Source organism: Anomaloglossus baeobatrachus, chromosome 1 (assembly GCF_048569485.1).
Source record: "Anomaloglossus baeobatrachus isolate aAnoBae1 chromosome 1, aAnoBae1.hap1, whole genome shotgun sequence".
NCBI lineage: Eukaryota > Metazoa > Chordata > Amphibia > Anura > Aromobatidae > Anomaloglossus > Anomaloglossus baeobatrachus.
The window spans coordinates 714,649,893-714,721,981 of NC_134353.1; the positions used below are offsets into that span (position 1 = coordinate 714,649,893).

General features: G+C 43.3%; 1 long non-coding RNA gene across 1 annotated transcript; it reads left to right on the top strand.

The window, feature by feature from the left end:
• Window positions 1-24,837: 24,837 nt before the first annotated feature.
• LOC142299053 (uncharacterized) lies at window positions 24,838-58,810 on the top strand. The gene is made up of 3 exons (XR_012752647.1): window positions 24,838-24,996; window positions 56,940-57,090; window positions 57,213-58,810. It is a non-coding gene; the product is annotated as an uncharacterized LOC142299053 (long non-coding RNA).
• Window positions 58,811-72,089: the final 13,279 nt, after the last annotated feature.

Consider the following 72,089-nt stretch of genomic DNA (forward strand, 5'->3'; position numbering starts at 1 on the left):
CGTCACACCGGATGTATCAACCATCTCCTGCATGACTCTTCCATTTCTGCCAATCAGTTTCTTGACAAGTTCTCTGGGCACTTGTGTGACCTCTTCCACAAAGTCCAACAGCCTTCGAGCTGTTTTCACTGCTTCTTCAGTTTTCCCATAGATTTGGAATGTTCCACTGTGCTCTTCTAATTCAATCGCTGTAATACCTGGAACCTTCCTGGCTTGCTGAATGTTACTTTTCAGCGCTCTTAATGCGAGCCCAATTAATGATTTCTTCACCACCACAACTTCCTGAAATTCTGCAGTGAGCTGCTTCATACACTCCAAGCGTCTGGTGTCTTCTTCCATCTGTGCCGAGATGAGCCATTTCGTGCGAAGACACTGCAGGTGCATGTCACTCAGGATAGCCACCCGCTTCTTTGTGACATTACTGGCAGAGCACACCACCAACCGACAAGTCTCTGGGGCAAAGTACACTTCACAGGCCCCTACAGCCTTCTTAAACGTCTCATGCATCGACTTATGGGCACAGGCTTTTCTTAGGTCTTCGGGCACATCTACCATGCACTTAAAGAATGGACCGGTTTCTTGACCTTCAAGGAAATTAGACCATTCCTTTGGTCTCTTGCATCTATCTTTTTCTCTCATGCACGGCTCCACCTCTTGAGTTACACACTCTTCCGGTTCAGCTCCAGCCTCAGAGCCTTTGGGTTTGCTACTCTTCTTAACCAAGACAATCTCTATGTCTTCCATCTTGGTCTTACCAGGCAGGTCACTCAGGCTATCAGTTCCTGATAAGACCTCTGGTCCAGACTTCACCTCATCAGAGACTCTTTTCACTTCTGCAGCACCAGCTGTCTCTTGGGTCTTCACTGCGTTACCTTCAACTTCCTTGCGGGTCTCTGCAGTGTCACATTCAGTCCTCTTTTTTTCTGCAAGGGTGTCACACCCTTCAGCGTGGTACTCTGTTCCTCTTAGACCTTTGGCCCCGTTTTCACCCTTCATCACCCCAACACTGGGTAATTTACCGGTCTGCTCACCATGACCTCTATGGATTTGTACTTCACCAACTTTCTCCAGGATTCCTTGTCCTGTATTACCCTCTAGGATTTCACCTCCCACAGTGCTCTTGTCCGACAGACCTTCTGCTTCATGCTTGGAATCTATAGGAGACACCACCATTACTGCTTTGGTTGGCTCATTTTTTGACATTTCACCCTGCTGATGTCTGTCGTTACAATGTGTCAGTTCAGTTTCTGATACCTCTTTCTTGTGTAGGACATCGCTGTCTGACTCTACCTTAGCAGTTGCTACTGGCAATGTGTTTTCCTCGACCAGGTACTTCACTTTCTCTGCACCCTCAGACGGGATACCTTGCACAAGCTTTTGGCGCTTATTACGTCTCCGGCGTCTGGAGGAGGTTTTACCCTTCTCAATTGTCTGTACCTCACTGCACTCTCTTGTCCTTTTATAAGAGTCAGTGTCCATTCTGGAGTCATCGTCACTCCCCCTGGCGTCCTGGACTATCATGTCCCCACTTAACCAGATATCTGCCTCCCTTTCTGGAGCTACCCCGTTTTTAACGGTCACACTATTGGTTATTCCCTTAGTCCCTATGTCACCAAGTTGGGTCCGTCCATTTTCTTTGGTCACCCCTAACTTAGGACAGTCAATTTTAGAAGGTACTATCTCCTCCTTACCACACATAACTCCACAACAAGGACCCCTTTTCACCTCCCAATGTGGTAGGGTTTCCTTTGGGCTGTTCTGGCTCTTACACAAGCAACCGGATACGTCCCCCTGCTTCCACAAGTGCACAAATAATTTAGAGTCCCAACCTATAATAATTGGGTGCAGTAAATCTGAGACTACACCAACATCATGAGAACCACTGTCCCTGGCTGTCTTTATGACCACGCTGGATACTGGGTATTCTGTCTCATTATTGTGGGTGCAGCTGACGTGGATCTTCCTTCCAGGAATCAAGTTGACATCAGAAGTGGCCCTCACCAGGGTCACCAAGCTCCTTGAGTCTACGACCCCTGTTACAGATTCCCCATCCACTTCCACGGAACACAGACGTGGCTTATCGTCGGATGGGTGGTCTATACCGCAAACCGGGCACTTGTGGCATGAACACTGTTGTCCCTGGCTACAGTCCATCTGTGCCACTTCACCCTTGGATTTGGGATGCTCTGCACCATTTTGGGGGACCACCGCTTTCTGGGACTCCTCCCCCTTTTGGGCATCCACCCCTTTATGGGACTCCATCCCCTTATGGGCAACCACCCCTTTATGGGACTCCACCCCCTTATGGGCAACCACCCCTTTATGGGACTCCACCCCCTTATGGGCAACCACCCCTTTATGGGACTCCACCCCTTTATGGGCAACCACCCCTTTATGGGCTTTCTGTGGCTTCCTTGCAGTGTCCTTAGATCCCAGTTCACACCGTTCCCCTTTATCTCCCTGGGTACCCTGTGCCCGTACTGGCCCCAGAAGGGAATTCACAAACTGGTCCACTGCTGCCACATCTCTGCGCACTGACAGCTCCTGCTGTCCACACACAAGGAACTGGTACAGCTCCTCCATAACGTCCAGGCTTGCGGCTCCACTCATGGTCGCTCAGCTTTCCCGGAACTTCGTGAACCCGCCGATCCACCGCAAGCTGCTTGAGTGCGCCGTCAATTTTCGTGGACCCGCCGATCCACCGCAAACCGCTTCAAAAAATTTTTTCGTGGACCCGCCGATCCACAGCAAGCAGTCCGTATCCACAAGAATATGTCCTAGGCCGTTGCCCTTAGCAACCAGGCTGTGTTGCCCCTAGCAACCAGGCTGCGTTGCCCCTAGCAACCAGGCCATATGCCCGCATTCTCCACCATAATGTGACGACCTGGGCCCTGAACGTCTTGGGGCACACGTCTGGCAGCGGGATCAAGACACACACAAGCACTTTGTCACTTAAAGAATCTCGGTGATTTATTCACATCCTCATAAACCACGCAGTGTAATGGGCCACAGCCACTTTCCCGCAGGACAATGTCTCACTGTCTGTTTAAACTGCTGATTGTTCATACAGTTCATTCTCTGGCATCAGCCAGTATAGTCCCCTTTCTGGGGTGTTACCTGCCAGTAGGTTTGCAGGCTGTCAGTCTGCCTCCATCCAGTCCAGGGAGACTCTCACACTGGGCTCAACATCCCGGCCCATGGACACGTTCCAATTCCTCACAGCCTCAGTGGATTCTGCAGCTCCCTGACATTTCAGAGCCCTCACTAGCTCTGTATGCACAGGATCTCCTGCACATGTGCTCCAACCAAGATGGCTCCCACCAGCACACAGAGATCATGTGACAAACGACAGCTCCATTAAATCCCATGAGACACACCTACGTATGGGAGGTATGTGGATGGTCAGTCCCGCCCATCACTTCTGACCATCCCATGAACCCAGCCCTGAATGTGTACAACAATCCTCATGGAACTACAAGTCCCAGAGAAACATTCCAGGTTCAGATCACAGAGGATTTCCCCCTCTGTGACACATACCGGCCATCTACCACATTGCATCCTTACAACCCCCATATTCCTCCATGTATCATAACACACTACCCATTGTTTTCCATATATTAATTTTCACCCCATAGTCCTCCATATATTATAATGCAACCCCATAGTCCTCCGTATACTATAATGCACACCATAGTCTTCCATATATTATAATGCAACCCCCATAGTCCTCCAAATAGTATTATTCACCTCCATAATTCTCAAAAATAATATAAAGCACCCCATAGCCCTCCATATAGTATAAAGCACTACATAGTCCCCAATTATTATAATGTACTCCATAGTCCCTCACATAGTATAATGCACACCCATAGTCCTCCAAATTATATTATACACCCCATAGTCCTCAATATATCATAATACACCACCCATTGTTTTCCATATATTAGATTTCACCCGATAGTCCTCCATATATTATAAGGCAACCCCATAGTCCTCCGTATACTATAATGCACACCATAGTCCTCCATATATTGTAATGCACCGTATAGTTCTCCATATATTTTAATGCAACCCCATAGTCCTCCAAATAGTATTATTCACCCCCTTAGTTCTCAAAAATCATATAAAGTACTCCATAGCCCTGCATATAGTATAAAGCACTACATAGCCCCCAATTATTAAAATGCACCCACAGTCCTCCATATAGTACGATGCGGCCCATAGTTCTCCATATATTATAATGAAGACCCCCATAGCCCTCCACATATTAAAATGCATCCTCATAGTCTATCATATATTAGATTGCATCTCGGAGTCTTACATGTTGTAAATGTCATCTGTATCGGTGCTGTTTTGAAGCTCCCTCTGGTGGCCAGGAATGGTAGTGGTGCTGAATCTGAGCCTGTGACTCAGACAGGTGTCGGCGTTAATTGGGAATTAGGGAAGTCCTATTGCAAACAGGTCTGGTGTATATAGGAGAGCACTTTTTGCTTTGCTGGCGCCGGTTATAATTGTATATTCCTCAGTCTCTGTTCCTGACTTGGAGTTTTGTCCTTCCCTGTTTCCCTGAGAAAGATTTCTGCAGATAAGTTCTCAGCTTTTTTCTTGCTTCCTGGTTTACACCTTAGGGTGTTTGTTTTTCTTTGTATCTGTTTTATTGCAGGTGAAGTTTGGTTTCTCTTCTGTTGTGAGTATAGAGGTTTCCTCTTTGCTAGCTCTCCTGCAGGAAAAAGGATTTTCTCCCTGTCTAATTTGGTTATTTTATCTTCTGTATTTTGTGTTCTTTTTGATATTTTGTTCTCCCATTATTTACAGGAGTACCTGATATAGTGGGGGAGAGGTCATTCGACATCCAGGGCCATTTTTACTATCAGGAGTTTGGTATTTTTCTACAGGGATTTGGTACTGACCACAATCAGTTTCCTTTCTTTTTCTTTGTATCAAGTTAGTTGGGCCTCGCCTTTGCTGAATCTATTTTTCCTATCTGTGTATTGTGTTTTAATAAATCACCATAATCTTTGTATGTGGGGGGCTATCTACTCCATTGGGGACTACTGTGAGGCAAGGTAGATTTCCTCATTTCTTTCTGTGAGGCGTAGCTAGTTTCTCAGGCTGTGACGAGGCATTTAGGTTTTTAGGAACGCTCCACAGCTACTTCTAGGTCTGATAATTATGGGGGATTGCAGTCAGCCCAGGTTCCAACTACTCCTGTTTTCTTGGTATTTTTTCACCAATAGGAATTTTTTGTAATCTTCCACGGTTACCAGATCATAACAGTATAACTGGCCCACAAAAGAAAAAAGGTACTCAAAAGAAGGGAAAATATTTTTTATCTCCATTTATTTTTCCACTTTTTCTTTGGGTACTGTGGAAGATTTTTTTGTTGACATGGATACAAAACAGTTGGTTGAGTGTGTTGAGCATCTCTCCTTTGAGCTTCAGGCAATTTCAGCGTATCTTAGACAGAATCCTGTTTTAGAAACTAAAATTCCTGTTCCTGAATTGTTTTCGGGGGATAGGTCTAAATTTTTGAATTTTAATAATGATTGTAAATTGTTTTTTGCCTTAAAGCCTAAGTCGCAAATAGCCAATGGGTAAATTTCAATGTTCAACAGTTATAGCAAATTTCAAATGGCGACTCTCTCAGTGCAAAGAAAATTTTAAAATTTAAAAATTAACCTTTAATATTTCCACTAAAATGGTCAGATGACCATAGATAAACAACACTAAAAGATAGGTTTAACCCCTCCTGTTTCTTAGGGGATATATATATAAACCAAGTTGAATTTCAACCACAGTAATAGATTGGACCCATCTCACCAATTTATGGGTACCTTTAAAGTCTACTGGTAATAATAATAATAAATTTAATAAATTGGATTCATCTCACCAAATTTATACAGGTGCCGCTTATCACAAAAAATGGGGTCCAATTTATTCCATAATGGAGCCCTTAGGAAGTTGGATTTATCTCACCAAATTTATAAAGGTGCCACTCTTCATAAGGATATTGGGGTCCAATTCATTCCAAATGGAACCCTTTAAGAATGTTTTCTCCCGACGCGTTTCATTCAAAATTCACTCTTCAGGGGAGTCAGAAATCCATCTCAGGTCTCATTCAATATGTACCTGTGAGCTGCACAATATGCCAGAATATGCAAAATGACAAAAAGATAACGGCAAGTCTGCAAGCCCAATTTAAACTCAAAAAAAACACTCACCAGTCAGCCTAGACCCATCAAGGAGTCATAGATGCAGCGGACCCAATCTTAGTCCCAAGATACATGGACCAGATACCTAAATGACACGCCGAAAAATGCACAGTACAACAAAAATCAGCAATTCAGCGGTCCTCAAAGATCCCACATACAGATATAGGTAAAAGGGGAACTTACCACGTGGCAGGAGCGGCAGTAACTCTCGCTCTCTCAAGGAGCCGCCGCATAATGCCAGGTTTTAAACGTTCCCCCTCATCCGGCCATGTGACGCTGTTCCGCCCATTTAGTCACATGACCACGGCCGGATATGCCGCGTCATGTTGTTTACGATAACTAAGGCAACAAGTGCCATCCCCTCGCTGCCCGGTCACGTGAACACTACGTCACACAGGCTGAGTATAGGATTACAACAATCTCAGAACAGAGACAGCACTCTCATTTGATTCATTAGCGCGAACAGCACAATGTGGTCACTCTTTCAATAGACGGATCTGACCATCATACTAAACAGGAGGAGATTTCAAAAGAAGTAGCTAAAATACCATACAGTATTATTTTTTTTTTTAAATCAGATACTTTTTTATTAAAACAGAATACATACAACAGAATAACAAATCGGCATCCAAATTAAATTTATCACATCTATTACCCCTTTAACTCCCCCTCCCGCCCCCTCCCCCACCCCGGCAGCAACACTTCTCCCCGATACTACATCCCATTTAGTACACACTTAGGATACCCTTCAACTGTAGTATAGCAACCATCCCGTTGTGCAGGAGGAACAACTAGTAACACAAATAAAACAAAACACACACATCAGAGGTCTCAGACGGCTATCCCCGTCCCATATCAGTTTACTGGTCCATCACTCATCCTATCCGCATTGCAGCCAAGGAGTCCAGAGCCTCTCAAACATTTTAACATTCCCCCTTCTTTCATACACTCCCTGTTCCAGCTGAAGAATACATTTCACCCCTTTAATGTACTCTCCCCTGGTCGGGGGGTCTTTTTTAATCCAGGACCTGGCGATTAGCTTTCTTGCCGCATACAGCAGCCTAGCAATGACAATTTTCATAGTATTTTCCACCCCAAGCTCCTCAACATATCCCAATAGGCATATCACTGGTTCCCTGGGGAGGACACACCCATATGTTCTTCCTATCTTGTGGATAACCTTAGTCCAAAAGGAGACCAGTCTCGGACAAGACCACATCATGTGAAAAATACCTGCGTCAGATCCCTGACACCTTGGACACTCCGAATTCCTTTTCAACCCCATTTTAAACATCAGTAAAGGAGACCTATATACCCGGTGAATCACGTATAGGTGAGACAGTCTGGCTGGTTCGCTCATGGAAAGTTTAGGGATATACTCTAAGATACTCTCCCACACTTCCTCCGTTATCGGCCCAACTTCCTCCTCCCATTTAGATTTAGCTTTAATTGGGTAGTCTAAAAGAAAGGTATGTAGTATATCTTTATATGTGCCAGAAATGATCCCTTTAGTGCTTCCTCCACCCTTACACACATACTCCAGTACCAGGTCAGTCTGCATGGCCACACTTTGTTTAGCCGCTTGGGCTGCAATCGCATGTTTTAATTGTCTGTAGTGGAGCCAGCCGGACGCCGGTAACTGAAACTCACTCTGTAACTGTGGGAATGATTTCACAATTCCTCCGTCCAATATCTGATGCATGTATATCACACCCTTGCGTCTCCACTCCTCAATATTCCCCATTTTCTGAATCTCCGGGAGATTACTGTTATCCCAGATAGGTGTAAACTTAGTTAACCGGGTCACCCCTCTCACCCTTTTCAGCCTATCCCAGGTCTTATTTATAAGTGCCATTGTAGGAGATGTTCTACCCAGGAGCCCCACCGCACCATCCTCTAGTCCCATTACCAATGGACTTCTACCCACTATGTATTCCAGTACTTCTTTAATGCCCCCATCTTCCTCTCGATCAGACCACCCCCTGAGGTGTTGACATTGCGCCGCTATATAATACAATTCCGGATTTGGGATTGCTAGACCCCCCTCATTCTTCGGCCTTTGTAAAGTCTCTAATCGCACCCTAGGCTGCGTTTTACCCCACACCAGGTCCCTAAACAGCGAGTTTATCCCTTTAAATCTTTTCCTGGAAATACAAACAGGGGCATTGTGCAGTATGTATAGGAGTTTAGGCATTACTACCATCTTTAGCAAATTAACCCTTCCAACAACTGACAAATGTAGCTTGTTCCAGGCATCCACCTTGGCTCTCAATTTTTTAAGGAGAGGCCATAAGTTCACCTGTATGTATTTTTCTACTGGCAGAGATATCTGGATACCTAGATATTTAAATTCGTCCACATTCTTCAATTTGTTAGCCCCAGTATCCTCATTTGTCCAGGCTACTTCCCCATCCACTTTAAAGAGGCTCGATTTAGACCAATTAATGGTCAGTCCCGAAACTTCTCCAAATTTCTCTATTATCTGCATGGCATGATCCAATGAGGCTGATGGATCCCCCAAGAAAAGTAATAAATCGTCAGCATAAAGAGCTATTTTCTCCTCTAAATGCCCATACTTAAATCCATGGATCTCCTTTGATTTCCTAATGGCCGCCGCCAGAGGCTCTATTGCAATAGCAAATAGGAGCGGCGATAGTGGGCAGCCCTGCCTCGTTCCCCGGTGCAACTCAAACGCTGAGGAGGTCATACCGTTAACTCTAACTTTAGCAGTAGGCCTATTATACAACAGCTGCACCCACTTTACAAACCGTGGGCCAAAACCCATATGCTGCAACACTTTCCACAGATACCCCCACTCAACACTATCGAACGCTTTCTGGGCATCTAGCGAAGCGATCACCCTCCGGCCAGGGTTGTCAGGCGGCAACTGTAGATTAAGATATAATCTCCTGATATTAGCAGCTGTCGACCTATTGGCCATGAACCCTGATTGGTCCATATGGATTAGGTTAGATATAACTCCAGTCAGCTGGTTTGACAACACCTTAGCCAGAAGCTTCACGTCCGCTGTTAATAACGAGATGGGTCTATATGAGTCTGGAAGCCTCGGATTTTTATCCTCCTTAGGAATTACTACTATTATTGCTTCTCTCATAGATTCAGGCAATACACCTTCCCCCTCCGCCACCTCAAAGACTTTCAATAGTTTGGGTAATAGGATTTCTTCTAACTGTTTATAAATTTCAACTGGTAGCCCGTCTGCTCCCGGTGCCTTGTCATTGCTCATGCCATGCAGAGCTTCCTCCAGTTCTTCAATAGTAATAGGTGACTCCAGTTTATCTCTATCCGCCACAGACAACACCGGAAGCTCACCTCGCTCAAGAAATGAGTCCACCTCTTCCACCCTCATCTCTCCGCTAGAAGAATATAGCGTGCGATAGAAATCTTTAAAGACCCCAAGGATCTCCTCAACCTCAGTGACCTGTGTCCCCTCCACCGTGTCCATACCATGCACAAATGAACTACTCCTTTGAGCTGCAGCTATGACCGATAATAGATGACCAACTTTTCCCCCCTCCTCATAAAAATGCAATTTTTGGAATGCCTGCTTCCTTACCGCCTTCTCCAAAAGCATCTTATTAACCTGTTCATGCGCCTGCCTAAGATTTTGCTTCGCGTCCGTAGTAGCACTCCGGATTGCTTCCAGCTCTGCCTTATCTAAGGCCTCCAGGCTATCTTTCTCATCCTGCCTCGTCTGTGTTTTACGTTTACAGATATCCCTGAACAGGAGCCCCCTGAGGTATGCCTTCATCGCATCCCATACCACCAGCGGACCAGTGCTACCCTTGTTGTGGATAAAGAAATCCCCAAGATCCCGTTCTATATTCCCCATATTAATATGACGGATCCATGCTGGATGAAGCTTCCACTCTCCCCTCCTTCCCCCTGTCAGGGTCCCCCGTCGTATGGACACTAGAATTGGGCTATGATCTGAAATCACTCTTGTCAGATATTGCACGTCACTTATCATTGCATCCATCAGATCACTAGCTAGAGCCATGTCAATACGGGACAGAGTGTTATGCGAAGCCGAATAACAAGAGAAGCAGGATACCCTCCCATTCCTCACTCGCCAGGCATCCACCATTCCAAGTTCCCCAATAAGAGTGCCAAACGAAGTCATACAACTATCCTGGATACCTGGAGGTCTACTACTCCTATCCCAGTACAGATCTATCACATTATTGAAGTCCCCCACCAGTAAAAAAGGGATTACTCCCCCCTTCTCAGAGAACTCCCTTATCTCCCTTAGTTTGGTGCACTTATATGGAGGTGGTATATATATTGCAGCTATACACATGAGTCTGCCAAATATTTTACACTTGACGGCCACACACTGTCCCTCTTTATCCACATACACTTCTATCTCTTCATATTGCACAGAGCTATGGATCAGCAGTGATACACCCCTTGCATAGTTGGAAAAGGTGGAGTGATAGGCCTTCTGCACCCATCTCCTATTTAAAACATGTGTTGTCTCCTTTGTTAGATGCGTTTCTAGTAGACATATTACTGACGGGTTCTGGTCTTGAACATATTTAATTAATGCCGCTCTCCTAGACCTATCTGATAACCCTCTAATATTCCAACTCAACACCTTAATTCTATCCCCCATTATCCCACCCAGTAAAACCATCAAACCTTGTAGTATCTCCCCATGCTGCCTTTACCCTACCCCTTTCCCCCCTCCCCCCCTGCTCCCCTCCCCTCCTACTCCCCACCACTTCCTGTTTTCGAGTACTCCCGTGAAGCATCGGGTTTTCCAAACCTGGTCCATAATCCCTACTAAATTCCCCCCTACCTCCCTCGCCTTCCCCTCTTAGATACATTTTAAAACTCGTCCCTTTTCCAACAATTCTCCACTCCCCCCCTTTCTATGTATAATCATATTCCACTCAACCAATATAACAGTAAAATGGCGAACAGTAATCAAACTGGAATCTCAAATTGTAAATACCACCACCGCGCCTAATTAGGCAGTCCCCATGTCCTGCGAAGCTCACATCAAACCCTTCGCATTCCCCCTGCATACTACCTCAATCCCAAAGGGAAGGAGAAAAAAAAAAAGAAAAAACAAGAAGGGTCCCCTGTAAGTTCCTAAGGATGTTGTAGAGCCTCAGTCGGCCTTCTCCAACACACTGCAGGTTCAGACAGTCAGCTCATTCCTTCAAACGGATCCGCTTTTCGTTTGCGTCCAACCACTGCATGGCTTCCTCTGGAGTTGTAAAAAAGTGCACCCGCTCCAACGCCGTCACTCTTAGCTTTGCCGGGAACATCATTGAGTATTGCACCCCCATCTCTCGCAGGCGCCTCTTTACTCCTGTAAAAGTCATACGTAGCTTTTGAACAGAAATGGAGTAGTCCGGGTATATAGAAATTCTCTGGCCGTCAATCATAAGATCCTCCATGTCTCTTGCCTTTCGCAGTATAGTGTCCCTGTCTCTGTAGTTGAGGAGCTTGGCTAGCATAGTGCGAGGGCCCCTGCCTGCTGGTTGTGGCTGCATCGGGACTCTGTGTGCACGTTCCACGGCATAGAGCTTGGATAAGACATTAGCACCCATTTTCCCCCTGAGCCAGTCTTCTACATATTCAGTGGGGTTTCTTCCTTCCGCTTTCTCAGGGATGCCGACAATTCGGATGTTATTTCTTCTAGAGCGGTTCTCTAAATCATCATTTTTTGCCATGATTTCAGCTATCTGCTGTGCAAATGTTTTTTCAGACTTTTGTAGTTTTGTAATATGATCCTCTGTTATCCCCACTCTCTCCTCTACAGCCGTTGTTCTCAGATCGGCTTTCTTGAGGTCTTTCTTGATGTCAGCAACCTCTGCCTGTAATCCCTTAACTTGCTTCGTCAGAGTAGTCAGAGCCTCTTTACAAAAAGACACCACTGCAAAAACGTCCTTTAAAGTGGGGTTTTCTGGAGCCTCCTGTGCACTATGTGCTTTCTCCACTTCTCCTGTCTTATCTTGCTGCTTTTCACCATCCCCCATCTCATCAGAGCTGGCATTATCTTCTCCCTCCTCACCTCTGTTATCTATATGCTGAAGTGATTTCTCTGAAGTCCGGGCAAATTTCTCCAGCCTTGCAGCGATCTGCATCCTCTCCTGACAGGCTGCATTAACTTTCTCAGCTTCCTGCCTTATCATGGCACCATCTTGAGAGCTGGGGACTTTCCCACCTCCATTATCTTTTTGCCTGTGACGGACCATGGCACCTCTCTGCATCCACCAGACTCACCCCAGACAAGTCCTCACCACCTTATCTTCCTGACAGCCGGCTGAGGCAGTGATGACAGCGGTATTCAGGGATTTATCAAGGGAGTTTGCAGGAGAGCTCCACAAACACGTCTCTTCACATTGCCGTCCAGGCCACGCCCCACCATACAGTATTATTATTATTAGATTGTTTGTAGCATGGAATGTCCACACCGCTGTAAAAGACGGTTCAACCAACGATTGCCACAAACAATTTTAAAGTGACTGCATATTGTGTTACAAATTATAGCCATGTCACCACGCTATTAGGACACACCTCTTAAACAAACATCAGAAGTGTATCACCCATATATATGGCAGTGTCATTATCATCCCAAAGATCAATACTTACACTCAAAGAATCCCAATAAGGCAAAGGCATCTTCAGAAAAAAATTTTTTTTTTATATTTTATCACTAAAAAGATCTCAAAGGTCCCGTATGTGATGACAATATCTGGGGGATTAGCCCAAAAACTGACAATGATCTAGAAAGGTGAAAAGGAGGGTAAAGAAGGAATGGAAGAATACAATGGAATGAAGGGACTACCCTTGCCCTAAATAGACTAGCTGTAAACTCTGACCCTACCTATCATGTGGGGGTTGGCGCCCTAAGATAGAACGGTGTGTGGGCGCCCCCACTCGGCCGACGTATATCCCTCCTCTCTACCACTGGCCCTGCATCACCACTAGATAAAGGGTGCGAAAGAAATTTCCTCATTTAATCCATTTGGATGTAGAGTCTTTAACCAAAAAATCCATCTGGACTCTTGTTGCAACAGCCTCCTGTCCCAGTTTCCTCCTCTGGGTAGTGGCTTAATACAATCAATACCCTGAAATACAATAGCAGTGAGATCCCCATTATGCATGCGATTTACATGCCTTGCCAGTGGTGTATCGTTGTTCAGTCTGATATCCCTGAGGTGTTCACCTATCCGCCGTCTGAACTCCCTACGGGTCTTACCCACATATTCCATTCCACAACCGCAGGTCGCCTTATAGATTACCCCCTGTGTCTTACAATTGATGAAAGATCGGATATCATATTCCTTCTTCATCACTTGACTTGTAAATCTTTTGCCAACAAGAATCGAATTGCAGGCTATACAGCCGCTACATTTGTAGCAGCCCTTCAGGGTTGGAAAACTGACCAATACTTTCTCGAAGGATCCAGACTTTCAGGGGAAAGAAAAAACTCTGCAAAATACGATTGAAAAATATCAGTACCATCTGAAAGACAAAAAACATAAATTTTATAAGTGACGAAGAAGGAATATGATATCCGATCTTTCATCAATTGTAAGACACAGGGGGTAATCTATAAGGCGACCTGCGGTTGTGGAATGGAATATGTGGGTAAGACCCGTAGGGAGTTCAGACGGCGGATAGGTGAACACCTCAGGGATATCAGACTGAACAACGATACACCACTGGCAAGGCATGTACATCGCATGCATAATGGGGATCTCACTGCTATTGTATTTCAGGGTATTGATTGTATTAAGCCACTACCCAGAGGAGGAAACTGGGACAGGAGGCTGTTGCAACAAGAGTCCAGATGGATTTTTTGGTTAAAGACTCTACATCCAAATGGATTAAATGAGGAAATTTCTTTCGCACCCTTTATCTAGTGGTGATGCAGGGCCAGTGGTAGAGAGGAGGGATATACGTCGGCCGAGTGGGGGCGCCCACACACCGTTCTATCTTAGGGCGCCAACCCCCACATGATAGGTAGGGTCAGAGTTTACAGCTAGTCTATTTAGGGCAAGGGTAGTCCCTTCATTCCATTGTATTCTTCCATTCCTTCTTTACCCTCCTTTTCACCTTTCTAGATCATTGTCAGTTTTTGGGCTAATCCCCCAGATATTGTCATCACATACGGGACCTTTGAGATCTTTTTAGTGATAAAATATAAAAAAAAAAAAATGTTTTCTGAAGATGCCTTTGCCTTATTGGGATTCTTTGAGTGTAAGTATTGATCTTTGGGATGATAATGACACTGCCATATATATGGGTGATACACTTCTGATGTTTGTTTAAGAGGTGTGTCCTAATAGCGTGGTGACATGGCTATAATTTGTAACACAATATGCAGTCACTTTAAAATTGTTTGTGGCAATCGTTGGTTGAACCGTCTTTTACAGCGGTGTGGACATTCCATGCTACAAACAATCTAATAATAATAATACTGTATGGTATTTTAGCTACTTCTTTTGAAATCTCCTCCTGTTTAGTATGATGGTCACATCCGTCTATTGAAAGAGTGACCACATTGTGCTGTTCGCGCTAATGAATCAAATGAGAGTGCTGTCTCTGTTCTGAGATTGTTGTAATCCTATACTCAGCCTGTGTGACGTAGTGTTCACGTGACCGGGCAGCGAGGGTACGGCACTTGTTGCCTTAGTTATCGTAAACAACATGACGCGGCATATCCGGCCGTGGTCATGTGACTAAATGGGCGGAACAGCGTCACATGGCCGGATGAGGGGGAACGTTTAAAACCTGGCATTATGCGGCGGCTCCTTGAGAGAGCGAGAGTTACGGCCGCTCCTGCCACGTGGTAAGTTCCCCTTTTACCTATATCTGTATGTGGGATCTTTGAGGACCGCTGAATTGCTGATTTTTCTTGTACTGTGCATTTTTCGGCGTGTCATTTAGGTATCTGGTCCATGTATCTTGGGACTAAGATTCGGTCCGCTGCATCTATGACTCCTTGATGGGTCTAGGCTGACTGGTGAGTGTTTTTTTTTTGAGTTTAAATTGGGCTTGCAGACTTGCCGTTATCTTTTTGTCATTTTGCATATTCTGGCATATTGTGCAGCTCACAGGTACATATTGAATGAGACCTGAGATGGATTTCTGACTCCCCTGAAGAGTGAATTTTGAATGAAACGCGTCAGGAGAAAACATTCTTAAAGGGTTCCATTTGGAATGAATTGGACCCCAATATCCTTATGAAGAGTGGCACCTTTATAAATTTGGTGAGATAAATCCAACTTCCTAAGGGCTCCATTATGGAATAAATTGGACCCCATTTTTTGTGATAAGCGGCACCTGTATAAATTTGGTGAGATGAATCCAATTTATTAAATGTATTATTATTATTACCAGTAGACTTTAAAGGTACCCATAAATTGGTGAGATGGGTCCAATCTATTACTGTGGTTGAAATTCAACTTGGTTTATATATATATCCCCTAAGAAACAGGAGGGGTTAAACCTATCTTTTAGTGTTGTTTGTCTATGGTCATCTGACCATTTTAGTGGAAATATTAAAGGTTAATTTTTAAATTTTAAAATTTTCTTTGCACTGAGAGAGTCGCCATTTGAAATTTGCTATAACTCTTAAAGCCTAAGTCCTCAGGGAGTGCCGTGCAGCAGGTTAGGATTGTCATCTCCTTGTTGCGTAGGGACCCTCAGGACTGGGCTTTTTCATTGGCTACTGATGATCCGATTCTTACTACTGTGGATTCCTTTTTTCAGGCCCTGGGATTGTTGTATGATTTACTGAATGTTATTGATCAGGCAGAGAAAGCCTTGCTGGCTTTGATCCAAGGTCAGGATTCCACTGAAATGTTTTGTCAGAAATTCAGAAAGTGGGTGGTCCTTACCAATGGAATGATAATGCTCTTGCGGCACTTTTTCTTTTTTATTTCAATACATTTTTATTAAGATTTTATATAATACAGGTTATACACCGCAACAAACATGCGGACAGTTGAAAAATTTGTCCTATAACAGCAGGACAATAAAATTAAAAGTAAAAACAGGTAACAGCTGAAAATTCTGCATAGTAGGGTTAGGGCATACAATTTGCAACATAGGAAGCAAGGGTAGGGATGATAGGTAATAAGATAACAGGTCCACCAATCAGGACTGGAAGGACGAGAATTTGGACACCACCTAGGGCGACCAATGATTCCTTATTTTGTTTTTGGTAAACAGATCTGATGTCAGAAGGAGCTCGTATTGGTAATGTTTATTGATTTTTTGGATAATTTCCAATTTAGAGGGGATAGTTATTTCTCTCCAGTTGTCTGCCAGACACATACGTGCTGCTATTAGAATGTGTGATACAATAGGTCTCAAATCGCCAGGGAATATATGTAAACCTATCCCCAAAACCGCTAGCGGACCACTCAAACTTCCAGCCAGGCCTGTAACTGAGGTAATAATGTTAGACACTTCTTCCCAAAAAGGCCGGATGAGCGGGCAATCTCACCACATGTGCCCTAGGGAACCAACACTCAAGCAGCCCTTCCAGCAGGATTGGGGATAGGAACCACGGAATTTGGAAATTTTCAGCGGGGTGTAGTACCAGTCAAAGTCAACTTTCTTAAGCTGCTCAAGATGATTGATACAGGAGGAATATTTCTGCAGGTCGCCAGAAACGGACCACCATTGGTCTGGGGTTGAGGAGAAAGCAAGAGCCTCTTCCCAGCGCCTCATATACGCTTGTTTAGGACCATTACTGGGGGAATTAAACACTTTATATACTACCGAGAGGCCGTGTTTTTGAGAGAAGGAACTGAAAAACCGCTGTATTGGTGAGCAAACAGCATTATGGCAGGATAAGGGAAATACATATGAATTTAAAAAATGCCGAATTTGCAGATACTGGTAGAAGTTATTTCTATGAAGGCCAAATTCATCCATTAGGACAGAGAAAGGTTTTAACTCCTGAATTAAGAGGATATCTTTCATGACCATAATAATTCCTCATCCAATTGCCTAACGTGAGGCCATCTACATGAAGCTCTAAGGCTCTAATTGAGATAGACTCAAATTTAATCACCTGACGAGTAGAGACCATATCAGACCAGTAAGAAAATGCCACTTTCATTGATTGCAGGGGAAGAGAGGGGGCAAAGGAGCTAAGTACTCACTTTCCAGTAGAAATCTCAAAGTCCCACGCGGGGCGAAGTATTTCTCCACAAGCACCCATTTGTGAGTACTAGAATCATCATACCACTCCCTTAATGCCTCTAGAACTGCTGCTTTATGGTACAAATAAAAATTCGGGACCCCCAGACCACAATGTGAATAACTATAAAAAAAAGTAGACATACCAACCCTAGGTTTCTTTCCTGCCCAAATAAATCTGCTCACAACCGCTGGCAGGAGAGAGAGAAACCTCTTGGGGAACCTCAAGGGAAGACAGCGGAATAAATAAATAATTTTTGGTAGGAACATCATCTTAACTATCTGAATGCGCGCAATCCAGGAAAGGGGTAAAGCCTTCTTTACAGCTTACCATTAGGTGTGCGATCTCGTATGTGATGTGCCACGCCCAGGTCGCATATACGATCTGCCAAGCTTATACATTGGTCGTATATTTGCCATCACACGTGCGTTATGAAATCTATGCAAAATTGATCAATATGTTGTACGATCTTTTAGATCATGTGTGCTATGACGTCAGCATAGCCCACCCCTTTTTTCCAGAATGGACGAGTCGTTTTTTTTTTCCTCTTGGTTAAACCTTTTTTTTTTTTTCTCTTTATCACGCAAATACAATATCAAAAACAAGTGAAGCAAACTTAGCCCAAAAAAAACAGAATCAAAAAGAAAAATATTAAAGAATTAAAACCTACCATCAAAAACAAAACAAAATCAAATCACAATGAGTGATATAGGCTCCTATGATTAAGGACGCTCTTTTGCGTCAGAAACGCGTCAGGGTCTTCTGAATATGGATGGACTTTTTTTAATATTATGTGAAAATAAAGAAAGAAATTATTTTGCGTTGGATGTGCCGATATCTTTTCCTCTTATTCAAGTTATAGTCCACCTGGCGGACTTCATATCGTTGAACTCCATGGATGTGTGGTGACCTATTCCATTGGACGTGTCAAGCTTTCCTCCACTTCGTCAGATGGTGGAACATTAACTGAGAAGAGAACCGATTTTCCTTCATTTAGCTTGTAATATTAAATCTTAGAAAATTCAAGGAGAGCGTTTTTGATCCCTATCAATGATCTTTCACTATCAGTGCAAGAGAGTATTACATCGTCTGCATGTAGACCGATCTTATGTTCTACAGGGCCTATTTTAACTCCAGAGATTTCCGGTTTGAGCCTAATGGATTCCGCCAGGGGCTCCATGACTAAAGCAAAAATTATAGGAGAAAGGGGGCAACCCTGGCGGGTCCCATTAGTCAGGTCAAATCTATCAGAATAGAAGCCTGCTGCACAAACCAAAGCATTTGGTTTTTTGTATAAGGCCATAATAGCACCCTTTATATTACCAGAGAAACCAAATGTGTCCAAAATGGCGTCACATAGCCCCAGTGTACCCTGTCAAACGCTTTTTCCGCATCTAGAGACAGAAATACACCAGGGGTACCACTGGACTCAAGAAAATCCATCAAATCAATCACTCTTCTAGTGACATCTCTAGCCTGCCTCCCTGGGACAAATCCCACTTGGTCAGGGGAGACCAGGGACGGCAAAACTGAGAGGAGTCTATTAGCCCAGACTTTTGCATATAACTTCACATCACAATTCAAAAGAGAGATAGGTCTGAAGTTACCAGGAGAGGTTGGAGGCTTCCCCGGTTTAGGAATAGTAGTGATTGTCGCAGCCAAGCTTTCAGATTGGATATCAGATGAGTCCCTCCATAGTGAGAACGTTCTAACCAAAAATGGAGCCAAGATGTGCGCAAAATGGCAGTAGTAAGAATTAGAAAAACCATCTGGCCCGGGGGCAGAAAGTCTCTTAGAGGAATTAATAACCCGAACTACTTCCTCCTCAGTAAGGGGGGCATTAAGAGCAGCCAGAGCCGTGGGGGAAAGTTTGGGCAAATTTAGTTTAGCAAGGAAAGAAGAAATTTCACCCTTTGTGGGCTGGTGTGTTTTAGGATCTGACTTGAGATTATATAGTTGGGAATAGTATTCTTTAAACTCACTAGCTATATGAGTAGGGTTTAAAACTTTGGACCCATCGTGCTTAATCAAAAAGGGAATGGCCATCCGAGCCTCCCTTTTCTTCACACGACTTGCTAGGACCCTACCGGCTCTATCACCCAAGCTATAGAATTTGGATTTAAGCTTTTTTAGATTTTTTTCATAGGAATAAAGCATAAATGATCTCAGCTGATCTCTCAGACCTCTAATAGAGTCAAGGAAAATGTCAGAGGGGTGGGCCTTGTTTGTCCTTTCCAGGAGCTGGAGTTTAGACAAAATATCATTAAATGCTTTTAACCTTTTCCTTTTCTCCATTGCTGCAATTTTGATGAGGACACCTCTAGCAAAGACTTTTTGGGCCGCCCAAAGAGTTTCATCCGAGACTATTTGATTAACATTAATGGCAAAAAATTATTTTAATTGCCGAGCGATTTCATCGCTGGTATCTTGGTTAGTGAGGATATAATCATTCAGTTTCCATTTGGAAGGAGATCGGGTAGGACCCTCGTCTGAAATTGTTAACATAACGGTTGCGTGGTCTGACCACGTAATGGGGCCAATGTTAATCTGGTCACAACCCAACAGTAACGAATCATCTACTAAGATATAATCTATTCAGAGTAGGTATTAAACCTTAGGAAGTGAAAAGAGTAGTCTTTCTCTCCTGCATGTGCATATCACCATATAGCATGAAACCGGAACTCACGGATCAGGTGGCCCATCTCTTTTCGGGCTTGGTAGGAACAATCTAGGGACTTACACATAGGGACATTAAAGTCTCCGCATATCACTGAGGAACCCTATGCCACTCCCCTAAAAGGCTCCAAAAATGTACGTATGAATTTTAATTGGCCCACATTGGGAGCATACACTGAAACAATAGTAAATTGCACATTGTTTAGTGGACCAATTAAAATGACATATCTCCCCTCAATGTCCCCCCACCAGCCTTTCAAGCTGGAAGGCTACAGAGTTTTTAATGAGGATTCACACACCTGCCCTTTTGTGGACATTATTGGCAAAAAATTGATGAGGATAATTAACATTTTTCATTCTACCATTATCCTGGGCTAATAAATGTGATCCTTGAATGCACAAAACATCACTACTCCCCTTCCTTGCCTCCTTCCAGACCCATGACCTTTTATGCAGAGAATTTAATCCGTTTACATTTAGAGACAATACCTTTAAACCCATGGTATGTGAGGCCAGAAGTGGCTGTGATAGCTGAGAATCTGCTTCCTTTGGAGTAATAACCCTGCAGAAAGAAACGGTACAAACAGGCAAGACCTATCAACAAATAACATGACATAACAATTAAAGAAAAACTGAGAAACAAGTTGCTCCTCACATAACATGATGGAGTTACACAAGGACTGACAAGCAGTCAAAACAGTAAGAGTGAAAAAAAGACGCTTGTGGTGCAGGAACTGTAGGTGGGCAGGATGCAGCCACAAAATTTAGTAGCCAGCAACCTCTGCAGCAGACCTGGGCAACGGGCGGCCCGCGGGCCACATCCGGCCCGCCTGCTCTCTGTGACCGGCCCGCCCGTCTTCAGCCGGTGCAGTGGAGCCGGGCTGCAGCATGCCGAGTAGGGAGAGATCCTGTGCAGGTCCGCACAGTCAGTGCAGGAGAAGGAGCAGCACAGCAGAGCAGACGGAATAATTCATCTTCCAGGACCTGCGATGATGTCACGCCCATGTGACTGTGTGGGAGGAGACAGGATTGCCGGGGAGAAAGCAAGACATGCTGAATGCTGAAGGAGATGTGGACACATGATGACTGGTAATAAGAAAAGAGGGGACATGAGGGGGAGGGGGGCTGCAGGGTGAGTGCATATGAGGGAAGATGGAGCTACAGGGTGAGTGGCATATGAGGGCTGCAGACTGACAAAAGGATGTGAAGGGGTGCAGAGTGTTTGAGAGGGGTAAGTTGGGGTACAGGCAGGGTGAGATATGTGGGCAGGGTGTGTGACATATGGGGGTGTAGTGTGTGTGATATGGGGGTGCAGTCTGTATGGGGTGTAGTGTGTGTGATATGGGGGTGCAGGTGTAGTATATTACAGGTGTGCTATATGGAGGTGTATATAGTGGTGTAGTATATGGGGGTATAGTGATGTAGTATATTACAGGTGTGCTATATGGAGGTGTAGTATATTACAGGTGTGCTATATGGAGGTGTAGTATATTACAGGTGTGCTATATGGAGGTGTAGTATATTACAGGTGTACTATATGGAGGTGTAGTATATTACAGGTGTGCTATATGGAGGTGTATATAGTGGTGTAGTATATGGGGGTATAGTGATGTAGTATATTACAGGTGTGCTATATGGAGGTGTAGTATATTACAGGTGTGCTATATGGAGGTGTAGTATATTACAGGTGTGCTATATGGAGGTGTAGTATATTACAGGTGTACTATATGGAGGTGTAGTATATTACAGGTGTGCTATATGGAGGTGTATATTACAGGTGTGCTATATGGAGGTGTAGTATATTACAGGTGTGCTATATGGAGGTGTATATAGTGGTGTAGTATATGGGGGTATAGTGATGTAGTATATTACAGGTGTGCTATATGGAGGTGTAGTATATTACAGGTGTGCTATATGGAGGTGTAGTATATTACAGGTGTGCTATATGGAGGTGTAGTATATTACAGGTGTACTATATGGAGGTGTAGTATATTACAGGTGTGCTATATGGAGGTGTATATTACAGGTGTGCTATATGGAGGTGTAGTATATTACAGGTGTGCTATATAGGGGTGTAGTGATGTAGTATATTACAGGTGTGCTATATGGAGGTGTAGTATATTACAGGTGTGCTATATGGAGGTGTAGTATATTACAGGTGTGCTATATAGGGGTGTAGTGATGTAGTATATTACAGGTGTGCTATATGGAGGTGTAGTATATTACAGGTGTGCTATATTGAGGTGTAGTATATTACAGGTGTACTATATGGAGGTGTAGTATATTACAGGTGTGCTATATTGAGGTGTAGTATATTACAGGTGTATATAGGGGTGTAGTGATGTAGTATATTACAGGTGTATATAGGGGTGTAGTGATGTAGTATATTACAGGTGTATATAGGGGTGTAGTGATGTAGTATATTACAGGTGTATATAGGGGTGTAGTGATGTAGTATATTACAGGTGTATATAGGGGTGTAGTGATGTAGTATATTACAGGTGTACTATATGGAGGTGTAGTATATTACAGGTGTGCTATATGGAGGTGTATATTACAGGTGTGCTATATGGAGGTGTAGTATATTACAGGTGTGCTATATGGAGGTGTAGTATATTACAGGTGTGCTATATTGAGGTGTAGTATATTACAGGTGTACTATATGGAGGTGTAGTATATTACAGGTGTGCTATATTGAGGTGTAGTATATTACAGGTGTATATAGGGGTGTAGTGATGTAGTATATTACAGGTGTATATAGGGGTGTAGTGATGTAGTATATTACAGGTGTACTATATGGAGGTGTAGTATATTACAGGTGTACTATATGGAGGTGTAGTATATTACAGGTGTGCTATATGGAGGTGTAGTGATGTAGTATATTACAGGTGTGCTATATGGAGGTGTAGTATATTACAGGTGTGCTATATGGAGGTGTATATTACAGGTGTACTATATGGAGGTGTAGTATATTACAGGTGTGCTATATGGAGGTGTAGTATATTACAGGTGTGCTATATGTAGGTGTAGTATATTACAGGTGTGCTATATGGAGGTGTATATTACAGGTGTACTATATGGAGGTGTAGTATATTACAGGTGTGCTATATGGAGGTGTAGTATATTACAGGTGTGCTATATGGAGGTGTATATTACAGGTGTGCTATATGGAGGTGTAGTATATTACAGGTGTGCTATATAGGGGTGTAGTGATGTAGTATATTACAGGTGTGCTATATGGAGGTGTAGTATATTACAGGTGTGCTATATTGAGGTGTAGTATATTACAGGTGTACTATGTGGAGGTGTAGTATATTACAGGTGTGCTATATTGAGGTGTAGTATATTACAGGTGTACTATATGGAGTTGTAGTATATTACAGGTGTGCTATATGGGATGTAGTGATGTAGTATATTACAGGTGTGCTATATGGAGGTGTAGTATATTATAGGTGTAGTATATGGGGTGTAATGATGTAGTATATCGGAGGTGTATTATATAGTGGTGTAGTATAATACAGGTGTATATGGGGGTGTAGTATATTACAGGTATATGGAGGGAGTGTAGTATAATACAGGTATAGTATATAGGGGTGTAGTGGTGTAGTTTATTACAGGTGTAGTATATGGAGGGGGTGTAGTGATGTAGTATAATACAGGTGTAGTATATGGGGGGTGTAGTGATGTAGTTGATTACAGGTGTAGTATATGGAGGGGGTGTAGTGATGTAGTATATTGGGTAGAACTGAGGTAATTATATTAGTCCGGCCCTCTAAACCAATCCCAATTTCTCATGCGGCCCCATGGGAAAATTAATTGCCCACCCCTGCTCTGCAGAGACAAAAAAAAAAATCCAGAAAAATGGAGACCACGACCTCAAAAGGCGAAAGTTATGGGAACTTCAAGCTTTAAACCATTCAGGGTTAATTCTCCTGTTTTGGGGTGAATCTTTATCCAAGGTAGATGGCGGAGGGGGTGGAATATCCCAGTTCTCAAACACTTTCCCAAGTTGTGCAGTAGAGAAGCAAACCCGAGTGTTACCATTTTTACTGACAATGAGCTTGATAGGGAAACCCCAACGATATATAATGCCTTTATCCCGAAGAATCTTTGTAAAAGGGGTGAATTCTCTCCTCCTCGCAAGTATGCCAGCTGAGAGGTCTGGGATTACCGAAAGGCGAGCAAATCTGTCTGGCAGGGAAGGTTTCTTCTTTAAACGAAGCAGGAAGGCCTTCTTTGTTTTATAGAAGTGAATGCGGGCAATAGTATCTCTGGGAATCGAAGGGTTACGTCCTTGAGGCTTAGGGATTCTGTGGATCCGGTCCACTAAGATATCTCTCCCTTCTGCTTCAGGCACAACAGCTTGAATAAAGTCCTGTAACAGGGGGAGCAAATCTTTATCATGTACTTCTTCTGGTATTCTTCTTATTCTAACTAGCTTTAAGCTTCTCATGCTCATCTATCAGGGCATTGTGGGACCCTGTTAACTCCTCCATTTTGTTCTCCAAATGATCTGTGCGGTTCCCTATGGCTCCAACTTCCCCCTTCAGCTCTGCCAACATGCTCTTTATATCAGTTTGCATAGATTTCCTGAAAGCTGCAAAGAGGGATTTCATCTCCTCCTTGGTGACAGGCTGGTAATCAGGGCTTACCATTTCCACAGTGCCCGCAGTCTCCATGGAGCTTCCTCTGCTTGAGGCAGAGGAAGTAGCAGAGCGTGCAGACCTTGCAGACTTTGCAGCATGAGGGGAGGCAGCAGCCATCTTAGAAATCCTCTCCAGCCTGGAGCCTCTGGCAAAGAAGTCAGATACCTTTCTGGGGGAGATCCTGAGCCCAGTTTTGGACCACCTCATCTGATCCCAGGGTGATACTGAGTGCCTGGAGAAAGATTCACCGCTGAAGGAACTGCCGGTAAGATGTGCAAGCCGCTTCACTGCCTTAAGTCGTCAGAGCTCCTGGATTGTGTGACCAGCACCATGCTCTGCTAGGCCACGCCCCGCGGCACTTTTTCATAAGGGTCTCGCACATGCAGGGAAGGATGTTATGGTGGGATTTCCTATTCCTTCTTGTCTGGATGCCTCTATGACTTAAGCCATTCAGATTGATAGGCGTTTACGCGAGGGCAAAACAATGCGTGCTGATGTATTGCTTGCGGAACAGTTTTCAGAGCCTATGCAGTGTGATAGGGTTCTCTCTAATGCTGAGCGGCAGGGGTTTAGATGGAAAAATAAGTTGTGTTTCTATTGTGGTGGCGCATCTCACACTATTTCTGTCTGCCCTAAACGGGAAAAGAGATTTGCTCGGTCATTTACTGTGGGTACTGTGCAACCTAAATTTCTTTTGTTCGTCTCTTTGATTTGCTCCTTGTCCTCATTTTCGGCTACGGGCTTTCTTTATTCAGGGGCCGCCCTGAACCTGATGAATTTTGGTTTTGCTAAGAATTGTGGTTTTCCTATGGTACCTTTACAAACTCCTATTCCTATAAGGGGCATTGATGCTACTCTCCTAGCTGAAAATAAACCCCAGTTTTGGACCTGGGTAACTATGAAGGTTATGCCAGTTCATCAGGAGGATTGTAAATTTTTAGTATTACACAACTTGCACAATATTTTTGTACTGGGATTCCCTTGGCTGCAGACCCATAATCCAGTTCTTGATTGGAGATCCTTGTCTGTGGTTAGTTGGGGTTGTCAATGTGTGCATAATGATCTTTCTTTGCTGTCTATTTCCCCCTTGCCGCATGATGTACCTGAATATTTGTCAGATTTTCTTGATGTGTTTAATGAGACTGGTTCTGATTCTTTGTCCCTCCACAGGGAGCGTGATTGTGCCATTGACTTGGTGCCCGGTTGCAAGTTTACTAAGGGACGGATCTTAAATCTATCTATTCCTGAACATGATGCTATGAGAACCTATATTAAGGAGTCATTGGAGAAAGGTCATATTAGACCATCCTCGTCACCTATGGGTGCCGTTTTTTTCTTTGTGTCCAAGAAGGATGAGTCATTGAAACCTTGTATTGACTATTGTCTCCTTAACCCCTTCACCCCCGGCCACTAAAACACCCTAATGACCGGGCCATTTTTTGCAATTCTGACCAGTGTCACTTTGACAGGTTATAACTCTGGAACGCTTCAACGGATCCTGGCGATTCTGACATTGTTTTTTCGTGACATATTGTACTTCATGTAAGTGGTAAATTTAGGCCGATACTTTTTGCGTTTATTTGTGAAAATTTAGGAAATTGTGCGAAAATTTGGAAAATTTCGCAATTTTCAAACTTTGAAAATTTATGCCCATAAATCTGAGAAATATGTCACACAAAATAGTTACTAAATAACATTTCCCACTTGTCAACTTTACATCAGCGCAATTTTCGAAAGAAATTTTTTTTTCGTTAGGAAGTTAGAAGGGGTCAAAGTTCATCAGCAATTTCTAATTTTTCCAACAAAATTTACAAAATATTTTTTTTAGGAACCACATCACATTTGAAGTGACTTTGAGAGGCCGAGGTGACAGAAAATACCCAAAAGTGACCCCATTCTAAAAACTGCACCCCTCACACTGCTCAAAACCACATCCAAGAAGTTTATTAACCCTTTAGGTGCGTCACAGGAACCAAAGCAATGTGGAAGGAAAAAATGAAAATTTTACTTTTTAACACAAAAATGTTACTTTAGCCATAAAAATTTTCATTTTTACAAGGGAGAAAAGAGAAAGTGCACCCTACAATTTATTTTGCATTTTCTCCTGAGTACGCTGATACCCCATATGGGGTAAAAATCAATTGTTTGGGTGCACGGCAGAGGTCGAAAGGCAAGGAGCGCCATTTGAATTTTTGAACACAAAATTAGCTGCACTCATTAGCGAACGCCATGTCGGGTTTGAAGACCCCCTGAGATGCCTAAACAATGGAGCTCCCCCACAAGTGACCCCATTTTGGAAACTAGAGCCCTCAAATATTTTTTCTAGATGTTTGATGAGCACTTTGAACACCTGGGGGCTTCACAGAAGTTTATAACGTTGAGCCGTGAAAAGAAAAAAACATTTTTTTACCACAAAACTGTTGCTTCAACTAGGTAGCTTTTTTTTCACAAGGGTATCGGGAAAAAATGAAACATAAAATGTATTGTCCATTTTCTCCTGAGTACGCAGATACCTCATATGTGGTGGAAATCAAATGTTTGGATACATGGCAGTGCTTGGAAGGCAAGGAGCGCCATTTGAATTTTTGAACGCAAAATTAGCTGCACTAATTAGCGGACGCCATGTCGGGTTTGAAGACCCCCTGAGGTGCCTAAACAATGGAGCTCCCCTACAAGTGACCCCATTTTGGAAACTAGAGCCCTCAAATATTTTTTCTAGATGTTTGATGAGCACTTTGAACACCTGGGGGCTTCACAGAAGTTTATAACGTTGAGCCGTGAAAAGAAAAAATTTTTTTTTTACCACAAAACTGTTGCTTCAACTAGGTAGCTTTTTTTTTTCACAAGGGTATCGGGAAAAAATGCAACATAAAATGTATTGTCCATTTTCTCCTAAGTACGCAGATACCTCATATGTGGTGGAAATCAAATGTTTGGACACACGGCAGTGCTCGGAAGGCAAGGAGCGCCATTTGAATTTTTGAACGCAAAATTAGCTGCACTAATTAGCGGACGCCATGTCGGGTTTGAAGACCCCCTGAGGTGCCTAAACAATGGAGCTCCCCCACAAGTGACCCCATTTTGGAAACTAGAGCCCTCAAATATTTTTTCTAGATGTTTGATGAGCACTTTGAACACCTGGGGGCTTCACAGAAGTTTATAACGTTGAGCCGTGAAAAGAAAAAAAATTTTTTTTACCACAAAACTGTTGCTTCAACTAGGTAGCTTTTTTTTTTACAAGGGTATCGGGAAAAAATGCAACATAAAATGTATTGTCCATTTTCTCCTGAGTACGCAGATACCTCATATGTGGTGGAAATCAAATGTTTGGACACACGGCAGTGCTCGGAAGGCAAGGAGCGCCATTTGAATGCAAAATTAGCTGCACTCATTAGCGGACGCCATGTCAGGTTTGAAGACCCCCTGAGGTGCCTAAACAATGGAGCTCCCCCACAAGTGACCCCATTTTGGAAACTAGAGCCCTCAAATATTTTTTCTAGATGTTTGATGAGCACTTTGAACACCTGGGGGCTTCACAGAAGTTTATAACGTTGAGCCGTGAAAAGAAAAAAATTATTTTTTACCACAAAACGGTTGCTTCAACTAGGTAGCTTTTTTTTTCACAAAGGTATCGGGAAAAAATGCAACATAAAATGTATTGTCCATTTTCTCCTGAGTACGCAGATACCTCACATGTGGTGGAAAGTAATTGTTGGGTGCATGGCGGGGCTCAGAAGAGAAGGGCACCATTTGACAGCAAAATTGATTGGAATCATTAGCGGACGCCATGTCACGTTTTTAGACCCCCCCCCATGGTGCCTAAACAGTGGAGCTCCCCCACAAATTACCCCATTTTGGAACTAGACCCCTCAAGGAATTTATCTAGATGTTTAGTGAGCCCCTTGTACCCCCAGGGGCTCCACTGAAAGTTGATAACGTTGAACCGTGAAAATTATTTATTTATTTTTTTAAATTTTTGCAGCAACAAGGTAGCTTTTTTTTTTTCTTTTTACAACGGTATCAGGAAAAAATGCACCATAAAACGTGTTGTGCAATTTTTCCCGAGTACGCAGATACCTCACATGTGGTGGAAATCAATTGTTTGGGCGCATGGCGGGGCTCAGAAGACAAGGAACGCCATTTGACTTCTCAAACGCACAGACGCAGTGCACTGATCGGCCGCTGCAGGAGGCACGGTCGGATGAGATACAAAAAGCGCTGGGGATACGGAAAAAAAAAAAAGTCACGCCAAAAATTGAGCAGGGATGTTGATCTGCGCTCAGCGGGACGCACGGACAGATGCGATACTTTTTTTTCCGTATCCCCGACGCTTTTTGTATTGCATCAGTCCGTGCGTCCCGCCGAGCGCTGATCAGGGATGCACATAACGGATCGGTATCCCTGCTCAATTTTTGGCGTGACTTTTCTTTCTGTATCCCCGATGCTTTTTGTCACGCCAAAAATTGAGCAGGGATGCCGATCCGTTATGTGCATCCCTGATCAGCGCTCGGCGGGACGCACGGACAGATGCGATACAAAAAGCGTCGGGAATACGGGAAAAAAAGTCCCGCCGAAAACTGACCACGGATGCAGATACGTTATCTGCATCCCTGATAAGCGCTTGGCGGGACGCACGGACGCATGAGGTGTAAAAATAGAAAGGGGATAGAGGAAAAAAAAGAAAAAAAAAAAAAGTTATACTCACAGTACCCAGAGGATTAGCAGGAGGAACAGAAGGCAAGGAACAGCTTTACAGCAGCAGCCAGCAGGCAGGAAGTTGGACAGCTCAGCAGAAGACCCAGGAAAAAGGACCCAGCGATGGAGGCAGATGTGATCTGTGAGCTGTGGGGGACCGCAGAGGGGGACGGGGACAGCAGAGGGGGACAGCAGAGGGGGAGGGGGAGAGCAGAGGGGGAGAGCAGAGGAGGGAGATACCGGAGGAGCTGCAGAATAGAGATCACGGGGGAGGCCGGCAGACCGGGATGTCTGGGGGCAGACCGGGATGTCTGGGGACAGATCGGGATGTCTGGGGGCAGATCGGGATGTCGGGGGGGGGGGGCAGATCGGGATGTCGGAGGGCAGATCGGGATGTGGGGGGGCAGATCGGGATGTGGGGGGGCAGATCGGGATGTCGGGGGGGCAGATCGGGATGGCGGGGGGCAGATCGCAGGGGGGCACGGGCAGGGGCCATTACGGGAGCGCGCAGGAGCAAATCACAAGAGCGCGCAGGGGCTGCAAGAGAGCAGGGGAGGAGGTACACCGGAGGAGCTGCAGAATAGAGATGGCGGGGGGCAGATCGGGATGTCGGGGGGGCAGATCGGGATGTCGGGGGGGCAGATCGGGATGTCGGGGGGGGCAGATCGCAGGGGGGCACGAGCAGGGGCCATTACGGAAGCGCGCAGGGGCTGCAAGGTGAGCACAATACTCACCGCTCCTGCTCCGTGACGTGACAGCAGCGGCAGCAGCAGCGGTGGCGTGGTACCACTAGTACCAGCCAGTGGTGCACGCTGCAGACATGTTGGGGGAGGGTCCCCAGACCAGCACAGGCCTGGGGAGGGCGGCCACCGGCAGATCAGACCGCCCCACTGCACACTGATTGGAGCGATTGCGCGTCATAGCACGATCGCTCCAATCAGTGCTGCAGGGGGGGGCCACGGTGTCTGCTTGCTTCCAGCCAATGATCGGAGCTGCTGCAGCCCCGGTCCTAGCTGGATTTTACAAGATCACACTATTTTTGGCATTTTTTTTTGCCGAAAACAGCGTGATCAATGTGATTGGCGGTTCCGATTTGAACAGCCAATCACATCGATCGCCTATGGGGGGTGGCGATGCCACCCCCCCTGGGGTCAAGCAAAGGTCCCCTACTGTAAGAAACAGCAGGGGACATCATTTGAAAGCCGTTGCTATGGCCACGGCAATCAAATGAAGTTTAGGCCGTAAAATTACGTCCCTGGTCTTTAAGTCAAGTTAAAATAGGACGTAATTTTACGGCCCGCGGTCGTGAAGGGGTTAAAAGAAAATCACTATTAAATATCAGTATCCATTACCCTTGATGTCAGACCTGTTTTCCAGAGTAGAGGGAGCTAAGTGCTTTGCGAAACTTGATCTTAGTGGAGCATACAGTCTCAGTTGAATTAAGGAGGGTGATGAATGGAAGACGGCCTTTAATTTGCCTGAGGGGCATTTTGAGTACCTAGTGATGCCTTTTGGGCTCACTAATGCCCCTTCCGTCTTTCAATCATTCATGAATGATATTTTTCGATATATTTCTGATTACCTATTTGGATGATATCTTGATTTTTTCTGATGATTAGGATGCTCATGTGCAGCAGGTCCAGAAAGTGTTTCAGATACTTAGGGAACATTCATTGGACCTTAAGGCATCAAAATGTCTCTTTGGCGGGCAGAAACTTTCCCTTTTGGGGTTTATTTTGTCCCCGACTTCTATTGAAATGGATACGGTCAAGGTTCATGACTGGGTTTAGCCAACCTCTTTGAAATCCCTTCAAAAATTTCTGGGTTTTGCCAATTTCTACCGTAAATTTATAGGCAATTTCTCGAGTGTGGTTAAGTCTTTAACTGATTTGACCAAAAAGGGAGCTGATGTTGAGAATTGGACTTCAGAAGCAATTATGGCCTTCCAGGAGCTTAAAAAGAGGTTCACTTCTGCCCCAGTCTTGCAGCAACCTGATGTTTCTCTTTCATTTCAAGTGGAGATAGATGCCTCAGAGATTGGAGCAGGTGCAGTTTTGTCTCAAAGAAATCCTAGTCATTCCAAGTTTAAGCCTTGTGCCTTCTTCTCTCCGAAGTTTTCTCCATCTGAAAGAAATTATGATGTTGGTAATCGGGAATTATTGGCAATGAAGTGGGCCTTTGAGCAATGGAGACACTGGCTGGAGGGGGTGAGACATCAAATTGTGGTGCTCACTGATCATAAGAATCTGACCTATCTTGAATTTGCTAAGAGACTGAATCTTAGGCAGGCTAGGTGGGCTCTAATTTTTACATGTTTCAATTTTGTGGTCTCTTTTCTTCTGGGCACTAAGAATATTAAAGCCGATACTCTCTCTAGGAGTTTCTTTGCTGATTCTCTGGATGTTGCGGAGCCATCTAATATCCTGAATGAAGGTCTGGTCCTCTCCGTTATTTTGCCCGATTTAAGGTTAGCACTTCAGAGATTTCAGGGGGACAAACCTGAGAGATGTCCTGTGGGGAAGCTTTATTTTCCTGATCATGGGAGGACTAGAGTCTTGTCCGAGATTCACTGTTTCGTATTGGCTGGTCATCCTGGGATTTTTGGTACTAGGGATCTTGTGAGTAGGTCTTTTTGGTGGCCCTCTTTGTCTCGGGATATCAGGAGATTCGTGCAATCTTTTGGGATTTGTTCCAGATCCATGCCTTGTTATGCACATTCTAGTGGGTTGTTGTTGAAATTACCTGTACCTAAGAGACCCTGGATTCATATTGCTATGAATTTTGTTTCGGATCTTCCTGTCTTTCAAAGGATGACAGTTATTTGGGTTATTTGTGACAGATTCTCTAAGATGGTCCATTTGGTACCATTACCAAAGTTGCCGTCTTCTTCAGAGTTGGTGCTCTTGTTTTTTCAACAGGTGGTTCGTTTACATGGTATTCCTGAGAATATTATGTCAGACAGAGGAGTTCATTTTGTCTATATTTTGGAGGGCATTTTGTTCTAGATTAGGCATTGAACTGTCTTTTTCTTCTGCTTTTCATCCCCAGACCAATGGCCAGACTGAGAGAGCTAATCAGACCTTGGAAAAATATTTGAGATGTTTTGTATCTGCTGATCAAGATGACTGGGTTTCTTTTATGCCCTTGGCAGAGTTTGCTCTCAATAATAGGGCGACCTCTGCTACTTTGATGTCGCCTTTTTTCTACAATTTTGGATTTCATCCTAGATTCTTTTCAGGGCAGGTTGTGGCTTCAGCCTGCCCGGGTGTTGATTCTGTGGTGGAGACTTGGGCTCAAGTAGTGGACAAATCGTTTTAGTCTCAGGAGAATTCTCAAAGGTTTGCCAATCAACGTAGGACAGTTGGTCCCCATTTAAAGTGGGGGACATGGTTTGGTTGTCCTCCAGGAATGTTCCTATGAGAGTTTCCTCACCTAAATTTAAGCCTAGATTTATAGGGCCCTATAAGATTTTGGAGATTATTAATCCCGTATTGTTTCGTTTGGCTCTTCCTGGGTTGTTTAAAATTCACAATGTCTTTCATAAGTCTTTGTTAAAGAAACAGGTGGAGCCAGTAGTTCCCACGGCGGTGCCCCTGGATCCTGTGTTGGTAGAAAGGGATCTGGAGTTTGAGGTAAAGAAAATTTTGGATTCCCGTTTTAATAGATGAAAAATCCAGTATCTTGTTAAGTTGAAGGGTTATGGTCAGGAGGACAATTCTTGGGTCTTTGCTTCTGACATTCACACTGACAGATTGGTTCGTGCCTTCCACCATGCCCATCCTGACAGACCCCGTGGTTCTGGTGAGGGTTCGGTGACCCCTCCTCAAGGAGGGGGTACTGTTGTGAATGTCGTCTGTTTGGGTTCTGTTTTGAAGCTCCCTCTGGTGGCCAGGAATGGTAGCGGAGCTGAATCTGAGCCTGTGACTCAGACACGTGTCGGCGTTAATTGGGAATTAGGGAAGTCCTATTGCAGACAGGTCTGGTCTATATAGGAGACCACTTTTTGACTTGCTGGCGCCGGTTATAATTGTATATTCCTCAGTCTCTGTTCCTGGCTTGGAGTTTTGTCCTTCTGCAGATAAGTTCACAGTTTTTTTCCTTGCTTCCTGGTTTAAACCTTAGGGTGGTTGTTTTTCCTTGTTTTGCTTTGTATTTGTTTTATTGCAGGTGAAGTTTAGTTTCTCTTCTATTGTGAGCATGGGGGTTTCCCCTTTGCTAGCTCTCCTGCAGGAAAAGGGATTTTCTCCCTATCTAATATGATTATTTGATCTTCTGTATTTTGTGTTCTTTTTGGTATTTTGTTCTCCCATTATTTACAGGAGTACCTGATATAGTGGGGGTGAGGTCGTTCGACATCCAGGGCCAATTTTACTATCAGGAGTTTGGTATTTTTCTACAGGGATTTTGTACTGACCACAATCAGTTTCCTTTCCTTTTCTTTGTAACAAGTTAGTTGGGCCTCACCTTTGCTAAATCTATTTTTCCTATCTGTGTATTGTGTTTTCCTACATCACCGTAATCTTTGTATGCGGGGGGCTATCTACTCCTTTGGGGACTACTCTGAGGCAAGGTAGATTTCCTCATTTCTTTCTGTGAGGCGTAGCTAGTTTCTCAGGCTATGACAAGGCGTCCAGGTTTTTAAGAACGCTCCACAGCTACTTCTAGTATAGTCTGAAAGTTAGGGGATTGAGGTCAGTCCAGTTCCAACTACTCCTGTTTTCTTGGTGTTTTTTCACCAATGGGAGTTTTTGGTAATCTTCCACGGTTAACGGATCATAACACTTACATATATTATAATACACTCCCATAGTCCTCTATATATTAAAATGCAGCATCCATAGCTCTCTAAATATTATAATTCACACCCCATAGTCCTATATATATTAAATTCCACACCACTGTCCTCTATGTATTATAATGCACTGACAATAGACCTCCATATATTATAATGCACTGCATAGTACTCCATATATTATAATTCAACCCATAGTCCTCAATATATTAGATTGTACCCCATAGTCATCCAAGTATTTTAATGCACCCCATAGTCCTCCATATAATTCATGCCATAGTCCTCCATTTATGAAAATGCTCTGCCACAGTCCTCCATATATTATATTGTACCCCATAGTCATCCATATTTTATAATGGACCCTATAGTCATCCATATATTATAATGCACCCCATAGTCCTCTATATATTATAATGTATCCCAGAGTCCTCGATTTATGATAAGGCACTCCCACAGTCCTCCATATATTATAATGCAACCCCATAGTCTTCCTTATACTAGTCGCAGCCTTTATACACAAGTTGCACAGTCCTACGAAGATAGCGTATGTCCCCAGAACACAATGTGCAACAGAGATACACAATGTCTGAGTTGTTGTATAATGCTCGACCTGGACGACGTCACTGGAAAGGATGCGTCTTGACCTACGAACATCATTCAAGCATCGTTACAAAGGAGAATTGTCTCTGTACGTGCTGTAAAGTAGACATGCGTGCTGAATGGAATGCAAATGCGTCCCATCCAAAATTAAATCTAATAGCCACAGGGATACATATACAGTGGAACCTCGGTTTAGGAGTAACTTGGTGTGCGAGTATTTTGCTATACGAGCAAAGCTTGCTGTAAATTTGTAACTCAGTTTACGAGCAATCTTTGCTATATGAGCAAATACTCACCGCACACACTTCTGGTTCCATACTTTCACCGCACTCTAACACGCTCTTGCAGTCCACACAAACACACACAAACACACACGCACACACACATATTATGCTCACCTTACCTTCCGTTCCCTCACCGGCTTCCTGGTTCTTTTAGTTTGCCGGTATAGGATGTGTATCGGGTAACCATCGCGACGATGGAGGAATTTCCGCTGTCAGTTGCTTTCCAAAGGCAGCGCGCTGACCAATCAAAGGCATATGGCTCATGCCTTTGACGTCAGAGCGCTGGCAGTAGAAGCTCTGGCGTCGGTCGTGATGGTTACCCGATACACATCCTGTACCGGCAGACTACAAGAACCAGGAGGCCGGCGAGGGAACAGAAGGTAAGGTGAGCATAGTATGTGGGTTTGTGTGTGTTTGTGTGTGTTTGTGCGTGTGTGGAATGGCACAATAGGGGACCAGGATGGGACATTGCACAAGTTGTGGAATGAATTGTCTGAGCTTGTATTATTTCCTATGGGAAATTTTGCTTTGCTAGACGAGCAACTTGGTTTACAAGCACCCTCCCAGAACGGATTGTTCTCGTAAACCAAGGTTCCACTGTATGTGACATTGCAACAGAACGCCAATAAGCGTTCAAAGCGCTACACCCTAATGGGCCATAGTTGAAGCAATTATATAAAGGACTCTTAGACGCTAGAACGGTCCACATCATTATTGAAGCAATATCAATCTTACCACAAAAGACCAAGTCACAAAAGTCCAAAAAAGTCCATCAGAAGAGTCTCTTTAGAACTGGGAATTTCACGAGCTTCTATCATGTGAATCTGAAATCTATTGGGTGGAAAGCTTATTGTCCATGTCTAATTCTTGGTTTATTGGAGGATGATCAAGACAGGTGGCTGCAATTTAGTGAGATAATGCTTAACGAAATTGAACAAAAATGCAGTCATTTTAGATAACATTATGTGGAGTGATGAAACTTCATTCAAATTATCTGGCCATATTTAACAGACATAATTGTATTTACTCGTATAATGAGAACATGCATTTAACATTAGAGCAACAATTAAATAAGCCTGGTGTCAATATTTGGGGTGGTATTTCAAGTTTTGGTGTTTTTGGACGAATATTTTTTGATGGAACAGTCACAGGAAATTCTGGAAATTCTAATGAATCAAGTTGTTCTCCAGTTACAGCAACAGCCTAATTCAAATGACCTTTATTTCGCACAAGATGGGGCCCCTCCACATTATTCCAGAGTAGTCCGCGAGTATCTTGATGAAACATTTCCTAATAAATGGATTGGCCGAAGAGGCCCACTTGATTGTCCAGCACGTTCACCAGACTTGACCCCAATGGATTTTTTTTTCTTTTGGGGAGTACTCAAGGACAAAGTTTATAGTCAAAAAACAAAAACTGTCAGTGATTTGAAAAATTACATAGAGATGCATTTCAAGAAATTAATACCCAAAGAGACTTGTGCAAAAATATTTGTCGAAGCGTAAGAGGCAGACTTCAAAGCTGTGCAAATTGTAATGGAAAACAGTTTGAGCCCCTGCGTTTATAACATTTAAGGGCTTTTGTATTATTGTTCAGAATAAAATGTAATTGTCAATGTTATGCTTGTGTTAGTAAATAGAATTTTATATATAAATCAAAATAAATGTTATTATTTTCTGTTCACCTACTTTTGGACCACCCTGTATATATATATATACAGTTAGGTCCAGAAATATTTGGACAGTGACACAATTTTCGCGAGTTGGGCTCTGCATGCCACCACATTGGATTTCAAATGAAACCTCTACAACAGAATTCAAGTGCAGATTGTAACGTTTAATTTGAAGGTTTGAACAAAAATATCTGATAGAAATTGTAGGAATTGTACACATTTCTTTACAAACACTCCACATTTTAGGAGGTCAAAAGTAATTGGACAAATAAACCAAACCCAAAGAAAATATTTTTATTTTCAATATTTTGTTGCGAATCCTTTGGAGGCAATCACTGCCTTAAGTCTGGAACCCATGGACATCACCAAACGCTGGGTTTCCTCCTTCTTAATGCTTTGCCAGGCCTTTACAGCCGCAGCCTTCAGGTCTTGCTTGTTTGTGGGTCTTTCCGTCTTAAGTCTGGATTTGAGCAAGTGAAATGCATGCTCAATTGGGTTAAGATCTGGTGATTGACTTGGCCATTGCAGAATGTTCCACCTTTTTGCACTCATGAACTCCTGGGTAGCTTTTGCTGTATGCTTGGGGTCATTGTCAATCTGTACTATGAAGCGCAGTCCGATCAACTTTGCGGCATTTGGCTGAATCTGGGCTGAAAGTATATCCCGGTACACTTCAGAATTCATCCGGCTACTCTTGTCTGCTGTTATGTCATCAATAAACACAAGTGACCCAGTGCCATTGAAAGCCATGCATGCCCATGCCATCACGTTGCCTCCACCATGTTTTACAGAGGATGTGGTGTGCCTTGGATCATGTGCCGTTCCCTTTCTTCTCCAAACTTTTTTCTTCCCATCATTCTGGTACAGGTTGATCTTTGTCTCATCTGTCCATAGAATACTTTTCCAGAACTGAGCTGTCTTCATGAGGTGTTTTTCAGCAAATTTAACTCTGGCCTGTCTATTTTTGGAATTGATGAATGGTTTGCATCTAGATGTGAACCCTTTGTATTTACTTTCATGGAGTCTTCTCTTTACTGTTGACTTAAAGACAGATACATCTACTTCACTGAGAGTGTTCTGGACTTCAGTTGATGTTGTGAACGGGTTCTTCTTCACCAAAGAAAGTATGCGGCGATCATCCACCACTGTTATCATCCGTGGACGCCCAGGCCTTTTTGAGTTCCCAAGCTCACCAGTCAATTCCTTTTTTCTCAGAATGTACCCGACTGTTGATTTTGCTACTCCAAGCATGTCTGCTATCTCTCTGATGGATTTTTTCTTTTTTTTCAGCCTCAGGATGTTCTGCTTCACCTCAATTGAGAGTTCCTTAGACCGCATGTTGTCTGGTCACAGCAACAGCTTCCAAATGCAAAACCACACACCTGTAATCAACCCCAGACCTTTTAACTACTTCATTGATTACAGGTTAACGAGGGAGATGCCTTCAGAGTTAATTGCAGCCCTTAGAGTCCCTTGTCCAATTACTTTTGGTCCCTTGAAAAAGAGGAGGCTATGCATTACAGAGCTATGATTCCTAAACCCTTTCTCCGATTTGGATGTGAAAACTCTCATATTGCAGCTGGGAGTGTGCACTTTCAGCCCATATTATATATATAATTGTATTTCTGAACATGTTTTTGTAAACAGCTAAAATAACAAAACTTGTGTCACTGTCCAAATATTTCTGGCCCTGACTGTATATATATATATATATATATATATATATATATATATAATTGCCTTATTCTGTCTGTCTGTTTGTCTGTCTTACTCCAAAATGACGTCATTACAGCGACAACTGCCGCATTGGCCGCTCGGCTCGGCCAGGCCCCACCCCCGCACGGATTGGCAGCTCGCCCCGCCCCCCGCACGCATTGGCCGCTCGACCAGGCCCCGCCCCCCCACGGATTTGCCACTCGGCCTTGTCCCGCCCCCAGCACGCATTCCTCGAACCCATATGGAGACCCGACTCCCAGGTGACTGCTGCACCCCCGGGAGCCCACACTGGCAACCCAGCCGAGACATACCCTTGCGTTGCTGGGATCGTTCCGGAGCCGACGTACGCTGGTAACTATGGTACACATCGGGTAACCATGGAAACCACTTTGCTTAATTAACCAATTGTGTACCTTGGTTACCAGCCTACGCCGGCTCCCTGCTCCCTGCCCATTCAGATTGTTGGTCTCCCGCTGTCAAACACGCCGATGCGTGCTGCACAGCAGGAGACCAACAAACAAAAAATGAACCAGCACTGTCGCTTTGAATAGTTACCTGATGTAACATGTGCCGGAGTCGGCATACGCTGGTAACCATGGTACACATCGGGTAACTATGGAAACCGCTTTGAATAGTTACCCGGGCCCCGCCCCCACACACTTTGCCCGCTGGGACACACCCCCTGCACACTGTACCCGCTCGGCCATGCCCCCCACACACTATGCCCGCTCGGTCACGCCCCCTGCACACTATGCCCGCTCAGCCACGCCCCCCGCACACTATGCCCGCTCAACTACACCCCCCTAGCACATTGGGCACCTATACACCTACCCTCCAGGACTACTCCACCTATTAGACACCTCCCCCAAGGACTACTCCACCTATTAGACACCTCCCCCCAGGACTACTCCACCTATTAGACACCTCCCCCCAAGGACTACTCCACCTATTAGACACCTCCCCTCAGGACTACTCCACCTATTAGACACCTCCCCCCAGGACTACTCCACCTATTAGACACCTTCCCCCAAGGACTACTCCACCTATTAGACACCTCCCTCCAAGGACTACTCCACCTATTAGACACCTCCCCCAAGGACTACTCCACCTATTAGACACCTCCTCCCAGGACTACTCCACCTATTAGACACCTCCCCCAGGACTACTCCTCCTATTAGACTCCTCCCCCAGGACTATGCCTCCTATTAGACTCCTCCTCCCCCAGGACTACTCCTATTAGACTCTTCCCCCTCCAGGACTACTCCTATTTGACTCCTCCCCCCAGGACTACTCCTCCTATTAGACTCCTCTCCCCCAGGACTACTACTCCTATTAGACTCCTTCACCCAGGACTACTCCTCCTATTAGACTCCTCCCCCAGGACTACTCCTCCTATTATACTCCTCTCCCCCAGGACTACTCCTCCTATTATCCTCCTCTCCCCCCAGGACTACTCCTATTATCCTCCTCTCCCCAGGACTACTCCTCCTATTATCCTCCTCTCTTCCCAGGACTCTTCCTCCTATTATACTTCCCTCCCCCCAGGACTACTCCTAATTATTCCTCTCCCCCCAGGACTACTCCTCCTATTATCCTCCTCTCTCCCCAGGACTACTCCTCCTATTGTACTGCTCACCTCCAGGACTCCTCCTCCTATTATACTCCTCTCCCCCCAGGACTACTACTCCTATTATCCTCCTCTCTCCCCAGGACTACTCCTCCTATTATACTCCTCTCTCCCCAGGACTACTCCTCCTATAATACTCCTCTCCACCCAGGACTACTCCTCCTATTATACTCCTCTCTCCCCAGGACTACTCCTCCAACACACACACTGCACAAAACATTACTCCCCCAAAACACACACACCCACACAAACCACGCAACACACACAGCACCACACACACACAACGCTGCAGACACACAGCGCTCCACAAACAATGCAACACACACAACGCAACACACAAAGAACACCGCTCTCACACCCCCCCCCACACCCAAACAACACCCAGAACATTTACAGCACCCTACACAAACACTTGGCAACTACACACAACAACATCTATACAGTATAACAGTATATATAACAAAAATCATACATAAATACACAATAAATTCTAGAATACCCGATGCCTTAGAATTGGGCCACCTTCTAGTAAAAGCGAAACTGTGGCGCCCCAGGACCTGGTCGCCACAACAGCATTGCCCCTCCAAAGGGTTAATGCTGAGCCTGGAGGTAATTGGGAGGTCCATTGGCCAATAAGTACCAACATCCAACACCGTTCCTCTCTCAGGCCAGCAGAGGGAGCTCTAAACCTGGAGTTCCAGGGAGCACTTCCTTAAGTCTGACTTGAGGGAGGAGTTAGTGTTCAGTCTGTTAGGGAAGTTGGAGAGTGAAGACGCAGAGTAGTGCTGTCCTGTGGACTGGGGCCTGGAGCTGGAATAGCTTGGCCCAGTAAAGCAGGATTGGCAGAGAGGCACAGAAGAGAATTAGACATCGGAGTCTGTGGTTGCCAGGGTGTAAAACCCTTCCCTGGTAGCAGAATCCGAAAAGCAGGAGAGCTGCAAGCCCCTGGCCCATAAGCAATCTGAAGGTACAGCTGCATCACCAGGGCCCAGTGTGGACCCCAGCAGAGAAGCACCAGAGAGGGCCTGCGCAGCCTACCACACAGGGAGAGGGACGTAGAAGAAGAACAGGGAGTAGGCCTCATACTAAGCTGGCCAAAAAGAGCACCCCAGTTACTTACAGGCCGGCCGGAGCCTACAACCACCTGTAACAGTCTCCCAGGACTAACCGTTTACCCAGTAAAAGAGGAGAAGGTAAAGAGACTGTTGTTTGTGTCTGGTCCTTTCACCGCCCTGTCGGCCCTGCACTACACCGCAACTACACCGACACTTACAAGCACCAATAGTTGCCCCGGGGCACCGCTCCACCTGTGGGGAGCAGGACCATCCAAGCTGCCATTCCATCAGCCCCGGAGGCCCCATACAGCAGCGACGGCTTAATAGCCGCAAACCATAGGTAGCGTCACGAATAATATAAACTTTAAGCACCCCCACTGAAGCCATATTAATTGACTCCCGCCAGGGTCAGGGAGTCGGGCCCCGCCACCACTGACTACCCCCGGACTAGTCCGGCCCGACACCGGGTGTCCCATAGCCCTGGGGTGGGCGAGTCAAAACCATGCACTGATAATACAGATATGGAATAATTGTATTTCACTTCAAGGCACCAGACGTGTTATAACAATGACAAAAGTACTCAAATAACCAGGAGTACCCTGACCAGACCGCAATCCTGTAAATTCAAGTGTGCAAAGAAAATCTTGGAGTTAAAAATACTAAGACATCACTGCATACAGATGGAGGCTTGCTTTCTAGTAGGTTTTGAACTACACCACTGTGCTGAATGTTCACCTACACTCGTTACAACTATAAAAAAAATTATATTGTACATGATTCTGTTTCTGAGTGTGTATAAGAAGATGACTGATGGAACATGATTTTATCTGCTGTGTTTGTGCTGTGTATGGGAGACATCATCTCAGGAAAAACTCAAATGGTTAAAAATGCTGGAAAGATGTCATATAATGGCCAGAAAGGGTTTTACTCCTTTGCTACATACACAAGACTATGCATTCTGAAAAGTCGCCCAGGTGTGTCCAGCAACATCCACTTCCACATCAGAAGATGAGTGACTCTGCTGTCATAGTCAGTGTAAAATAATGTAGGGTTAGAAACCTTAATTCCTGTGGTGTCATTTACTGGACTGTTACTGTTTTATCTGCTCCAGGTATACCAGATCTCTGACTGCTGAACTCTTTATAACCCTACCCACACTACTGATTGGAAGCTTTTTGTGTACACTATGCATAGGCAGAAATCTAGCAATCAGTGGTTGAGGGCGGAGTTATACTAATCTCATTAATAAGGAGGATTACAAGGCAGCAGGTTTACTACTCCACTAGTTATTTACTGATAATACAGTGATTCTATCAAAACTGCAGCAAGCAGCCCAGTAAATGACACATCAGTGGAAACAGGGTCTCTGAGTCTACATTATGTCTGTGTCAGAATAGGTGGCAAAAACCTGGTGACAGTTTCCCTTTAAGGCAATGCCTCAGTAGTTTTTATTAATATACAGTAATTATATCTGCATGTAGTACTACAAGGCTTCAGTTGGTTAATTAAAATCTTAATTTATCAAGATCTGTCAACAAAAAAGAAACACTTAAACAAATTCCAATTGATGCAAATCAGTTAAATGCTAAATACTTAATTACTTTACATTCATGTAATGATCAGGGAACACTGTTTATCCAGAAACAGGCACATAAATTGATTACAGGTAGTAAACCCTTAGGTGGCCTTTTGAAGCAGGAGATTAGTGACAGATTTGGCCCTTGATAGTGATCATGCTCTGCTAGTCATTGAGAGATTGATCTTCTGGTAAAAGGTTTAGAAGTTAATTCTTTTGTGGTAAGGGCCCTGGAATGCCTGGAAAATGTGTGGTCACAGAGGACAGTTAGTACATCAAATAAAGGGAGGTCAATGAGAAAGAAAATGTGCTCACTGAGTAAAGCTGGTGTCACACATAACGACGACGACAACGACGTCGCTGCTACGTCACCATTTTCTGTGACGTTGCAGCGACGTCCCGTCGCTGTCGCTGTGTGTGACATCCAGCAACGACCTGGCCCCTGCTGTGAGGTCGCCGGTCGTTGCTGAATGTCCAGCTTCATTTTTTGGTCGTCACTCTCCCGCTGTGACACACACATCGCTGTGTGTGACAGCGAGAGAGCGACGAAATGAAGCGATCAGGAGCCGGCACTGGCAGCTGCGGTAAGCTGTAACCAGCGTAAACATCGGGTAACCAAGGGAAGACCTTTCCCTGGTTACCCGATGTTTACGCTGGTTACCAGCCTCCGCTCTTGCTGCCAGTGCCGGCTCCTGCACTGTGACATGTGGCTGCAGTATGCATCGGGTAATTAACCCGATGTATACTGTAGCAAGGAGAGCAAGGAGCCAGCGCTAAGCAGTGCGCGCGGCTCCCTGCTCTCTGCACTGTGACATGTAGCTGCAGCACACATCGGGTTAATTAACCCGATGTGTGCTGCAGGAGAGCAAGGAGCCAGCGCTAAGCGCGGCTCCCTGCTCTCTGCACATGTAGCACAGCGACGTTATGATCGCTGCTTCTGCTGTGTTTGACAGCTAAGCAGCGATCATAACAGCGACTTACAAGGTCGCTGTTACGTCACCGAAAATGGTGACGTAACAGCGACGTCGTTGTCGCTGTCGCTTAGTGTGACACCAGCTTAACAAATAACTTCACTGGAACATTTACTCAAGCCATTTTTTGCTCCATTCTGTTGACTAAGATGAGAAAAAAACACCATGTTTACCATTATCAGTGAATGAAATTATATGTATATTTATGTAGCAGCAACATATTTTGTATTAATAATAGTGATTATGGAATCAATCATTTTTAATACAAAATGAAATTCATTGTTTATTTAGTTTTTATTTAATTTTAATTTTATTTTTACTGAAACACTGGGGGCTGCCATCTTGGAGTAATGATAGTTACTCACCTCACATATGGAAGCTCCCAGTTCATTGGGTCTGATAGACGGACTCTGACCCTATTCTCTAACATTGAGAGCTCTCTGCTGTGAGCTGCACATGCCCCCTGGGCTGTCCAGATCACAGTCCTGGGAGGAGACTGCCGCCATGTTTGTGGAGCCCACAGCGTAAGCTGTGTACTGCACTTTCCCCCTGTCACCTGGTCAGGATGGAGTGAGTACCAGTGCCGGGCAGTGGTATTTGCATCCTAACTGATCCTGAAGTGTGCTCCCCCCGCCGCTCTGCACCCCCTGCACCCCGCGACCCCCCACTCCGCCGCTCACCCCCCTCCCCTGCGTGTGCTCACCTTGAGCCTCCGGTCCTAGCAGCTCCTCACTGCTCTGTGCTGTGAATGCTGATGGGAGGAACAGACAGCAGCCTGTCCTGTCAGGCTGCTATGGCGCAGGTCTGGGGTGAGTGCATGCGGCTGGGAGCGGTGATCACAGCGTGAAATCAGTGCCAGGCTTATGCTGCAGATCACTCCTCGTCTCCACATGTCATCTTGGACCTCCAATCCGGCCGGCAGCTACTCTTGCCAGCCTGGTGTCTCTGCAGTTCCTTCTCTCAGTGCCCAAAGCACAGTATATGGGGGCAGAACTTATAGGGCATTGTATGCAGTAGGGCACAGTATATGAGGGCACAGGAATATGGGGGAAGAGTATATGGGGCATATAATACAGTGGGTCACAGTATATGGGGTCACAGGAATATCGGGACACAGTGTATAGAGTCACAGGAATATCGGGGCACAGTATATGAGGGCACAGGAATATGGGGCAGAATATATGGGGCATAGGATACAGCGGGGCATAGTATACAGTGGAGCACTGAGCCAGCTGTCCTTGGTGACACTTTAGACATATCAGGATGACTTTGCAGGCCCCAACAAAATGGCTCTGCACAGTAATCCTAAGTGTAAAAGATAGAGTCGCATCAGTTCTTATGCACAGGGGCTTCCAGATTTGAGGTGCGTAACAGTTGTTACACACAGCAAATCCAAGATGGCAGCCCTCAGTGTTTGAGTAAAAATAGAATTAAATAAAATCCAAATGAAATCCAAAGATTGTGTAGAAACTGTAGTGTCAGTTAGTAATATTGATTGTAATATCAGTGATTTTGTCTGTAATGAAAAGAGTCAACAAGATGGCAGCAGACATGTGTCTGTAGTCTGAGCTGAAGTTGACCTTGTCTCCGAGGACACAGGAAATGACGAAGAAAAAGATGGAGGAGTCAGAGAAAATGATAAAGATGTGGGAGGAGTCATGGGAAATGATGGGGAGAGAGATGATGGAGGAGAAGACAGAGAAAATGGTGAAGGCAGGTCACTAAAAATAGAAGAAGCTTTATGTGTGTAGGAATTCAGAAATATTTGAGAGTTTCGCTGAAAAGTTTGATTTAACCAAAGTTGAGAAAAATCGGATTTTTACCATGTGGTTGCCTTTAAGTTTTTCCAGATGCCTATTATTAAAAAAATGTTATGCTAGTGAGTCACATGAGTACTCAAATGATATAAACAGACTGAGAGAGTTGATTTTTTGTGAAAGAAATGATAACTCTCCAAATTTTGAAATGCTAGAGGAATTAATTGGACAAAAAGAATGTAGACTTACTTTTATGTAAATATTTCACTGATTGTACAGAACAGTAGTTGAAAATGTCAGATCACAATCAATGATTTCAGACATTTGTGAATAAATTCAAATTATTGGATTCTAAAACATACATTATTGCATCACAAAAACATTCTTTATTTTACTGCACATATTTCTAATTTTGTCAGAACTCATCAACAAAACTGGAAAATTAATTTTATAAAATCAAATAAGGTAAAATCTTAAGGCTATGTGCGCATGTTGCGTACTGGCCCTGCAGAAATTTCTGCAGCGATTTGAACAGCACACGTGCGCTTCAAATCGCTGCAGAAAGAGTCCGAAGTGAAAAAAAAAAGCCTGTTCCATGCGCTCTGACTGCAGACCCTCCCATAGACACAGCGGGAGCTGCAGGCAGAGCGCAGGAAAGAAGTGACATGTCACTTCTTAGAACATGCGCTTCGGGCAGCAGCCGAAGCGCTGCGCTCTAATACGCCATGTGCGTACGTCTCCTGCATAATCTGCATAGATTATGCTGGGGACGCAGGACGCATGCAGTTACGCTGCGGTGCAGATCGCAGCGTAACTGCATGCAAATACGCGACATGCGCACATAGCCTAAGAAAAACCAGCGTTAAACTCTCTTGAAACTTCAAACTTTCCTGCATCAAACTCTCCTAGATCAAATTATTCCTGTGACAAAATTTTTGAAATTCATAGGAAATCACATATCAGCTATAAACCCTATGATAAGATTAAAATATCATCTGAAAATCCTACTCCAAAGGAAACAAATCTGATTTTCTCTTTCTAGAGACAGATGACTTTCAAGATATTTGACACCACCCAGAGGCAGGTGGACCCTGAGAGTAATGTTCTCACTGACATATAATGTAAGCTGAGGACAGTTCAATTCTTTTCAGAGATTCCTATAGTCATAAATTGGCCATTCTGAGTAGAATTTTTGATGACAAAAATTAGATTTAGGTTTAGATTTTGTTAAAATGTGAATATAGTAATATTTATAATTATTCATATACAGTATATTTGTGTAGTAACATTGTTTTTTTTTATAGGTTTATCTATAGATGTAGATTTCATACTTGGATTAGATTCAGTATAATTGTATCTACAAATGTATAGTGATAGAAATTAGAGTTTTATAAATTAATAAATTATATCTCTGTATATTAATGAAAGTAATAACATTTTAAATATAATAAAAGTTAATAAATATATAACTTAAGTGTATTTCGATTTTTATAAATGTTATATTGATCTTATTCTTTCTATTGCCTTAAAATTTGATGAAACATTTTGCTTATAAATGTATTCCTTTTCTTATACAGGAAGTTGTAAAAAATCTGTATGGGTATATATACACACATATTTAATAATTAGGGATGATCGAATACCTCAAATATTCGGCTGCGCTCATATTTGACGAATAGGTCGCCGCTATTCGACTATTTGCGAATATTCGATGCGCAATGTAAGTCTATGGGAAACCCAAATAGTTGCCAAATAGCAACTATTTGGGCTTCCCATAGACTTACATTGCGCATCGAATATTCGCATAGCGGTGACCTATTCGTCGAATATTCACGAAGCCGAATATTGCTGAATATTTGTGATATTCGATCATCCCTATTAATAATCATTTCTGTGTTTAACTAATATTTCAAAATTAAATTTTTGTGTGAAGTGCTTACAATTATTTGCTGTTTGCAGAATTTCTTTTCTTTGCATTTTAAATAGCTAACGCACGTCTTAAAGCATGTGACATTTGAACTCATGTGTCCACTGGTATGTGAGATAAATGTTATTCGTATTTGGAGAATTTTTAAAAATAAATCAAATTACAGATCATACTTTCATAATGCGCATTAATAACACAGGTCTGCACAAAATTTTTTTTCGAGAGCTGTTTTGGTTATTCCACGTAATCTTTATGTTTTTGAGTGCGCTGAATCCGAAAGTGACCTCCGTTTTGTCATAGGACATCACGTTTTCTCACAATTTAAGTATGTTAAATAAGACAATGCCTCAAAATAAATGAAAATAGACTCATAAAATTAAGTTTTTATTACAAATGTTTCATGAAAATCATTTTTTTAACTGCAATGAGCTCACTAACAACACTAAAATCAATTCTTCTTCCCTGTGGGGCTTCTCTTGGTACATTTACGCTTGTGAGTAGCATCTGTAATGTCTCTCTGAAGCGTCCAACAGTAGTCTGCCATCATTGTATTGCTCCATCTTCCCTGGTATCTTCTTTCCATCTCTTTAATGTCCTGGTGGAATCGTTCACCCTGCTCTGCACTCACAGCTCCCAAATTTTCAGGAAAGTTGTCAAGGTGGGAATGGAGGAAATGCACTTTCAAACTCATCAGGCAACCTAAAGCATGAAATGCTTTCAGGATTCGTCCGACGATTTGTCAGGGTCTTTGTTATTGCCTAAAAATTTCTCTACAACCTCTTTAAATGCAATCCACCCTTCTTTTTGAGGATGCGTCATGGTATTGATAAACTCTTGATCAGCTATAAGCCTTCTAATGTCTGGTCCAACGAACACACCTTCCTTCAATTTTGCCTCCGAGAGGCCTGGAAACATGGCGACCAAGTATTTGAAGCATTCTCCATCTTTTGGAAGTGATTTTATGAATTGCTTCATCAATCCCAATTTGATGTGGAGAGGTGGTAGAAGAACTTTATGGGGAGGAACCAAAGTTTCTCGGAGGACATTTTTTTCACCAACTGTAAGCACCCTCAGCTGCCAATTCTTCTTGGTCCAGTGATTTTGTCGGTCTCGACTGTCCCATAGACACAGAAAACAAGGGTACTTGTTATACCCAGCTTGTTGCCCGAGCAGCATGCGCAAGACGTTCAAATCCCCGCACACTTGCCAACCGTGGTCTTCATACTTCATATTTAAGTTTATGAAGAACTAATTCCAAGTTCTCGTAGGTTTTCTTGAGGTGTACGGAATGACCTACAGGGTTGATAGCATAAAAACCGCCGTTGTGGAGTAAAACTGCTTTGAGACTTCTTTTTGAAGAATCTATAAAAAGACGCCATGGCGTTGAATCATATTGGATTTTGAATTGACCCATCAAACCTTCGACATCGATGCAATAAACCAACTTATCTTCCTGGGCAAAGTAAGGAACGAACTCATCTTCTCATCTGAAAAAGACACTCCTGGCAACAATAAATTCTTGCTTTTGAGGCTTGAACCGAGTAACTCAGCGGCATCTTTGAGAAGATTTAAGTCTCTTACCAAATCATTCATCTCCTCCTGAGAAAACAATTTTGGTCTTGTATCATCTTCAAAGTCAGAACTTGATTCATCTGGTTCAGATATGACTCCACCTTCATCGGAGATAGTTATCTCTTCCAAGGTAGCAGGGGCCTTGGGTACTGGTATATCTGTGCCATAGGGGATGTGACAAATTGCTGAGTGAATATTGGGGTATGAAATGGAATGCTACCCTTTCACATCGCATGAAGAAAAGTAACAATCGTCACTATGGTTCTTTTGCTATCACCATACCATAGGAATCCCATAACGGAAAGTTGTTTTTTTACCCTTGAACAAATTTCGGAGGTCCTCAACACACCGTTTGCAGACTTTATGAGGCGCCCAAGCTTTAGCTTGATCTCCAAGCTTTAGTCCGAAATATGCAAAGTATACTTTTTTCAGAAAGTCTGTAATATTCAGCTGTTGCTTCAACACTGTATATTCACCACAAATGTAACAGAAACTGTCAGGCGAATTAATACACTGCCGCTGAGCCATAATGCTAATTTTGGGAAACACGGTTGAATATGATGAGCTAACACGAACTGAGATTAAAAAGTGTGAACAGGCGAGAACAAAGATAAAACAATTGAAACAAGCCCGGGCATGTCAGAGCCCACTCATTCAGCTTGCAAAATGTTGATGCTGGTTTCATTAGCTCACTCTGAAAGTTCTTTTCTTTGAAAGTTATATTTTTTTGGCATTATATATCTTCAATTCATTGATGAGAATTAATGAATAGTAATTTTGACTTTCAAAATCCTAAAAAAAAAAAAAAAAAAAATATGAAAGATGTACTAAATTTGAAGAGAATTTTGCATTTTGTGGCAAATCCTGACGTCCAGGATTTTTTTCAATATTTTTTTCATTTTCAGCACACCAAAATACATGGAAATTAGATGAACATAATCAAACAGCTTTTTAGTCGCAGAGCTGTGTAATTTAAGAAACACTATTTTTGTAAAATATATGTATATGTATGCATACCTTCTTATGTGAGATGCATGGTTTGAAAAAATGCTGTGAATATAAAATATTACAAATAAGTGTAAATTACATGAATATTAAGATGAATAATTAAATATAATCCAAAATATATTGTTCATATATGTATTTCTTTAGTAATTATTGTTATCATGACTTAGGTAATTATGGCTAAGAAAAAAACGCATCAAATGTTTACCCAGAAGATCAATGTTTTAGAATAATTATTTCTAATGTTTTTATTTTTCTAGAATTTTACATATTTTCTTATAATGGTTGCACAGATTGGTAAACATAATTTTAATACAAATAATTTAATATAAAGGTGATATGGAAATTTATACAGAAGTTTTACAAAATAATTTTTCATTTTAATCTGCATTTATGGATCATTTCATAAAATCACATTTTATGGAATTAAAAGAAAAATGTGTTTTTGATGCCGATTACATAATTATGTTTGATCAATAAAAAATTCTTCATAAATTTTTGATATAGAAAAAATATTAAAGGGAACTTGTCATCAGGTTTTTCTCTTAAGAGCTGTGGCCACCACAGTAAGCCCTTATATACAGCATTCTAGAATACTGTATATAAGTGCCCAGTCCACTTTGAAGAAAGTAAAAAAAATCTTTATAATACTCACCTAGGGGGCGGTCTGGTCTGATGGGTGTCACTGCTCTTGGTCCGGCGCCTCCTCCATCTTGTGCAATTGTCATCCTCCTTCCAAGCCCCATGTGCATGACGCGTCCTGCATCATTCCCATAGTGGCCGCCATTGCACTCCTGCGCATGTGCACTTTGATATGCCTGGCTGAGGGCCGATGAAAGTACTGTGTAGTGCACATGTGTGGGCAGTCATTGACCTTTCCTCATGCCTCTGCATTACAGTACTTTACTCTGCTCTCAGATCAAAGTGCGCATGCACAAGAGCGTAATGGCGGCCTCTGTGTGAATGACACAGGAAGCGTCATGCACATGTGGCTGGGAAGGAGGACAGCAATTGCACAAGATGGAGGAGGCGCGGGACCGAGAGCAGAGACACCCAATGGACCGGACTGCCTCCTAGCTGAGTATAATAAAGGTGTTTTTTTATGTTCTACAGTGCTGGCCAAAAGTATTGGCACCCCTGCAATTCTGTCAGATAATACTCAGTTTCTTCTTGAAAATGATTGCAATCACAAATTCTTTGGTATTATTATCTTCATTTCATTTGTCTTCATTGAAAAAAAAATAAAATAAATTTGTCATAAAGCCAAATTGGATATAATTCCACACCAAACTTAAAAAAGGGGGTGGACAAAAGTATTGGCACTGTTTGAAAAATCATCTGATGCTTCTCTAATTTGTGTAATTAACAGCACCTGTAACTTACCTGTGGCACCTACCAGGTGTTGGCAATAACTAAATCACACTTGCAGCCAGTTGACATGGATTAAAGTTGACTCAACCTCTGCCCTTTGTCCTTGTGTGTACCACATTGAGCATGGAGAAAAGAAAGAAGACCAAAGAACTGTCTGAGGACTTGAGAAATCAAATTGTGAGAAAGCATGAGCAATCTCAAAGCTACAAGTCCATCTCCAAAGACCTGAAAGTTCCTGTGTCTATGGTGCGCAGTGTCATCAAGAAGTTTAAAGCCCATGGCACTGTGGCTAACATCCCTAGATGTGGAAGGAAAAGAAAAAATGATGAGAGATTTCAATGCAAGATTGTGATGGTGGATAAAGAACCTCGACTAACATCCAAACAAGTTCAAGATGCCCTGCAGTCCGAGTGGACAACAGTGTAAACACGTACTATCCGTCAGCGTCTGAATGAAAAGGGACTGTATGGTAGGATACCCAGAAAGACCCCACTTCTTAACCCGAGACATAAAAAAGCCAGGCTGGAGTTTGCCAAAACTTACTTGAGAAAGCCTAAACCGTTTTGGAAGAATGTTCTCTGGTCAGATGAGACAAAAGTAGAGCTTTTTGGGGAAAGCCATTAACATAGAGTTTACAGGAAAAAAAAAAGAGGCATTCAAAGAAAAGAACACGGTCCCTACAGTCAAACATGGCGGAGGTTCCCTGATGTTTTGGGGTTGCTTTGCTGCCTCTGGCACAGGACTGCTTGACCATGTGCATGGCATTATGAAGTCTGAAGACCACCAACAAATTTTTGCAGCATAATGTAGGGCCCAGTGTGAGAAAGCTGGGTCTTCCTCAGAGGTCATGGGTCTTCCAGCAGGACAATGACCCAAAACACACTTCAAAAAGCACTAGAAAATGGTTTGAGAGAAAGCACTGGAGACTACTTAAGTGGCCAGCAATGGGTCCAGACCTGAATCCCATAGAACACCTTTGGAGAGATCTCAAAATGGCAGTTTGGAGAAGGCACCCTTCAAATCTCAGGGACCTGGAGCAGTTTGCCAAAGAAGAATGGTCTAAAATTCCAGCAGAGCATTGTAAGAAACTCATTGATGGTTACCGGAAGCTGTTGTTCGCAGTTATTTTGGCTAAAGGTTGTGCAACCAAGTATTAGGCTACGGGTGTCAATACTTTTGTCTGACCCGTTTTTGGAGTTTTGTGTGAAATGATCAATGATTTGATTTTTGTTTCATTCTCTTTTGTGTTTTTTCATTGCAAGCAAAATAAATGAAGATAATAATACCAAAGAATTTGTGATTGCAATAATTTTCAAGAAGAAACTGAGTATTATCTGACAGAATTGCAGGGGTGCCAATACTATTGGCCAGCACTGTACAGATAGTCTGGGTACTTATATTCAGTATTCTGGAATGCTGTATATAAGAGCTCACTGCTGCTGGTTGTAGCTCATAAGGAAAAAACCTGGTGACAGGTTCCCTTTAATAAGGTACAATGTTACAACTATTGGGTATAATAAAATGGAGTATGGTAATCAGAAGTCATTTTTTACATTAAAGAAGAGTATTAGATACAAAGTTACATAATTTAATTATTTTGATAATTTGATGATAGGACAGATATGGAAATCATACGGAATATTGGTAATATTAAGAGTATGTGTTACTGAAAACATAAATTTTACATTCACATAACAAAGGCCTTATTTTTTTATACTGATTATTTTTATTTTTTATTCTAAATTTTTATTCTACGTTTGTATTTTTTTTTCTAATTTTTTAATATCCCAATTAAGAAAACACATCAAAATTTAATAGAATAATGTCTAGTATAAGAATAGTATTTTATAATATATTATTGATAATGAGATTAAACAAGTAAAAGTAAAAGTTTCAATTCCATGAATACCCCCCTCCCCTTAATTCACTGATACATTCATTTTTTTCTGGTTTATGGTTATACATTTTCTTTATATTAGTAGGTTACTAATAAATAATATATATATATATATATATATATATAAAAAATAAATATCTTGATTGTATACTTCATTCCCTAACTATATACCAAATCTGTCAATTTTCCTAACCTTTAATATCACAGTGTACCATAGCAATCAGTAATTCCTGTATCATTATTGTTATCATCAGAGGATTAATATAATTGATATTTAAAATAATAAAACAAATTATAAAAATAAATATAATATAACACCTAACAAATGTGATATAACACCTAATAAATAAAATTTGAGAAGAAATGAAAAACACATTGACACCTATGGGTTGAAAAGATAGTTACATAAATGCCATAAAAATGTTATTACATGAAAAGTGTTATATCATATTTATTTTTGTAATTTGTTTTATTATTTTAAATATCAATTATATTAATCCTCTGATGATAACAATAATGATACAGGAATTACTGATTGCTATGGTACACTGTGATATTAAAGGTTAGGAAAATTGACAGATTTGGTATATAGTTAGGGAATGAAGTATACAATCAAGATACCAGAATTTTGCTAAAAGATTTCAATATGTAATAAAGACTTATACTATTCCTAAATCCAAGTGACTCTACAAAAAGTTGCAAGAAGGAAAAAGCCGATATCTAGAAATATCAAAGGTAAAGTCCTAAATAAGACTGTGTTAATTACAATAGAGACTCACGACTGGATGATGATTCTATGATGCCAAGATGGACAATGTTATTATAAAGTTTCAGTGATTTTTACTACCTGCAAAACTTCACAATACAGTATTGTCAGCAATCTGCAACCCTGACATGTTCTGTGCATAAGACCTATTCTATTGTTATAGCTGCTCCCGAGAGCGAAAAAGTGTCAAAATTAACCCCTGGTATGCTGACCAAAGATGTCAAAACACTTGTTCCAGAACTGACATCAGGCAGCTTGGAGAATTCCAGAAATATCCAAGGCAACCAATGTAATTTCAACTGACACAGCAAAGATATCAGAAACTACAGTATGTTTCATTTTTAGATTTCGCTTTCTTATCAATATTTGATTTATGGACTTTGATTAAAATATAGACTTTGCAATAAAGAATACAGATTGTGGACTGAACAATAATGAATGCAATAATGGACTGTGTCAAATCTATATGCACTCATCTATTTCAAAGAAGTTAACTAAAGACTGTTTCTGCTGGAAAGAATCAACAGACATCAGATGAAGATCAGAAGACACCAAGTGATAACCAGAGGATACCAGATGATGATCAAATCCTTTAGCATTGTTTTAGATTTAGGGAAGTATAATTATGAGTTTCATATGAATATCAGTCACAGCTTACCATAACACAAATCCACATTATTATATTACTGAACGTATAATAATGTTAAATTGATCATGATTATTATTATTATTGACATTTAAACGCTATTGCCAAAGATGAAGAAAAGAAGAAAGAAGACCAATTAGCCAAATGATGAATTTATCTATTTTGAGGGCTCCATTCAATATATGTCACCCACAAACAGGGGGAATGTAAAATCCTAAATTTCATAATTAATCAACTTTACATAGATATTTACTGATTATATATATATATATATATATATATAGATATATTATATATATATATATATATATATATATATATCTGTATGTGTAACTTTGGTAAAGGATTGCATCATGCAAGTCGGAGAGCTTCTTTTCTCGGAAAAATCAGATGTCAAGCTAAACATATAAATAACCCATCACATGACACTCAGGGGGGGCTCACTCACTGGAGAGACGTGCGGTCTGCAGTTCTAGCATGTCACATTATGACAAAGCAAAGATGGGTGAGAAAGACACTAAACTTCTGCTGATTTAGTAGAGAAATGAACTACTTTGCTGCATATACTTACTGTACATATTTTATGTTTTGTTACTATAATACTTTTTGGAAGACAATCCATTAAACCATTCTATATGTTTTTATAAATAATTATCAGCATACTTTGATTGGAATTTCACATCTGGTGAACAAGTCCTTGAACTTAAAAAAAATATACTTAAGAAAGTATATTTAACACTCTTTGGCCCACTTTCCAAAGGGAGGGGATAATGCTCTGTTCAGCATGTGACAGTACATGTTGGAATTCATGGTTCCCTCAATGAGCTTCCCAAAGCTATCAGCTACTCATGCAGCCTCAAATCATGGCACTCCTACCACCATGCATGACTGTAGGCAAGACACATTTGTCTTTGTACGTCTTACCTGGTTGCTGCCACACACACCTGATACCATCAAAATAAATTTACTTTGATCTCATCAGACCAGAGGGCTTAGTTTCAGTAATCCATGTCCTTAGTCTGATTGTCTTCAGCAAATGTTTTGCAGGTTTTCTAGTGCATCAAAGATTTTCTATAGAAGAGTCTTCCTTCTGGGACAACAGCCATGCAGACCAATTTGATGCAGTGTGCACCATATTGTAAGAGCATTGACAGGCTGACTCCCAACCCCTTTAACCTATTCAGAAATACTGGCAGCACTCATATTTTGAAAAGACAACTTTTGGATATGATGCTGAGCACATGGACTCAACTTCTTTGGTTGACCACGTTGAGGCATGTTCTGAGTGAAACTTGCCTCGTTAAACCACTGTATGTTCTTGGCCACCATGTTGCACCTCAGTTTCAGGGTGTTGGCAATCTTCTTATTAGCTAGGCCATCTTAATGTAGCAAAACAATTCTTAGAGAATTCTTTGCCATAAGGTGCCATGATTATCTTCCATTGATCAGTCTTAGGCCCCCTTCACACGCACGTGTCTCCGGTACGTGTTTGGTCCGTTTCCATATGTACCGGAGACACACGTACTCCAATGTTATTCAATGTTTGGAGTTACATGTGCGTTTTTCCATATGGTCCATGTGTCCGTGTGCGTGATACGTATGTGTATCCGTATTACACGGATGCATGTCTGTTTTCTGCACGGAACACGCACACACGCACCCAATGAAAGTCTATGGGTCCGTGAGCACACGTACATGACACGGCTGCATCTCCGTGTTGTCCGTGTCCGTTTTTTAAACAATTATGGCAATGATTTTTACATTTTGAACCAGGTGGCTGTAATTTGATAAGTGATGTTGCAAAACACATTGTGCTGCCAGGACACAGTGAGGAAAGGAGTGTTAGGCTAGTTGTCTGCAGTATTCTTGTTATCATTTGGATTTTATCCTTTAAACACCATGGGTCCACGTGTGGATACACAACATTTAATTTCTGTAGTGGAGGGACACCCAGAATTATGGGACACTAGGACAGAAGGCTACCGGGACCGGGCAATTGTCGAGCGCACATGGAAGGTGGTAGCAGCCGAGCTATACCCAAACAATGGATGGGATCGTTGTTCACTGGGGAAAAGAGCAATTGTTTTTGTGGTTTTTATGTTAAAATTTAGTTGTTTTTGCTTATTTGAAATGAAAATGAAAAAAAATGTTGGTGGTGGTAGATTTTGTGTATTATTCATTAATTTTTTTTTTATTTTTTTTTTTCACTTATATTTTCCATCACTGATTTCTATACCATTATATTGTGGACCACTTCTCAACTATTTTTATGGACTAAGTTGATTTGGTTAAACCGAGATGGAGATCTGCCCGGGACCAGTATAGGCGGGAATTTAATCCTATTCCGTCAACATCAGCAAACACGCGGAAGAGGAAATATGTCTATTTTGAAAACTTAGAATTTCTTCGTCCTATAATGGAGGTTACTCAGTAAGTATTGAAATTTTAAACACATTTTTTACAAAAATTGTTTTATGTATTATGTTGGACTATCAAATGGATTTTTTTTGAGTACATTTTCTAATTTGGTAAAATTTATTTAATTTTTCCAGAACTGATGATAACTTTGAAGATTTGGATGTCATGCCATCAGCAGCACAATCTGCTACAGCGACTTCAGCATCCGAGGTGGACCCGCCACTTCCAAACGTCACAGAAAGCAAGAACGCACAAAATATTAATACAGATCAGGTATCAAGCGATCCAGGTGCAGAGTCCACAACTAATCAGACACACATCACAACACAACCCACTTCTACTAATGTATCACCATCTACCATTTCAAATTCTGTGCCACATTTAAATACAAACACATATCAGGCACGTAGGCTAAGACGGCCAGAGGATATCAGGTCACTGCCTGAAATAATAGATACACGAGTAATGGCAATAATGAACTCATTATTGCCAGAAAGTGATAGAGAGAGATTCTGCAGATCCCTTGCACCATGTATGGCTAAAGTACATTCGGACCACCAGGAACGCTTAAGAGCTGCAATACTTACTTTAATTTCAGCATGTCAAACAACTCCTCTGCCCAACCAAGTCCTATTAGCCATAGACCAATGGCGTATTAACTATAATGCTTTTACCCTGGTTGTTTCAGCACCACTTAGCCCAAAATCTGGCAAACCAGCCATCTACTTCTATTGTACCCAACATTGCCAACCAAACTGCTCAAATTAGTGACGCACAAAACATCAGTAATAGACCCCTGACATCTATTACAACTATGGTGTCTGGCCAAAGTAACAATATGATGACTCATATATCTCAACCTCCAAGCCAAATTTTCCCACTAAATTACCTTCACCATCCAACACAAGCACAAACATACATTAATCCCACAAACATTCAACCCAGACAGACAGCAAGCCAAATATCTACATACACACAGTCTTTTTTTTTTTTGACAAAATGCTTCACAACCATTCCTACAGGGACAACAATTTCCCACAAATATCTCATACACACAACAGCCACAAATTCAAACACCACTAATGTTTGCACAAACAATGATACAACCCATGAATGCGTCATCTTCACACATGTTACAAACAACATCAGCTCAGCATCCCAATGTAGCCACATGCGTCAATAAGACTCAAACCACTACATTTGTGTCCCAAACAATCTCAGAACCTGAATCTAATAATACTTCGACACAGGAGACAGTTGCAAGTCTTGATGACTTAATAGATTAGGTCCATATGTGTCACATCTCTCATTATTTTGTTAATTTTTAAACAAAAACATCTTGTAAACATACTTTTTCTCAAAAATTGGTTTTATTTTGTTAATTAAAAACCTTATATGCAAAAAACAAAGGAATTTATTTGTTTACAGCATAATATGGGTATTAATATTGTAATATGTGTAATTACTGTTGTGTTACAAATCCTTTACATTGTTGGAAATAAAGGAATATCACAATTTTTTTCATTATAAAATTTTTTTGACTAATGAATGATGTTGTTGTTAATGTAAGCTAATGATGTGTGCCTTTTTATTTCCCCATTAAACTTGTCATATATATTGCAATAGTAATGTGAGTGAAAATATATGATTGGCTATTTTTTTTTTAAAAACAATTTTTGAAGAAATTTATATTATGCTTGTCAACAATTTTGACAAAATTGAAAAAAAATCTGTGTGAATTTTCTTTTTTTATTTTTAATATTGTAATGAATGTCAATATGTAACATAAAGTGTTAGTGTGATATTTTTAAAAAGTGCATATTACAAATATGTTACTGCATAATAAAAATTTAGAAAAAAAATATTTGTTTTGACTTACAATAAAGGAAAAATTAAAGTTGCATCAAACTATTGGAGTCTATATTTATTTAAATTTTTTTTTTAGAATTTTTTTTTTTAATTTAAATTTAAAAAAAATTAAACAAAAAAAGGGGTTATGTTGTTTTACAAAATGATTTTCAAAAAATATTGATTTACACATTCCAAACAAATAGTTTCGTAACACTTCTTTACTATTTGGCACATGAAACAAATAAACATTGAATATATGTCACCGCAATGTACACAATGATTATTTTTTTGTACAAAAAAAAAAAAGATTGAAATATTATTACCATATTTCAAAATTATTTGCGATTTAAAAAACAAAAAAACAAAAATGTAAAAAAACCCAATATATAATCAAATTAATTGTCAACAAAATAACGCACCTAGTTATTCCTGATTTGCAAAGCAGACGAACAAGGTTGACGACTAACATTAGCATTATTTGTAACATTTTCTAAATAATTTGAAGTAGATGTGATGTCCCTCATGAATTCTACAAAAAGTATGTAACACTATTGTAGCTTTTATAACAGACTTCACATTAGTTGGGTTGAGTTGTATGGCTGTTAGAAAAATGCACCATTTCGATGCTAGAATCCCAAAAGAACATTCGACATAAGAACGGGCATCCTTTAAGCGACTATTAAATTGGGATTTCAAGTCATTAATTCCACATCTAGGAAAAGGTCTCATTACATGTGAAGATAAGGCAAATCCCTCATCTGCCACCATCACAAAAGGAACTGGTGGTCCTGAAGTACTAGGCAGTGGTGATGGAGAAGGTAAATTTAAGTCCATGGACACCAAACGTCTTGCCAATCGCGAGGACCTAAAAATCCGTGCATCGGAGGCACTTCCATAAGCACCAATATCTACATAAATAAATTTATAATTTGTGTCAACTAATGCTAATATGACAACCGAAAAATATTTATGAAAATTAAAATGTCTAGAACCAGAATTTGGTGGCTTCCGAACTCTAATGTGCTTTCCATCCAAAGCCCCAATACAGTGTGGAAATTTATTAAATCCATGGGCTATGGCTAGCCAAGTTTCTCTTGCTGGTGGAGGCATTACTTGAGTTTGGAGATGTTCCCATAAGGCATCACAGGTTAGACATACTATCCCACTCATGGTTGATGTACCAAGGAGAAAGTCAAAATGTAGAGCACCATATGACATGCCTGTTGCAAGAAACCTATGTAATATGTAAGGAAAAAAAAAAAAAGTTAAACATGCTAAATATGTCAAGTCTAGTTCTGAAATAATTACGTTTTGTTATATATATATATATATATATATATAGTTTAAAAACTGTTTCAAAATTTAAAAAAAAAAAAAAATTATGAATAAAAATAAAGTAACACAATTACAATCAAAAATATACATAAAGTACAACGAAAAATTGGGGTTAATATTATTATAATGTTTAGAATAATCAATATTTCATTAAAAAATTTAATTTGAAAAAACACGTTAACAAATCATGTTTAATTTAATAATTTAATTTTTAATAAATTACCTTAATGTAACAAGCAATCTTTCTTCAGGCGAAATACATTGGCGCATGTCCTGGAGTTGGAGATGAGGCCTGAGAATGTCCAAGATTGAATCAAAAATGTCGACCGTTAAGCGGCAATATGCAATAAATTTAGCAGGATATCGCCTTAATTCTCCATACAGACAATGGAAATGTTCATGAGTAGGACGCATAAGGACAATTGGATGCACCCACATTCTTCTTTCTGGAATATCTCCAGACGGAATCAGAAATCTCCTAACACCAAAACGTGTTGAAACCATCCATGCTAGAAAAAGCAGAGCCTCATTTGATATGGATATTTTTAACTAACCACCACGAACCACTGTGGCATATCAAACCAACACCACACTCAGGTTACTTGGCTTATTTAATTAGTAAAATGTCAATTGCAAACAGCAGCAACACATTAACACATTAATTTGATGACTAACCACTGCAACACGTACAACAAAAACGGATGGCATACGCAAGTCACACGGATCACACAGGGACTTCAAAAACGGACACACGGAAGAAACATACGGACATACGGATGCAACACGGATGTCACATGGAACAAGAATACAGATGATAAAAACATAACACGGACTCGAAAAATGTTCCGCTTAACACGAACGTGTTTTTAACGCACGTGTGAAGGGGGCCTTAGAGAGTTTGTGAGCAATAACACCAAATGTAACACACATGATCCCCATTCTAAGGGGTGCTTCACACATAGCGAGATCGCTACCGAAATCGCTGCTACGTCACGGTTTTGGTGACGCAACAGTGACCTCATTAGCGATCTCGCTGTGTGTGACACTGAGCAGCGATCTGGCCCCTGCTGTGAGATCGCTGCTCGTTACACACAGCCCTGGTTCGTTTTTTTATTGTCGCTCTCCTGCTGTGACGCATACATCGCTGTGTGTGACAGCGAGAGAGCGACGAACTGAAGCGAGCAGAAAGCAGGATCCGGCATCTGGCAGCTGCGGTAAGCTGTAACCAGGGTAAACATCGGGTAACCAAGGTGGTTACCCGATATTTACCTTCGTTACCAGCCTCCGCCGCTCTCACGCTGCCAGTGCTGGCTCCCTGCTCTCTGCACATGTAGCTGCAGTACACATCATGTAATTAACCCGATGTGTACTGTAGCTAGGAGTGCAGGGAGCCAGCGCTAAGCAGTGTGCGCGGCTCCCTGCTCTCTGCACATGTAGCTGCAGTACACATCGTGTAATTAACCCGATGTGTACTGTATCTAGGAGAGCAGGGAGCCAGCGCTAAGCAGTGTGCGCAGCTCCCTGCTCTCTGCACATGTAGCGACGTGATGATCGCTGCTGCGTCGCTGTGTTTGACAGCTAAGCAGCGATCATAACAGCGACTTACTAGGTCGCTGTTACGTCACAGAAAATGATGACGTAACAGCGACGTCGTTATCGCTATCGCTATGTGTGAACCCAGCCTAACCTGAGACCTCTGAAAAACTAATGAGTCACATGTCTCTCTCCTTAATCTCTCCTGATTAAGGACTCTGTTGCTTTTATACGCGAAGTCCAAAACGCGTTGAGTACCCCTATGCACTGATACAGTATCTTGCCTTCGGTCTTCATGCTATTTTTAATGTTCCAATAAAGATCAAGATGTTTTTATCTTATGAGGAATTCATGCCGAATCCTTTTTCCTTTCTTCTGCCTCCTCATACCTAGCTGGTTGGGACTTACCAGCGGATTCCGAGCACCCAGGAGATTTAGCAGTCCGGGCAGCAGGTGAGCTGAACAAATATTTTTTCCTTTGTGTACAAACTGGCTGCACCTGAGAGAAAACTAACAAGGAACTACAAGCAAGGAAAAAGTCATTAACCAATGTAATACCAAATGAAAGAAAAAAAAAAAAGAAAAAATATGTTTAACCCTTTCACCCCCAGGAAATTTTTCATTTTAGTTTTTTCATCACCTTCTTTCAAGAGCCATAACTTTTTTATTTTTCTGACAAAATAGTCATATGAGGGCTTGCTTTTATAATTGGACAGCCGAATTATAATACTGTATTGCTTACTTTTTAATAAAGTGCTTGTACTCATAAGTGGTATTACCAACCCGCCAACATCAATAAGTTAAAGCTTTATGTATCTTACTGTGCATAGAAAGTAAGGTTATTAGGGATGATTGAATACCAAAATATCCGCTTCGACGAATATCTGACGAATAGGTCGGCACTATTCGACTATTTGCGAATATTCGATGCACAATGTAAGTCTATGGAAAACTCAAATAATTTCACATTGGACCTAACAGCGAGCTGTGGTGACTGAGGAAAAGGCAGAAACAGTATGGTCACAGCCTTTAGAAGGTGCGTGACTGCATTTCTGGTGTCTTGGAATAACGGGCTCAGAGCAGCATGCAGTGTTTTTGTCGCCACCAGAACAGCTCTCAAACCAAAGTAATCGCTTTTTTGACAAACAGAACGCAGGTCTTTCAGTCTCTCTCTCGGTCGTTCTCTCCTCCCCCCCCTCTCTCATACTCACCGATCACTGACCGATCACCAGCATGGCGCTGCATAGCTGTCACACTGCTCCGGTGGCTTCTCCTGCTGGCTGCTCATTATTCCATCTCGTATTCCCTGCTTCCCCTGCCCACTGGCACCTAAGATTGGTTGCATTCAGATGCGCTCCCACGCTGAGTGACAGCTGTCTCACTGCAACCAATTACAGCTGCCGGTGGGCGGGTCTGTGTAGTGCAGTAAAATAAATAAATAATTTAAAAAAATGGCATGCAGTCCCCCCAAATTTTGATACCAGCCAGGATAAAGCCACATGGCTGAAGACTGATATTCTCAGGATGGGGAGCCCTGTTACGAGGGGGACCCGGGGAAGCGTGCCAAGATGGTATATGGACTGCTTCCGCCGGTCAAGGTCCACTGTGCGGTGTAAGGGACCGCTGCTATGGTGGGAGAAGAGTGAGCGGGTTGCTGCTAGCGATCGTCTGGAATGTCACAGACGATCTGCGTACACCTGTCCACCCTAACCCGTGAGGGTTGTATGGCACGGGGCTCACAACTCGGTGTACCTGTTGCACGGGGACGCACAGAGGTGCCTACGCACGTGTGCCAGCGGGAGTCACAGGAATATGGCACGAGGGTAGCACAGAGGTGCCCACGCACGTATGCTTCAGAAACCAGGTGAGTCCGACAGAGATTCAAGGAGCTCACCTGGGACAGGAACACAGCCTGTTAAACGGAATACTGCCGGAGCAGCAAGGCAGGGGCGAGACCTGCAAAACACAATGTCTGTACAGTGGCGTGGCAGCACGCTGCCAGACATCCAAACATAGAAGGACGGTCGCGCGCCGCCATGATGGCAGGAGGGGTTTTTAAGGAGATGTAGCTCCAGCCAAGGGCGGGCGCGAGACGGATGTGACCCAATCATGATCTGTGACGTCCTGGCCCGGCCAGTCAGGATTCAGCACATCACCAGCCTCGTTATCTGGCCGTGTGATACCAGTGAGCGAATCAGAAGACGTCACGTGGGGCACATGCTCAACCTCCTGCCTCTGGGTCATAAAGGCGGGATCTTCGGTTTCACAATGTGCAGAGCTAAGGGAAGTCTTGCTGCTTCCCTGAGCATCTATCCTTTGCACACTGTGCAACCACTCCGACCCTCTGCGATGCTGAGCAGGAGGACACGTGGCAGGCAAGGGATGGGAGACCACTCCATTCCTTACAAGGAGTAAACCACTAGGTGTTACCCTTCTGCTGCATCTAGGAGGAGGAAACTCCTGCAGTCTCCCAGGCCTTTGGCGCTGCTGAGCAGGAAGGCTCGCGGCAGACAAGGAATGGGGGACAACCTCATTCCTTGCAAGAGGAGAGCCACGAGATGTAACATTACCCCCCCGTCTAGGGCCCCCCCGCCGCCTGTGCTCAAAGGCTGCTACCAAACCCGGAGCGTGGACATGATCCTCCAATTCCCAGGTCCTATGCTTCGGTCCACGACCGACCCACTCCACGAGGAAGTACCTCTTGCCCTGAACGATTTTTGTTTTAACCAACCTCGCTACTTCAGGGTTGTCGGACGAGGAGTCGGCCGTCTGCCACCAATCATGCCTGGCCTCTAGAACTCTGGTCCTTTTGGATCTGAAGAGGCCCACGACCTTGGAGGTATGGTCCCAGGAAAGTACATCGTTCCGTAACCTAGGGGGAACGAGGGTCTGGCAAGGTGGCACCAGGTCTAGGGGAGTGGGTGACCCGGTGGTCCCGAGGTGTTCTTTACATGACCCTGCCCAGGACGAGATCTCCCCTGTTGTCCAGTTGAGTATCAGAGCATGCCGTTTCAACCAGGGGAGTCCTACTAGGATCTCATCCGTCCCTTCTGGAAGCACCAGAAAGGACACCTGCTCATGGTGGCCTGGTGGTACATCCATCCTGAGAGGGACGGTGATCTGGGTAATGGGTTTGACAAGTAGGGACCCGTTGACTACCTGGACACTGATTGGTTTAGGCAACAGGACCAGGGGAACAGAGTACCTAGTTGCCAGGGATTCTGAAATGAAATTGCCGTCAGCGCCAGTGTCTAAGCAAGCCAGGGCAGGGAAGACAGTGGTGCCGAACTGCAACTGGGCGCTGAGGGTTAATTTAGAAGGAGAGGCAGCGTCTAGGGTTCCTCCTCTGATGGAAACCAGACTGTCTCTTTTCCGATGGTTTTGAACATCGGGTAGCTACATGTCCCTTCTGCCCACAGGCAAAGCAAACGACCGGCGGCCGAGAGCCTGTGGTAGAGGAGACCACCTTGGAGACTTCCATGGGCTCCACAGAGTCATCAACAGAACTGGCTGGGAGACTGGTCTGGTGGGGAAGGAGAGTCAGAGGCTCTGTAGGCCAGGTAGACGTGGGTGCCGAAGAGACCTCGAGCCTCCGCTCCGCGTGGCGGATGTCTATGCGAGAAGCAAGCCGTATCAAGGCCTCTAAGGTGGTCGGCACATCACGCGTGGCCAGCGCATCTTTGACGAACCCTGCCAGACCCTCCCAGAACACGGGGACAAGGACTTTATCTGGCCAGTCCAGCTCTGCGGCGAGTGTCCTGAACTGCACCGCAAAGTCCCCGACTGAAGTGGACTTTTGCCGAAGGCGTAGGAGTCGCAGCGCGGAGTCGTGGGTGACTTGAGGCCCGAGGAACACCTTTCTCATGGCCTCAAGATAAACTGGAAGGTGATTCACCACCCGATCTCCGCGCTCCCACAACGGTGTGGACCATTTTAGCGCTCTCCCTGTGAGCAGGGACTGGACGAATGCTACTTTCGCCTTCTCAGTAGCATAAAGAGTGGCGGACATCTCCAAGTAGGTGGTAACCTGGTTTATGAAACCACGGCACTCGGAGCTGTCCCTGTTGAAGCGCTCTGGGAGCGCAAGGCGAGGCGACTTTCCGCTCAATTCCACAGCCTGAGTGGCCGCTTGGGTGGCAATTGTTGTTAGAGCAGCCTTATCGGGGGAAGACCGCTCCACAGCTGCCAATCGTGACTCCAACTGCTGCACATAACGCAGCAACTGCTGCTGCTCTTCTGCCATAGCCAGACCTTTGGCGCGACCGTAATGTTACGAGGGGGACCCGGGGAAGCGTGCCAAGATGGTATATGGACTGCTTCCGCCGGTCAAGATCCACTGTGCGGTGTAAGGGACCGCTGCTATGGTGGGAGAAGAGTGAGCGGGTTGCTGCTAGCGATCGTCTGGAATGTCACAGACGATCTGCGTACACCTGTCCGCCCTAACCCGTGAGGGTTGTATGGCACGGGGCTCACAACTCGGTGTACCTGTTGCACGGAGACGCACAGAGGTGCCTACGCACGTGTGCCAGCGGGAGTCACAGGAATATGGCACGAGGGTAGCACAGAGGTGCCCACGCACGTATGCTTCAGAAACCAGGTGAGTCCGACAGAGATTCAAGGAGCTCACCTGGGACAGGAACACAGCCTGTTAAACGGAATACTGCCGGAGCAGCAAGGCAGGGGCGAGACCTGCAAAACACAATGTCTGTACAGTGGCGTGGCAGCACGCTGCCAGACATCCAAACATAGAAGGACGGTCGCGCGCCGCCATGATGGCAGGAGGGGTTTTTAAGGAGATGTAGCTCCAGCCAAGGGCGGGCGCGAGACGGATGTGACCCAATCATGATCTGTGACGTCCTGGCCCGGCCAGTCAGGATTCAGCACATCACCAGCCTCGTTATCTGGCCGTGTGATACCAGTGAGCGAATCAGAAGACGTCACGTGGGGCACATGCTCAACCTCCTGCCTCTGGGTCATAAAGGCGGGATCTTCGGTTTCACAATGTGCAGAGCTAAGGGAAGTCTTGCTGCTTCCCTGAGCTTCTATCCTTTGCACACTGTGCAACCACTCCGACCCTCTGCGATGCTGAGCAGGAGGACACGTGGCAGGCAAGGGATGGGAGACCACTCCATTCCTTACAAGGAGTAAACCACTAGGTGTCACCCTTCTGCTGCATCTAGGAGGAGGAAACTCCTGCAGTCTCCCAGGCCTTTGGCACTGCTGAGCAGGAAGGCTCGCGGCAGACAAGGAATGGGGGACCACCTCATTCCTTGCAAGAGGAGAGCCACGAGATGTAACAGAGCCCCATGTTATGGGGAGCCCCCCAGCCTAAAAATATGAGCAAGCAGCTGCCCGGAATTGCCGCATCCATTAGATGCGACAGTCCCGGGACTCTACCAGGCTCATCCTGAATTGCCCTGGTGCGGTGGCAATCCAAGTAATAAAGAGTTAATGGTAGTCTATAGCTGCCACTAAGTCCTAGGTTAATCATGGCAGTCGTCTATGAGACACCCTCAATGATTAACCTGTAAGTGAAAGTAAATAAACACATACACCTGAAAAATTCCTTTATTTGGAATAAAAGACTTCACTTCAGTTATTGCGTGGAGGTCACAGAGACCGGTGGTGTTCCACGGCTGCTCCTGTCAGCTTCATGTAGCAGAGCTGGATGCGTCGCGGGACCTTGTGAGAATTACGCCAGACCTGGAGGGGTATTTGGGGATTTTAATAAAGTGGTGAAAGGGTGGTTTTTTTTGTCTTTTATTCCAAATAAAAGATTTTTTCGGGTGTATGTGTTTATTTACTTTCACTTACAGGTTAATCATTGGGAGTGTCTCATAGACGACTGCCATGATTAACCTAGGACTTAGTGGCAGCTATGGGCTGCCATTAACTCCTTATTATCCCGATTGCCACCATACCAGGGAAATCGGGATGAGCCGGGCAGAGTCCAGGGACTGTTGTATCTAATGGATGTGGCAATTCTGGGCGGCTGCTGGATGATATTTTTAGGCTGGGGTGCTCCCCATAACATGGGGCTCCCCATCCTGAGAATACCAGCCTTCAACCGTGCGGCTTTATCTTGGCCGGTATGAATATTTGGGGGGACCGAACGCCGTTTTTTAAAATTATTTATTTATTTTACTGCACTACATAGACCCGCCCATCGGCGGCTGTGATTAGTTGCAGTGAGACAGCTGTCACTCAGCATGGGGGCGCGTCTGACTGCAACCAATCATAGGCGCCGGTGGGTGGGGGAAGCAAAGAATACGTGATGGAATAATGAGCGGCCGGCATTTTCAAAAGCAGGAGAAGTCGTCGGAGCAGTGTGACAGCTGTGCAGCGCCGCGCCGGTGATCGGTCAGTGATCGGTGAGTATGAGAGAGGGGGGGAGAGGGAAAGACCGATAGAGAGAGTGACCAAAAGACTTGCGTTCTGTTTGTCAAAAAAGCAATTTATGAAGCTTCTATCAGCTACTGGACACTGTGTTCAGCCCTTACAAGGACTATTTATTAGGGATGAGTGAATGTATTTGACACTATTCGGTATCCGATGGTTAATGGGGTATCTGAGGTATCCGCTATCCGACGGCTAATATGGTATTTGCTCCGGTACTTTCATTTTCGTTTCTGGACTTACTGGTGCCATTTTCCAGCCAGTGAACACATCTGACGTTGCTTGTCCTCACAGTAACGCCACAGCCATCTTTGTTGTGGTGTTACTGTGATTGGCTTGGCCACATGGCGCCCTAGGGACTACATAAGCCAGCGGCCATTATAGTCAATCAGTCTCTCCCTTTTTCTTTTTTACTCACCGATCACGGGCGCGTCGCTGCATGGCTCTCACACTGTGGTGGGTTCTCCAGCTTTTGAAAATGCCGACCGCACATTAATCCATCTTGTATACCCACCGGTGCCTATGATTGGTTGCAGTCTGTGTGACAGCTTTCTTACTGCAACCAATCACAGCCGCCGGTGAGCAGGTCTATATCGTGTAGTAAAATAAATAAATAAATAATGTAAAACAATGACATGCGGTCCCCCCCCCAAATGATACCCAGCCGGGGCAAGCACACAGAAGCGGGCTGGTATTCTCAGGCTGGGGAGCAGCCGAGAATATCAGCCCGCTGCTGCCCCGAGAATGTCGCATTCATTAGATGCGACAGTCCCGGCGTGTCACCGGGCCTTCCTGATTGACGAGATGTGGTGGCCATCAGGGTAATAAGGAGTTAATGGCAGTGCTTCACTTCCACTAAATCCAAAATTAGTATTGGCAGCGTCTATGACACGTCATCACTAATCTGTAAGTAAAGTAAATAAACACAACACCAAAAAATCCTTTATTTGAAATATAATATCAATTTCAAATATCCAGGTCTGGCATAATCCACACTCGGCGACGTCTGTGAGCGAGGGCTCAGTGCAGCCTCATTCCGTGATCTGCTCCGATTTTAGAGGTGTGTCCCACTGCTCACAGCTGATGTCCGGCTCCTCCCCTCAGTGCATAATTAAATTATAGTTATAAATAAATAATAATTATAAATAAATTAAATTAAACTCTTTACCGGGACGGCTGGGACTCGAACTTGTGAACTAATTCTCCTTAGGCAGCAGCTCTACCCATTGAGCCACTGCCTGTAATGAAAAGCATAGGAAGATTTGGTAATATTAACATCTGTATTGCAGCAGAGAAACCAGAAGCAGATTATTCAGCTACAAAGATGAGAGAGAGAGAGATGAGAGCGAGAGATGAGAGAGAGAGTGAGATGAGTGAGAGAGAGAGACACTTAGGGACCCCATAAATAAGAGATTACCGTGAAGTTGGTTATGGGGCAGTAATGAATTGATCAATACATTAGCTAAATATCTCTTTTTTTCAAATAATCTTTAGCAGTTATGCAATGTCCCATTTAATTTGTTTTTCCATTTTTCATATGGCTAGTTGTATTTTTCATTCCTTATGTATGCTTGTTCATATTTCTCTGAATTTGGTGTGCAGCTTTCACTTCATATAGATTGTGTATTTGTTTCGCTAGCCTTGTATTTAGCAAAAAAAAAAAAATTATTAAAAAAAAGCAACGTGGGGTCCCCCCCATTTTTGATAGCCAGCTGGGGTAAAGCAGATGGCTGCAGCCTGTAGACCACAGCTGGCAGTTTTACCTTGGTTGGGGATCCAATTTGGAGGGCCCCAGGCTCTTTTTTATAATTATTTATAAATAAATAATAAAAAAAAAATATGGGGTTCCCCCCAAATTGGTTCACCAGCCAAGGTAAAGCGGACAGCTGCTGTCTGGTATTCTCAGGGTGGGAAGGTCCATAGTTATTGGCCCTTACCAGCCTAAAATTAGCAGGCTGCAGCCACCCCAGAAGTGGCGCATCCATTAGATGCGCCAATCCTGGCGCTTCGCCCCAGCTCATCCCGTTACTTTGATACGGTGGCAAATGGGGTAATAAATGGGGTTGATACAAGATGTGTAATGTCACCTGACAACAAGCCCAGCAGTTGGTGATGTCATGGCGTCTATCAGATACCCGACATCACCAACTGTCAGTAATAAAAGGAGAAAAAAAATAGACGACAAAAAAAAAAATATTTGAAAAAACACTCCCCAAAACATTCCCTCTTACACCAATTTATTGTAAAGAAAAAAAATCTCCTATAATCCATTTTGAAAGTCCCAAGACGACTCTGGACCTTCTAGAATATGGGGGTCACGCTCAGGGTACGTGTCCCCCATTTTCTAGGGGTGCAGACCCTCCATGTGAGGAGTGTGGGTGCAAAGAATCTGCACCCACACTCCCCGGGTCACAGCAGCTGTGTGCGTGCAGCCAGCGCAGCTCCACTGTCGTTCTCAATGAACACAGGAAGCTGAGCTGAGCTGACTGCCACACTCTGCGCATGCGCATACTTTGTATTGTGAAAGAGGAGGGATGCGGGGGATCAGCACTGCAAAAAAGGTAAAAACAGCGAGGGATCACTGGGAGACACCGGGAGGGTATTAGGGGGACTCTTAGCTGGACCCAGCGAGTAGTTTTCTGTCGCATGTGTCATAGCACATGTGACAGAAATCAGAGGAAGAGGGTGCATGCCGGCGGAGTGTTAGTGTGCGTCCTGTCACCTTGGATGAATCGGAAGGGGGCAGAAATGCAGTGAGGCACCTTCTACAGGCTGTGCCCATACTGTTTCTGCCTTTTCCCATCCATTTCAGCCTTTTCCTCAGTCACCACAGGTCACCCATGGGTCCAACATAAAATTATTCGAGTTTCCCATAGACTTGCATTGGGCGCCAAATATTCGTGAATACTCGAATAGCTGCGAGGTATGCGGAGGATAGCCGTCGAAGCGAATAATAGGGTATTCGATCATCCCTACTATTTATTAGTTCGATCTAAGAACACTCTCCCGCACACAGTACAGTCTATCTACACTGCCAGCTCCCTATGGCTGCGTGTTCACAAAATGGCCACAGGCTTATATAGCCCCTATGATGCTGTGTGGCCAAGCCAATCACAGTAACAACACAGCAAAGATGGCTGTGATGTTACTGTGAGGGCAAACAACATCAGATGTGTTCATTGGCTGGAAAACAGGCGCCAGGAAGTCAGAAATGAAAATTAAAGTATCGAATACCATATTAGCCGTCGGATAGCGAATGCCTCGAATACCCCATTATCCGTCGGATACCGAATAGTGGCGAATACATTCACTCATCCCTAAAGGTTATCTCTCTAATCTGATATACACTGCCATATGCAGCAACTTTTTTCCTCAGCCTGATTGCAGCTGAGAGAAATCTCCCAGATGAGCACTGCCTCCTTGAATAACATTAGTGTGAGTACAATCCAGTTTTTAATCGCTTTGCAGTTTGTGTATTTATACGCAAATGGGTGCAAGAACTAATAATAATACATTTAAACTTATCCATGTTCATTATTGGTATTTGCTACATGTTTTCCTGAGTTAGTCTCGAACATCATGTTCATGAAAGGGTCTGACAATGTACTACTAATATATGAAATTTTGTTCAGCTGATTTCTAAATAGGCAAACTTAGGTATGTGGTAGTAGCGGTAATAAACTGAGTAGAAATAATGTTATGTTGTAGCTATTGTCAGGGTTGGACTGGGCCACCGGTCTGCCAGGGAATCCCCTGTTGGGCCCTGGGTCCTTAGTGGTGTAAAGCGCTGGAGAGGGGCAGTCGTGGGCGAGGGTCTTTGCAGAGGTCTTCAACCCACCCCAACACAGTACAGACAAGGGGATAGAGTGGACTAGTTGTTATGCGTTGTTGGTGTG